Raw genomic sequence first — 72,089 nt, forward strand, 5'->3', positions numbered from 1 at the left:
GTGGCTTTAGTCTTGTTCTAGCCTCTAGAAGAAAATTCCAAGCATTTTCATGCATTGGGGGCGTTAAAGGTGCGAGTTTTCCTCTGTTCCGGATGCGTTCTGTCACCCAGATCATCCGAAGTGCATTTGTTTATCGAGTTGTTGTTAAATTCTATTTATCGAGTTATTATTTCGCTTATTGAGTTATTGTTTTGCTTATCGAGTTGTTTAGCTTACCAAGTTGTTAAGTTTTGTCGAGTTGACGAGTTTTGTGTATGGAGTTGTTACTCTTAGTTTAATCAACATTGTTGTGTTTTGCTTATCGAGTTGTAAGTTTAATCAACATTGTTGTGTCTTGCTTATCGAGTTGTAAGTTTAATCAACATTGTTGTGTCTTGCTTATAGAGTTGTAAACTTGGTAAGGTTCTGTCCTTTCTTAGTAAGTTAAGTTGCTTTGTTTGTTGCGTCGGTTCACTACCTGACTTGGCAATTTTCAATGCATGATTTCCGTTCAATCTCATTTTTGTGCAAAATAATGCGATGCGATGCAAGAACATAAAATACAACACTTTTTTGAACAAAAGCTGTTTTATTCCATCATGTTTCCTTTGTTACAACATTTTACAACAAGGGTACAAGTTTTACAGAAAATAAAAATTGCCTAATAATGTGCAATGTGCTACAACTATTAGTAAAAAAGGCAAATAAAGTAGAGAACAGCTGCATCAATGCTCTCAAGCGCGAGAAAAAGAGGCCCTCTTCGTCCTCTTCTGCGGAACAGCCTCAGCACCATCATCGCCATCTGAGTCAGAACTGTCATCCTCGAGATCCTCCTCGGCATCACCTCCGCCCTCAGAGCCAGACTTAGAGTCATCCTCTCTGCCAGCAGATGTCTCTGACTGACGATGCGCGGACTCCTCCTCTTTACTGGACTCCTCCTCAATGATATGTGCTCTGCGCCCGCCTCGTCTGCGAGACGACTCCCCTCTCCCGGCTCCCCGAGAAGGCCTAGATGGCCCAGCTCCTCCGGAAGGCCCAAATGGCCCGGCCTGTGGTCCGGTATATATCGGAGGCATCTGAAAAGAAAGAGTGCAATTTGAATACATCAGCCAAAATATGTATATCAGATGTACAGATAAAAGCTACATGGAGTGGATGTATGCAAATATAGTACATGGATGTGGTGTGTGTCAGATGTGCTCTCCGCATACAGTCGGTCAATCAATTCAGTGAAATGTTCAAATTCAGCATGTCATCAGAAATATGATAAATGCAAGAAAACTAAACAGTACCGAGATGCCCATGATGGACAGCTGCGCCTCTCTCCGCAAGACCATGCCTTCGGGCGAGGCCACTAACCCGAGTAACCCCTCAGCATACTCTGTGGTGGGCTGCAGATGCAAGTGTAAATCATCAGTGAATGAATGAATGTTCAAGTATCTGAGTGATAAAGCAAAGCTGTAAAACATACCGGTGGTGAGTCAGGGTCTCTGGTGTATGGATGATCTGGCATAGGAGGCTCTAGCGGAATTGGGTAGGAAGCCCCGTATCTCCATCCCGTCAACTCAGTCGGGATACCTGGCCATCCGGTATGATAATAAGTCGGGGGAATCGGAGGGACCAGTCCAGCCCCACCTCTGGATGTGCCAGCCCTACTGGCCGAAGGAATGTCTCTAGCTCGAGTGCGACTCGAAGACGGCATGCCGGTAGACCTCATCGAGGGAGTACGAACACCTGTCAATGGAGGCATCAAGTAGGTGTGACGGTACGTCACATACTCCCCGTCCTCCAAATACAGCAGTACATCAATGCCCAACCTGGCGTCAATGACACCCTGGGGAGTAAGCCTATCAGCGAGCCGCATATCGTCTGGGGGTGCTAAAGGGACACTCGGCTCAGGAAAGCCCATAGTCTGACGAAGAAAGCATTCCCCCAGGAACCAGGCCCTACCAACTGGCCCCTCGAACAAGATCCTATACCGGGAGGAGGCCCATCCTCCGGCAAACTGGAATCGGAGATCCTCACCCAAAGGCGCCCAGGGCTGCAATAATATCTGTGGATAGCCAATGCATAAGCCGATTAGAAATCACAAATGTCCAAGCATGAATCAAAGATGAACACGGGAAGAACTGAGAGTTCTGACATACCTCAGTCGCTCGCACAGTGTCAAAATACTGCTGTAGGTAAGGGAGAGTCTCCCGAGGCCGTGGCTGGTACTGGCCCTCGAAGATGAGCGAATAAGGGGTCATGAGAGGGGCCTCCACCTCAAGCTCTGGGGCTAGTGTCGGAAAGTACGCGAAGACCCATAACTGTGGAAAACAGGGCAAAAGCCATCAGAATACAGAATGCTGAGTGCAGAATCTGAATACAGAATGTAAGTACAGAATGTAAAGGGTGCCGTGTGTGCAATATACAGATAATGAAAGCAGAAATGTGAATAAAGAGGGCAGAAGGTACCTCCCAGGCTCTCCAGTAGCCGCCGACTATGTTCCCCCATCCGCGGGAGGTCGCACTCATATAGCAATAGAGGGTAGCCAAGCTAGCGCCACCCCAGTCATACTGACTAACCTGTGTGAGGTCTACTAAGGCACTCAGCAAATATAGCCCAACGGTGTTCCCCCTGTCGGCGAACAGAGTGGTCCCGAAGAGGAACATCAAAAACCCGCGGGCGTACTGTGCGATCTCCTCAGGAGTCTCGGGCTCAGTCACCCTGAACTGTGTAGAAAACCAGGTATATCGGACTCGGCCCGAAGATCGGTCTACCGGTGGACGGGCTCCCAACAGATGAATCCAGGCAGCCTCCCACTCGCCCATGTCCTCGTCATAAGGGATCGCCCAGCCTCCCACGTCAAGGCCCGTCAACACGGTGAAATCAAATGGGGTCATGGTCATGTCCCCAGCGGCTGAGAAATGAAAGGAGTTGGTGGTGTCCCACCATCTCTCCACCAAGGCGCCCATCAATGTCCGATTAGTTGGATAGCGAGATATCCCAGTACAAAAGGTCCCGAATCCTGCTAGATCAACCCAATCACGGACAGCCTCCGGAGATCCGCGTACCAATCTCTCGCAGCAATAGAACCGTATCCCCGTGTAATGCGGGTGGATGTCTGCATTCATAACAAACATATGTATTCAGTTTCAGAATGGAATGAATAAGTTGTGTGCAAATGAAAAGATATGAGTTGTGTACAAATCAAACAACTTTCAATTAAATGTGGGCTGCGTGTTCACAGTCAAATTTGGGCTGCGTGTTCAGATTTCAGAAATTTGAAGTTTGGGATGCGTGTTCAACTTTCATTCAATGTGGGCTGCGTGTTCACAATCAAATTTAGGCTGCGTGTTCAGATTTCAGAAATTTAAAGTTTGGGCTGCGTGTTCAACTTTCAATTAAATGTGGGCTGCGTGTTCACATTCAAATTTGGGCTGCGTGTTCAGATTTCAGAAATTTAAAGCTTGGGCTGTGTGTTCAACTTTCAATTAAATGTGGGCCGCGTGTTCACAATCAAATTTGGGCTGCGTGTTCAGATTTCAGAAATTCAAAGTTTGGGCTACGTGTTCAACTTTCATCAAATGTGGGCTGCGTGTTCACCATCAAATTTAGGCTGCGTGTTCATATTTCAGAAATTCAAAGTTTGGGCTGCGTGTTCAACTTTCAATTAAATGTGGGCTGCGTGTTCAGATTTCAGAAATTCAAAGTTTGGGCTGCGTGTTCAACTTTCAATTAAATGTGGGCTGTATGTTCATAATCAAATTTGGGCTGCGTGTTCAGATTTCAGAAATTTAAAGTTTGGGCTACGTGTTCAACTTTCAATTAAATGTGGGCCGCGTGTTCACCATCAAATTTGGGTTGCGTGTTCAGATTTTAGAAATTCAAAGTTTGGGCTGCGTGTTCAACTTTCATCAAATGTGGGCCGCGTGTTCACAGTCAAATTTGAGCTGCGTGTTCAGATTTCAGAAATTTAAAGTTTGGGCTGCGTGTTCAACTTTCAATTAAATGTGGGCTGCATGTTCACAGTCAAATTTGGGCTGCGTGTTCAGATTTCAGAAATTTAAAGTTTGGGCTGCATGTTCAACTTTCAATTAAATGTGGGCTGCGTGTTCGCAATCAAATTTGGGCTGCGTGTTCAGATTTCTGAAATTCAAAGTTTGGGCTGCGTGTTCAACTTTCATCAAATGTGGGCTGCGTGTTCACCATTAAATTTGGGCTGTGTATTCAGATTTCAGAAATTCAAAGTTTGGGCTGCATGTTCAACTTTCAACAAGTATGGGCTGCATGTTCACCATCAAATTTGGGCTGTGTGTTCAGATTTCAGAAATTTAAAGTTTGGGCTGCGTGTTCAACTTTCCATCAAATGTGGGCTGCGTGTTCACAATTAAATTTGGGCTGTGTGTTCAGATTTCAGAAATTTAAAGTTTGTGCTGCGTGTTCAACTTTCAACAAATGTGAGCCGCGTGTTCATAATTAAATTTGGGCTGTGTGTTCAAATTTCAGTGATTCAAGTGATTGAGCTGCGTGTTCAAGACAGAGTATTGTGTTATAGACTAAGCATGCAGAACAAGTTGTGTGCTAAAATGAGCAGAAGTATGACATGCGAGTGTGTTCAGAATGAGCAAATAAGCATACATAGCATGAAATGCAGGAAAAATGCAGAATTAAGGCAGGAAATGTAAAAAGGTGAAGTACGTACCTCTCGTGCCTGATGGGAGAGATGGGACTCCGGCTCCCGCAGTAGCAGGTCTACAGGAGCTCGAGGGTTGAAGTCGGTAAAATGATAAAAAATTGCCCGAGGGAGGACATGAGTCGAAGGATCGTACCTCTCAGGGATGAAGGGCCGAACCCTCAGATGCAAAGACATGATGTTAGGCTCACCTCCGGCACCTGGAGAACCTCCGCCGTGGGGAAATTGACCTGCCATTTCAAGAAATCTGCAAAAAGGAGCAAAAATGAGTGAAATGAGCTAAAATTAGAAAAAGTCAACAAAAGTCAACTCTCGGGAAATGAAAAAGTCAACTCCCGAGAAAATCTTCCAAACCTTGAGACAAACTTATCTCAAGTGGCGAAAATGAGAAAAGAAGCCCTGAAATCAAATTTTAATCGGTTCAAAGTGAAGAGAACTAAAAGTTTTCGCGAAACAACTTGGCGTGGGGCGTTGAAAAACGCGTATAAAGTGCAGATCTAAGAAAGAAACTGGTCTAGGAAGGAGGAGAAGGTAGTTTCGGAGATGAAATTATGTGCAAAAGGTGTTTGGCTTTGTATATTTAAAGAAATGAGAGAAAAAAACCAAACTGCCCCGAATTTGGGCTAGATGGTCGGCCGGTCACCTTTTTTGGTAGGCTGACCACCCCTTGCACTCCAACCTGGTCGGTGGTGTTCCCAAGGTGGTCTCCAAGGTCTCTGCAAATTTTGGTAGTCATCGGAGTCCTCAGCACCCGAGAAAGTACAAGAAAAGTGCACTTTTTGTCGCGAAATCCCTCCATGGGAACTCCAACTCCAACTTTCGATGCGTGTTTTATCGTCACTCGTCAAGAGCAAGATGTATCCTTTTTGAGCACGCTGTGACCCTTCCGGGAGGTAAACCGGAGGTCGCGATTGAGTCGCACTCGTCGAAATTTGCATTTCTTTGCTCGTTGTTTCGCGTCAAACACGCATTCGAATTTGCACTTATCCTGCATTGTTATGCACGTCACTTGCATTCTTATGCATACCACTTGCATTGTTGTGCATATTTCATTAGTATTATCATACCTCCATGCTTAACTTGCGTTGTCACGCGCGTGTCTCTCGCATTGCAATATGCTTTCCCATCGGCACCCCGTTTGTCTGCATTCGATGTAGCAGTGAACATGTGTTGCTAATGATATTGTACTTGTTAAGTTTCTCTCTTTTACAGGCATGATATTGTATGTACGGTTCATTTGAAGCTTGTACGACCAGACGAATCGCGCAGGTATTGTATCTTCTCCGTGTGAGACGTGGCGGGAATTGAACAATTCTCCGCATTCTTAAGCTGCATGAAATGTAGTTATTGCTTTGCATTCTTGCTTAAAATTATTGCATGTGCGCTTCATTATAGCTTGTTGCTTTGCATGATCATGAGTTATATCCGGCTTTGTGCATACCATTTTGCATTTTGTCCCTGCCTACGAGCATGCCTGCAGGCACGTCTTTGTTATCTTATATGTTTGTCTAAGTCTTCGGCCTGGTCAAAAACGGGTCGTCTCTGGGCTTTGACATTCACTCCCGTCACTTATGACTTCCGCGTTCTGTCAAAGAGGGGCAACTGTAGACACCCCATTTTTGACCGAACTTAAGACTCAGACGTCACCAGTTGAGCGCTCGGTGATGTTGCATTTTGTGCTCGTTCTAAGGTTTCAGAGTCTCGGCTGTGAGCCTTGCCTCCAGACTTCGGGGCTCTTTTGTGCTTTGCCTCGGTTTGCGAATCGGGTCCTATTTTCTCTGTTTTCTCTTCCCGAAGGGAGGGAGAGGTCTCGTAGACCATCTCTTAGTGGCCATGGGCTACGTTTCGTGGTCGTAGGCCATTTTTCCCGTTTAGAGCCCGGTTTTTGGTTTTCGGAGCCGTCGGCCGTGTGCCTCGGTTCGGGACCGCTTAACTACCTCCGTTTGCTCCGGTTTTTGGCACACACTTTATTTCCTCCCTTTAGAGGGACATTGTGGCCCGGGAGACCACCTTCGTGGTCATACGCCACTTCCGGTACCTAACAGCCTATTTTCGGGGCCCCGAACCGCGTGTTTTGGCCCCGAACTTTCGTTTTGCATCTGTTTTGGTCCATTTTTGGTAGGGACCCTATTTTCATTGTTAGGAAGGGAGTAGGATGGTGGCCGGCCACCTTTTCCCCTGAAAAGCCAGTTTTCTCTTTTTCTCTCTCCAAAAGTCGATTTTTCTGACAGAAATATGGTTTTTCTCACTTTTGAGCCATATTTTCTAGCTTTTCATACCACCATTGTGTTGTGCTCATCTGAGAGGCCACCAATATGGATAGGCCGGCCAGAAATTCATCTTGACCCTTTTGTACCTTGCTTAAAAGCTAGCTTTTCTCTCTCCTGGGTCCCTTTTTTTGGTTTTTCTATACAAAGCTGTATTCTACTCATCTGGGAGGCCACCTTTCTGGGTAGGCCGACCAGCAATTTTGCTTGAACCTTTTGACCCCTGGTCGGCTGACCAGGGGGAGTGGCTGGCCGGCCACTTGAACTGGCCGGCCTGCTTCTTGCTTTTGCTTTTTCTAAGTGTAATCCAGCTGTGCTAGCTGGAGGCCATTTGGTGCATCCTCCACGTGTATGGAGGATACTTGGGGTCTCTTGGAGATATTTTGAAGCTTCTCCTCTATAAAGGAGAGGCTTGGCTTCTTGTTGAGGGGTTAGACAAAATTGCTTAAGGCAAATTACCTCCCTCCTCCATTGTCACTACTCAAAGCTCCAAAACCCTCATTTTCTTGGTCCATTTGCACTACAACCCTTAGTACCACACCTCCATCATCTATTCCAGCACCTTGGAAGTCATTTGCAGAGGTTGAAAGCTTACCAACTTGGTCCAAAAGCTGCTGGAGGTCGGCTCTTCAAGGGTAAGTGCCTATTTCCCCTAAACTCCCATATTTTTACATGATTGGTTAGCCTTATTTGCAAGCATTTTTGGGATTTGACCCAAATTGTAAAGTGTCTTATTTTGATCCCCTCTTGAACTTTGTTTAAGGGCACTTTACTGTTTGAGGTCATTTACTTCCCCTTATCCTCTATCTCTCTTTTAGGGCTATTTTTGCATCCTATTTTAGCCTTACTTGTGAGCATTTTCGAGATTTTCTATAAACTGGAAAAAGTCTTTTTTTGACATCCTCTTCAAGTTTTGTTAAGGTCCCATTTCAGTTTGGGGTCATCTTCCCCCAATGCATGCTTCATCTCTTCATGATTAAGGCTATGCATTAGAGCACTTGCATTGGCCATGGTTTGGCCTATTAGCCACTGAAATCTAGTGGATTTTCAGTGGCTTTGATGCATTTTTAAGGGCCAAAATTAGAGGTGACCCCCTCTCTCCTTGTCTTGTTTGGGGGTCTTTTGGGCCTTCCAAAGGGACCCCATTTTTCATGCATCGAAGTCTAATTTCAGGCCTCATTCTGTGAGTTTTAGGGTCTGCCTTAGGTTTGTACAAGTCCCTTTTGATCATATTTTATACCTACAATGCATGTGTAGAAAAATTCCATTCGAGGCCTTTTGAGGGGGCCTTTTATCGTATGCTTCCTTGACTGATTTCAGGGACAATTTTGTGAGTTTTAGGGCTGTCATAACTCATTTCCAAAGTTGGTTTGGTCATGCTAAGTGTCTATCTTATACGTGCTTAACAACCCCTTGAATGGCCTTCCAAAGAAGCCCCTCATTTTTTCATGCATTGGCTGCATTTTAGTGATTATTTGGGCATATTTTGGCATATTTTATTCACTGTTTTTGGCTGGTTTGATGAGTTCTCATTTGATTCATATACGTGCCATGTAAACCATGCTTGCTAGCCAATGTTGCATGCTATTTTAATCCATCATGTTGGCATCATTTGGCCATGCTCTAAACTAGAAATGTGCATGTTTTGGGACTGCCTTGGCTCTGTCATTAGACTTCATGATCAAATAATGCTTCCTTTGTATACTTGTGGTTCAATGCGTTGGACTAGTTTTGGGTTTCGGGGCTTATTCTATGCATTGGGTGTCATATTTCCATGTTTTGGGACCATTTAGCATTATGTTTCAGTGCTAAAAATTACATACTTCAATGCCATGCTTCATCCTTGCCATGCTTTGGTAGAGTGGCATTCAATGCCTTAGGTTTCGTCCTCGGTATGCGTGCATGTGTGCACGCATTTCGGTCATCTCATTTTCATCTAATGGCCACTGATGTGAGTGTGGCTGAGGTCCACTCATGTTGGTGTAAGTCGATTATGCATTGTGTATGCCTTTTCAATTCATAGCATTGCGTATGCTAGGTCGCATGTTAGAGCATTGTGTATGCCATTTCATAGCATTGTGTATGCTAGGTTGTATGTTAGTCGCATTGTGTATGCCATCTCATTTGCATTGTGTTTGGGATAGGAGTTAGCCCGAGCACGAGAAACGAGGGACGTTTCGTACTTCGAGTGACGGAACGTGTCTCAATTCCCTGTCGCCGACACTCCGGATTACCCATGATGGAGTTTAGGTCTTGTTGTGTTTCCATGTGCATTCATTTCATATTAAGTCGTGCAATTCGACTCCTCGGCCATCATGCATCGATATGCGTGATTGGTGGCACGAGGATCGAGGACTACACTCCCCGAAGAGTAGTCATGCATACATATGTGAAATACTTTGCCATGCCTCTTTGTTGCTCTCTGTTGCAGTAAATCAGAAATCAACTGCCTTCTGGAGCGTTGCGCAATGTTCCGAAAACAATTGCAAACAGAGGCAAACCGGGGCATCGCAATGGATTTCTGCGCAAGGCAACTCGAGCATACATCATTCATCATTTGGAACGGAGCTGAGGCGGTCCATGGATTTGCGTGCTAATTTACCCGCTTTCCTAGATTAATTTGTTAATTAATTAGGGTTTTGTATTTATTCAGACTGTACTATTTATTCGGACTGTATTTATTCGGACAGTATTATTCTTTCGGACCCTCCGAGCGAAAGTAATATTGTAATAAGTGTGCGTGTGTGTGATGTATGTTTTCCAACCCCACGTCTTTCTCCCTTTTATTTACCAGCTTGTGATGGTTAGATTAGGGCATGTTTCAATTAACATACAGTATGATAGCATGTTTGCATCATTCATCTGTATTGCATGCACCGGGCTCGGCACATCATACTAACTGCATTTGTATTTCCAATTCCAAATTGAATATGTGCTAGCTGTAGCATCATCATATCCCATGTTTAGAATAGCCGAGCCTATCTTAGTTGTATTTTGCATGTGTTGCATTAGGCATTTCAGCATAGTTAGGATCATGCATTGATTTCTAACATAGTTTCTGTTTTGGCTTGGAGTAGTAGGTAAGCTTTTATGCTTTAGTAGCCTTGCATGCATGTGAGTGACTGCCATGATAGCATGCTTACCATGAGGCTATTTGCTTATATGATATAACTGCCTGAATGCCTGTGGGTGAAGGTTGAGTTATTTGAATTGGAACAATTCATCAATTGTGAGTTTTAAGCCCACTAGATAGTGGCAAATCATCTTATTTTCTAAGCCCACCTGAGGGTGGCAAATCCACATTTTAGCCTACTCGCGAGTAGCAAACCGTTTCCAAAACAAACATGAGATGTTTCGTTCCAATTCAGGCGATCCGGTCTATATTTGTATGCTGTGCACATCACATAGTAAATCTAGGCTAATAACCAGAATAAGAACGCATAGTGTTTTCAAAACCCGATATCATGGTTAGTAGAGGCCGATCTTTGATCGGGCGAGCGGGGGTGCTCACGAAGTGACCTTCCCCAATCGTACCCAAGTTCCCGAGCCGAGGCAACTTTGGTGATGACGGACATGTGGCCTTAGGCAACGAGTCAGGGTTTCCTAAATTTTCCAAAATAAAATATTTAGGTGGCGACTCTGTATCTGGCAAAGCAGTCCATGTTTAGCACTTCTTTCAAAAAATCTGTTTTCAAAAACGATTTGCCGGATTTGGACTCTTTGATGATTCATCGGTCTTGCATTGCACTTTGCGAGATTAGATACAGGACCGTGACTTTGAGTCCTGAACTGCAGTGAGCCCAATGAACAAAACGGGGGGGATTCCCTCCCAGGGCGTTTGGGGACGTCTACAGTTTCTGGTGACTTTGTAGCCCTCGGTTCTCGAGCCCTCCTCCCTGTCTTTGCACAAGCTCTAAGGAGTGTAGCCCTCAATTCTCGAGCCACCAATCACGCATCTCGATACATGATGGCCGAGAGACCAAATTGCTAATTTTAATATGACATGAATGCAGGTATGAACATATGAAGCCAACAATTCTATCATAGATAATCAAGAACGTCGGGGACCGGGAATCGAGGCACGTTTCGTCACTTGGAGTACGAAACGCCCCTCGTTTCCCGTGCTTGGACTAAACCCTATTCCAAGCACCATGCAAATGGAATGGCATGCACAATGCGACTAACATGCAACCTAGCATACGCAATACTCTGTACTAAAATGGCATACACAATACGCGTGATGTAACATGGTATACACAATGCTCTAAGATTCAACCTAGCATACGCAATGCTATGGATTGAAATGGTATACACAATGCACGATGGACTTACACCAATATGAGTGGACCTCAGCCACACTCACATCAGTGGCCATTAGATGAAAATGAGACAACCGAAATGCGTGCACACATGCAGGCAAATCGAGGACCGAACCTAAGGCATAAAATACCACTCTACCAAGGCATGACAAGGGATGCAAGATGGCATTCAAACATATAAATTTCAGCACTGAAACATGATGCTAAATGGTCCCGAAAAATAGAAATATGGCACCCGATGCATGGAATAAGCCCCGAAACTCAAAACTAGGCACATGCATTGAACCACAAGCGCACAAAGCAAGCATTATTTGATCATGAAGCATAAATACAGAGCCAAGGTAGTCCCAAAATATGCACGTTTCTGGTTTAAAGCATGGCCAAAAGATGCTAACATGATGGACTAACATAGCATGCAACATTGGCTAACAAGCATGGTTTACATGGCATGTATATGAAGCGTATGAGAACTCATCAAACCAGCCAAAAACAGTGAATAAAACATGCCAAAATATGCCCAAATAATCACTGAAATGCAGCCAATGCATGCAAAAATGATGAGTTCCTTTAGAGGGCCATACAAGGGGTTATTAAGCACATACAACAAGAACACTTAGCACGGCAAAACCAACTCTGAAAATGGATTATGAAAGCCCTAAAACCCACCAAATTGGCCCTGAAATCAGTCTCGGAAACATGCAATGAAAGGCCCCCTCAAAAGGCCTTGGATGGGATTGTTCTACACATGCATTGTAGATATAAAATATGGCAAAATGGGCTCTTGACAGAGCTTAGGTAGACCTTAAAACCCTCAGAATGAGGCCTAAAACAAGACTTCAATGCATGAAAAATAGGGTCCCTTTGGAAGGCCAACAATGCTAGTAAAGAGAATGAGGGGTGAGAGGGTCACCCCTTTATGATTTTGGAGCTCAAAGACACATCAACGCTACTGAAAATCTGCTAGATTTCAGTGGCTAAAAGGCTAAATCAAGGCCAATGCAAGTGCTCACATGCATAGCTCAAAACATGAGGAAATAAGACATGAAAGGGGGTAGATGACCCCAAATAGAGAAAGTGTCTTAAAAAAGCATATTTATAGGCTCAAAAGGAAACTTTTTCTAGTTTATGAAAAATCTCGAAAATGCTCACAAGTAAGGCCAAGATATGATGCAAGATAAGCCTACAAAGAGGGATAAAGCATGCAAGGGTGTAGGAGGCCTCAAACAGAGAAGTGTCCTAATCAATATTCAAGAGAAGCTCAAAATATGACACTTTCTAGTTTATGAGAAAGTCCAGAAATACTTGCAAGTAAGGCTAATCAATGGAGTAAAAAAATACAAGTTTAAGGGAAATAGGCACTTACCCTTGAAGAGCAGCAAAGATGGAGCTTTTGGACCAAGTTAGTGAACCTTCAACCCTTGAAAATCAGTCCCAAAGTGCTGGAATGGATGATGGAGGTGTGGTGCTAGGGGTTGTAGTGCAAAAAGGCCAAGAAAACTAGGGTTTTGGAGCTTGGAATAGTGACTATAGAGGATGGAGGATATATGCCTTCACCAAAATTGCTCAACCCTCAGATATGAAGCCAAGCCTCTCCTTTATAGAGGAGAGGCTTCAAAATATCCCAAAGGGACCCAAAGTATCCTCCATACACGTGTATGGAGGATGCACCAAATGGCCTCCAACTGGTATAGCTGGATTACACTCAGAGAGAGCAAAAGCAAAAAGCAGGCCAGCCAGTTCAAGTGGCCGGCCGGCCACTCCCCCTGGTTGGCCGACCGAGGGTCAAAAAGGTCAACAACAATTTCTGGCAGGCCACCCCAAAAAGGTGGCCTCCCAGATGAGTGCAACACAGCTGTGTAGTGAAAAACCAGAAAAAGTGACCCAAGAGAGAGAAAAGCTAGCTTTTAAGCAAGGTTGAAAAGGGTCAAGATGAATTTCTGGCCGGCCTACCCATATTGGTGGCCTCCCAGATGAGGACAACACAATGGTGGTATGAAAAGCCAGAAAATGTGGCTCAAAAGTGGGAAAAACCAACTTTCGGTCAGAAAAATCGGCTTTTGGAGAGAGAAAATGAGAAAACTAGTTTTTTGGGGGAAAAGGTGGCCTCCCACCATCCTACCACCTTCCTAACAACGAAAAAAGGGTCTCTACCAAAAATGGACCAAAACGGATGCAAAACGAAGGTTCAGGGGCCAAAATGCGCGGTTCGGGACCCCGAAAACAGGCTGTTAGGCACCGGAAGTGGCGTATGACCACGAAGGTGGTCTCCCGGGCCACAGTGTCCCTCTAAAGGGAGGAAATAAGGTGTGTGCCAAAAATTAGAGCAAACAGAAGTAATTAAGCGGTCCCGAACCGAGGCGCACGACCGACGGCTCCAAAAATCGAAAACTGGCCTCCAAACGGGAAAAATGGCCTACGACTTCGAAACGTAGCCTACGGCCACTGAGAGATGGTTTACGGGACCTCTCCCTCCCTTCGGAAAGAGAAAACAGAGAAAACAGGACCTGATTCGTAAACCGAGGCAAAGCATAAAAGAGCTCCGAAGTTCGGAGGCAAGGCTCGCTGCCGAGACTCTGAAACCTCAGAACGAGCACAATATGCAACATCACCGAGCGCTCAACTGGTGACGCCTGAGTCTTAAGGTCGGTCAAAAATGGGGTGTCTACAGTTGCCCCTCTTTGACAGAACTCGGAAGTCATACGTGACGGGAGTGAATGTCAAAGCCCAGAGACGACCCATTTTTGACAAGGCCGAAGACTTAGACAAACAGGCAAGATAACACAGATGTGCCCGCAGGCATGTCCGCAGCCAGGGGGCAAGATGCAAAATGATATGCACAAAGCCGGACGTAACTCATGATCATGCCAAGCAGCAAGCTGTAATGAAGCGCACACGCTACAGTTTTAAGCAAGAATGCAAAGTAACAACTACATTTCATGCAGTTTAAGAATGCGGAGAATTATTCAATTCTCGCCACGTCTCACACGGAGAAGATACAATACCTGCGCGATTCGTCTGGTTGCACCAGCTTCAAATGAACCGTACATACAATATCGTGCCTGCAAAAGAGAGAAACTTAACAAGCACAACATAGTTAGCAACACATGTTCAACGCTACATCGAATGCAGACAAACAGGATGCCGATGGGAAAGCGCATCTCAATGCGAGAGACACGCGCGTAACAACACAAGCTAAGTGTGAGGGTATAACAATACCAATGAAACGTGCACAACAATGCAAATGGTATGCATGAGAATGCAAGTGACGTGCATAACAATGCAGGATAAGTGCAAATTCGAATGCATGTTTGACACGAAACAACGAGCAAAGAAATGCAAGTTTTGACGCGTGCGACTCAATCGCGACCTCCGGTTTACCTCCCAGAAAGGTCACAGCATACTCAAAAAGGATAAATCTTGCTCTTGACGAGTGACGATGAGACACGCATCGAAAGTTAGAGTTGGAGTTCCCGCGGAGGGATTTCGCGACGAAAAGTGCACTTTCCTTGTACTTTCTCGGGTTTAGGGGACTCCGATCACTACCAAAATTTGCAGAGACCTTGGAGAGCACCTTGGGAACACCACCGACAAGGTTTGGAGTCTAGGGGAGGCCACCGACCAGGTTTCAGTGCAGGGGGTGGTCGGCCTACCAGAAAAGGTGGCCGACCGACCACCTAGCCCAAATCCGGGGCAATTTTGTCCTTTCACCTTCAGTTCTTTAAATGTACATGTCCAAAGCTCTTTTCCTCATAACTTCAGATCCAAAATTTCCTTCTCCTCCTTCCTAGACCATTTTCTCTCTCAGATCTGCGCTCTATACGCGTTTTCCAACACCCCACGCAAAGTTGTTTCGCGAAAACTTTCAGTTTTCTCCACTTTGAACCGATTAAAATTTGATTTCGGAGCTTTTTTTCTCATTTTCACCACTTGACGTAAGTTTGTCTCAATATTTGGAAGATTTTCTCGGGAGTTGACTTTTGTTGACTTTTTCATTTCTCGAGAGTTGACTTTGGTTGACTTTTTCCAATTTTGGCTTATTTCACTCATTTTTGCTCCTTTTTTGCAGATTCCCTGAGATGGCGGGTCAATTTCCCCATGGCGGAGGTTCTCCAGATGCCGGAGGTGATCCAGATATCATGTCTTTGCCGCCGAGGATTCGGCCCTTCATTCCCGAGAGGTATGACCCTCCGGCACACGTCCTTCCTCAGGCGGTTTTCTATCACTTTACCGACTTCGATCCTCGAACTCCTGCGGACCTACTACTGCGGGAGCCAGAGTCCCATCTCTCTCATCAGGCACGAGAGGTACGTACTTCACTTTTTTACATTTCCTACCTTAATTCTGCATTTTACCTGCATTTCATGCTATGTATGCTTATTGCTCGTTCTGAACACATTCGCATGCCATACTTCTACTCATTTTAGCACACAACTTGTTCTGCATACTTAGTCTATAACACAATACTCTATCTTGAACACACAGCTCAATCACTTGAATCTCTGAAATCTGAACACACAGCCCAAATTTAATTGTGAACACGCAGCCCACATTTGTTGAAAGTTGAACACGTAGCCCAAGCTTTAAATTTCTGAAATCTGAACACACAGCCCAAATTTGATTGTGAGCACGCAGCCCACATTTGTTGAAAGTTGAACATGCAGCCTAAACTTTAAATTTCTGAAATCTGAACACAGCCCAAATTTGATTGTGAATACGCAGCCCACACTTGACAAAAGTTGAACACGCAGCCCAAACTTTAAATTTCTGAAATTTGAACACACAGCCCAAATTTGATTGTGAACACGCAGCCCACACTTGATGCAAGTTGAACACGCAGCCCAAACTTTAAATTTCTGAAATCTGAACACACAGTCCAAATTTGATTGTGAACACGCAGCCCACACTTGATGAAAGTTGAACACACAGCCCAAACTTTAAATTTCTAAAATCTGAACGCACAGCCCAAATTTGATTATGAACACGCAGCCCACACTTGATGAAAGTTGAACACGCAGCCCAAACTTTAAATTTCTGAAATCTGAACACACAGCCAAATTTGATTGTGAACACGCAGCCCACACTTGATGAAAGTTGAACACGCAGCCCAAACTTTAAATTTCTGAAATCTGAACACACAGTCCAAATTTGATTGAATTTGATTTGATTTGCACACAGCTCATATCTTTCATTTGCACATAGCTTATTCATTCCATTCTGAAACTGAATACATGTGTTCATTATGAATGCAGATGTCCTCCCGCGTTACACGGGGATACAGTTCTATTGCTGCGAGAGATTGGTATGCGGAGCTCCCGGAGGCTGTCCGCGATTGGGTTGATCTAGCAGGGTTCGGGCCCTTTTGTACCGGGATATCTCGCTATCCAGCTAGCAGGACGTTGATGAATGCCCTGGTGAAGAGGTGGTGGGACACCACGAACTCTTTTCATTTCTCATCTACCGGGGATATGACTATGACGCCATTTGATTTCGCCGTGTTGACAGGCCTCAACGTGGAAGGCTGGGTGATCCCTTATGATAAGACATAGGTGAGTGGGAGGCTGCCTGGATTCATCTGTTGGGAGCTCGCCCACCGGTCGACCGATTTTTGGGCCAGGTCCGATACACCTGGTTTTCTACACAGTTCAGGCATACTGAGCCTGAGACTCCTGAGGAGATTGCACAGTACGCCCGCGGGTTTTTGATGTTCCTCTTCGGGACCACTCTGTTCGCCGACAGGGGGAACACCGTTGGGCTATTTCTGTTGAGTGCCCTGGTAGACCTCTCGTAGGTTAGTCAGTATGACTGGGGTGGCGCCAGCTTGGCTACCCTCTATTGCTACATGAGCGCGACCTCCCGTGGACAGGGGAACACAGTCGGCGGCTACTGGAGAGCCTGGGAGGTACCTTCTGCCCTCTTGATTTACATTTCTGCTTTTCATTATCTGTACATTGCACACACAGCACACTTTACATTCTATACTTACATTCTGCACTCAACATTCTGTATTCAGATTCTGCACTTAGCATTCTGTATTCAGATTCTGCACTCAACATTCTGTATTCTGATGGTTTTTGCCCTGTTTTCTACAGTTATGGGTTTTTGCGTACTTTCCGACGCTAGTCCCAGAGCTCGAGGTGGAGGCCCATCTCATGACCCCTTATTCGCTCGTTTTCGAGGGCCAGTACCAGCCGCGGCCCCGGGAGACTCTCCCCTACCTGCGGCAGTACTTCGACATGGTGCGACCGACAGAGGTAATTCAGAACTCTCAATCCTCCATGTTTTCATCCTTTATTTATTTTGCACATCTACGATTTCTGATCGGCTTATGCATTGGTTATCTGCAGATCACCTAGCAGTCATTTGTTTAACAGTTTAACACATTAGCAGATATTCAGTCATAACATAACCACACACTTTTCAAGTTCATGAGATGCCCTAATAACTTTTCTAGGACACCCTATAGCTCATTTGGACACGTGTGTGCGGTATAACTCGTGATAAGTATCGCTCTGATACCACTCTGTCACGACCCAAACCCGGCCCTATGGGTTTAGCACCGTAACCGGCCAGTAATCCGAGATTACCGAAGGCCTGCAGAACAGTAATACAGTAAAACAGAGTACAGGGCCTGGCGGAAGCCAATACAGTAAATAAATAGTGCCCATTGAGCTGTGACAGTCTGTATGCCAAAAAGATTTTTCATGTATTCACGTACAACAGTACAGTCTATACAAAGTTTACAGTCACACAGTACGGGGACCTAATCCCCTGATAACAGTACGGTAAGCAGTCAGTCTATACAATCCATTCAGTTATTACAGAACAGTAAGACAGTGCAGAAGGGGGAATTGTAAAACACCCCTAAGCCTTAACAGATAGGCTCGGAACCTCGCAGTGAGGCACAAAGGCTGGCTTGACAAAACTGGAGTCTAACCCACGCTCCTAGCTCCGATCTGGTGGCTGAGCACCTACATATATATATAAACAGTGAGCTAAAGCCCAGTGAATAACATAATGCGTAAAGGGGTTTAGAATGAATGTCCTTACAGTAATGAAAACAGTTCAATTCAATCAGTATTTCAGTTGTTCAGTACAGTAAACAGTCATATGTGGTACATCCATTAGCATAACAGTAACAGTAGGTCTTAAAAGACCGAACAGTAATGATGGCCATCAGTCAGTAAACAGTAGTGGTTCCACAAGGGAACCGACAGAGATCTCTGTAACAGTAACAGTAACAGTAACAGTAACAGTAAACCGTAGGTACTAAGGATGCCACAGTACAGTTCAGAAATAAAGGACATACATTCATTCAGTAAATAATACCAGTTCAGTAAACAGTTCAGTTCAGTATTCAAAAGATAATCAGTTGAACATATCTTTACACAATTGTTACTCACAGAGTTCTGGGCTACAGTATGCTAGAGCGTGTCTCTCCAGTCGCCAACCCTACACAGTTCACAGGTTGGACACACACTAAGCTACACAGTTGGGAAAACATCATAACTTAATCCCTAATTTGCCATGGTGTGTTCTACAACGATATCCTCATCAAGATGTCTTAAACTAGGCCTAAGAATGCCTAGGATGGGATGAGGATGCAAAAATGCACATTTAAAAGCGTTTTCAGAAAAACAGAGTCCCGCTCGAGCGCATGCTTCCCCGCTCGAGCGTACATGCAACAAAGGTACACGCTCGAGCGTAAACTTTACCGCTCGAGCGTACTGTAAAAGTACTGGATGGGTGAAATCTCCGCTCGACGCCCGCTCGAGCTTGAGACATGACTCCGCTCGAGCGCCCTATCCTCCGCTCGAGCGGTCTGTAAAACAGTGCAGAGAGATGCTGGTTGCTCGGATTCCACGCTCGAGCGTAACTTTCCCCGCTCGAGCGGAAGTGCGAAATCTGGAAAACCCAGATTGCACCTCCAATCTCAAACTCAAGTTTAAATGCATCAAGACCGATCCTCTTGGGCTCATTTTCTGGAAAACTCTTATAAACACATGGAATAACATGATTCAAAGCTCAATTTGAGAAATCAAAGCCCAAGGGTGTTTAATTCAAACCCAATTTCAAACCAATTTCAAATCATTTTCAAGAACAATCTTCAAACATGACATGCATGATCTTAAATCATTTTCAAAGCTCCAAAGCTTGATCAAATGAGCTCATTTCTTTTCAAACCAGTTGGAAACATGGTCTATAACAACAATATGAGCATGCATGCACTAATGTCCATGTAATCAACCTCAAAATGCAACAATACCAACATGCATGCAAGAAATGATCTTCAATCCATCATTAATGAACCACATCATGACTTAGCTCTTCAAATTAACATGAATCATGCAAGAACTAGCTCAAACACATCAATAAAGGTTGAGTTCTCTTACCTAGAGCCTCAATTACGAGTGTAGGACCACAAAGCAACAATCAACCTTCAATTCTCTAAGTTGCTTAAACCAAATCTCAAGAACTACACCAACTCTCACTCTAGTCGGCTAGAACAAGAAGAAATGGCTGAGCAAATGTGTTTTGATTCAAGTATAAGGCTCAAGTGTGTGTATTTGAGATAGTGGCCCACTCAAGGGCATAACGGTAAATAAGTCCAACTCTTTAATTAGCTTATTTAATCTAATTTAATCATACCTAATCAATTTTCAGATAATTGTACAATAAAATCACATAAATTACGAGGGTCACAGAACACTAATCGGTTTCAGATTCGGCCGCCGATAAGGCCTTCAATTAGCAGTTTAAACACTAAAATACGAACAGATCAAATAAACAATCAACAGATAGAATGCAGTTCAAACAGATGTATTCATTCAATTCAGTTTCAATTTTGGTCAGTCAGTTCAGTACTTTAGTCAGTTCAATTATCAGTCATTATCAGTTCCATTTCGCAGTAATCAATGATTAACGGTAATCATTCGGTCATTAATCAGTAAACAGTATGAGGGTTGTTACAGTCTCCCCTCCTTATAAAGAGTTTAGTCCTCTAAACTCGAGTTACCTTCATTCTGGAAGAAAACAGGATTCAGTGGAAACAGTTCAGGATATCGTTTGGCCATGTCCTCTTCCCTTTCCCAAGTGGCATACACGCCACCGTGGTTTTGCCAGTCAACTTTCACTAACGGGATCTCTTTGTTCCTCAGTTTCTTGATTCGTCTGTTTACAATCTGTATAGGCCGCTCCTCGTAAGTGTAGTCATCACTCAACACTATCCGAGCAGGCTCAATCACATGGAAGGGATCCCGGAGGTAGTCTCTCAACATGGAAATGTGGAAGACGTTATGCATATGCTCCATTTCAGGAGGAAGCGCAACTTGATACGCCACTGGATTGATTTTCTCAATGATCTCATATGGTCCGACGTATCTCGGTGCTAACTTGCCTTTGACTCCAAAACGAGTCTGGCCTTTCATTGGTGTCACTTTCACAAAAACGTGATCACCCACTTCATACTCTCTGTCCCGTCTTCTGACATCTGCATAACTTTTCTGTCTACTCTGTGCAGTTTTCAGTCTTTGCTGTATCAGTTTCACTTTTTCAGTTGTTTCATACACAATTTCGGGCCCAAGCAAAGACCCATCTCCGACTTCTGCCCAGCAAATTGGAGATCTACATTTTCTGCCATACAATGCCTCAAAAGGCGCCATACCAATACTCGAATGTTAGCTGTTGTTGTAGGCGAATTCAACTAATGGCAGATGACTTTCCCAGTCTCCCTGACAATCAAGGACACACATTCTCAGTAAATCCTCCAGAGTTTGGATGGTCCTTTCTGACTGGCCATCTGTCTGAGGATGATAGGCACTACTCAGCCTCAATTCAGTACCCAATGCAGTCTGTAGGCTTTGCCAAAACCTCGATGTAAACTTCGAATCCCTGTCAGAAATAATAGACACAGGCACTCCATGCAGTCTAACAATTTCATCAATATAGATAACAGCCAATTTGTCCGCATTATAGATTGTCTTGACAGGTAAGAAGTGAGCAGATTTGGTTAGTCTATCAACAATAACCCAAATTGAATCCATACCTTTTCTGGAGCGAGTCAATCCCACAATGAAATCCATCGTGATATGCTCCCATTTCCATTCCGGTATGGGTAAGGGTTGCAGTAATCCGGCAGGTCGTTGATGTTCAGCTTTGACCTGTTGGCAATGAAGACATTTGGATACAAAATCAGCAATTTCTTTCTTCATTCCCGGCCACCAGAAATTCTGTTTCAGATCTTGGTACATTTTCGTATTCCCCGGATGGATAGACAATTTCGAATTGTGGCCTTCTTGCAGAACTCTTCTTTTCAGTTCAGTATCATTTGGTACACACAGTCTTTCTTGAAATTTCAGTACATTATTCTCAAATTTGAATCCCGGTCTCGGTTTAGATTCTCTTTCTTCGATGATCTTCTTCAAGAAGTCATCCAGTTGCTGTTTCTCTTTAATCTCTTCAATCAGTGCCGGTTGAGCAGAAATAGCAGCTAAGGTTCCACATTGTTCTCTCAAAACAATTTCAATTTCAGATTTTTCAAGGTCACAAAGCAACTCTTTCTGTCCGGTAAGCAAACAGGCTAAGTTTCTAATCGATTTCCGGCTCAATGCATCGGCAACGGTATTGGCTTTTCCCGGATGGTACAATATCTGTAGGTCATAATCTTTAATCAGTTCTAGCCATCTCCGCTGTCTCATGTTCAGTTCTTTCTGTGTGAAGAAATATTTTAAACTCTTGTGGTCGGTGTATACTTCACATGTCACCCCGTACAGATAGTGACGCCAGATTTTCAGTGCAAATACTACTGCAGCAAGTTCCAGATCATGGGTCGGGTAGTTCTTTTCATGCGGTCTCAGTTGACGGGAAGCATAAGCAATAACTTTCCCATTCTGCATTAAAACACATCCCAAACCCTTATGAGAAGCATCACTATATACAGTATAACCATCCGTACCTGATGGTAAGGTCAAAACTGGTGCAGTCACAAGTCGAGTTTTCAACTCCTGGAAAGCAGATTCTCTTTGATCAGTCCAGTTAAATGATGTCCCCTTCTGAGTTAACTGAGTCAATGGTAGAGCAATTTTGGAGAAATCTTTGACAAATCTTCTGTAATATCCAGCCAATCCCAAAAAGCTTCGGACTTCAGTCACATTTGTTGGTCTAGGCCAGTTCACTACGGCTTCAATTTTCTGCGGATCAACAGAAATCCCATCTTTGCTAACAACATGCCCCAAAAACATAACATGGTCAAGCCAAAATTCACATTTAGACAGTTTAGCATACAGTTTCTGTTCTCTTAAGGTTTGCAGGGCAAGTCTCAGATGATGTTCATGTTGTTCTACACTTTCGGAGTAAATCAATATGTCATCGATAAATACAACAATAAAGTCATCAAGGTATGGTTTAAAAATTCTGTTCATGAGGTCCATAAAAGCAGCTGGTGCGTTCGTGACTCCAAAAGGCATAACTAGAAATTCATAATGGCCATACCTCGTTCTAAAAGCAGTTTTATCAATGTCTCCTGGTTTAACCTTCAGTTGATGATACCCCGATCTGAGATCGATTTTGGAAAACACTTGTGCACCCTGTAACTGGTCAAATAAATCATCAATACGTGGTAATGGGTATTTATTCTTTACAGTTACCTTGTTCAGCTCACGGTAGTCAATGCACAGTCTCAGTGAGCCATCTTTCTTCTTGACAAACAAAACAGGAGCACCCCATGGCGAAGTGCTAGGTCTGATAAACTTTTTGTCTAACAGTTCTTGCAGTTGCACTTTCAACTCCTTCAGTTCAGTTGGAGCCATTCGGTAAGGAGCTTTCGAAACTGGCTGTGTTCCGGGAATCACATCCACGGTGAATTCAATCTCCCTGTCAATCAAATCCCCTGGCAAATTTTCTGGAAAAACGTCTGGGAATTCTCTGACTATAGGAATACAGTCCACATTAGTATTATCATCAATAGGCACAGTCAATACAGAACACTGATACCCTTTACATCCCTTTCTAATCAGTTTACCAGCTTTCACAGATGAAATCAGATACGGGGGAGGTACTACTCCAACCCCATTAAACACGAATTCAGGTAAACCAGGTGGACGGAAAACTACTTGTTTCGTTACACAGTCAATAGTGACATGATATTTCTGTAACCAATCCATCCCCAGTATTACATCAAAATGATCAATGTTCAATGGCAGTAAATCAATAAACAGATGCATATCCCCAACAATGATTTCACATGCGGGGTACATATATGCACAGGTCATAGATCCTCCTACGGGTGATGATACAGCTAACAGATAGTTCATGGGTTCCAAGGGTCTATTCAATTTTCGTGAAAAGGCATGCGACACATATGAATGCGTAGACCCCGAATCAATCAGTACATATGCATTTTGAGTACAGATAGAGAGAATACCTGACACAACGGTCTCGGTATTCTGCACATCTCCCGGTACTAGTGCGAACACTCGGCCTTGCCTCACAGGCTCTTTCCCGGTAGCTTTAGGGTTCGGTTTTGGTGGAGCGTTTGATGCTGCGCCGCTGGCTGCAGCTTTGCTATTGCCCTGAGGAGCAGAAGGACAATCTTTAACCATGTGGCCCACCTTGCCACACCTGTAACAGGCTCCAGATAATTTGTGAAAAATCCCTTTATGCTTGTTACCACATACAGAGCAGGGTGGAATGAACCCACTCCCTTGGCTGGGGCTAGTCGTTGACCCCGTATTCTGTTTCTTGTTGGCTGGGTTGTGCTTGCCCTTCTTAAATTTGAAACCCTGCCTTTTACCATGCCATTCAGTTGTTGGTGTTTCAGATTGTTTCACTGCTGCAATGTTCGACTCGGCCATCAATGCTCGGTCGAGAACACCCACAAAAGTCGGTAATTTCAAAACATTTATCCGGTCAAGTATTGCCACATTAAGGCCACCTTCAAATTTTCTGGCCTTCTTATACTCAGTATCCACCATATGCGGTGCATATCGGGCAAGTTCAGTAAATTTGGTTTCATATTCTGCAACGGACATTGTGCCCTGCTTCAATTGTTCAAATTCAGTCACTTTCCTATCCCTAACACACTGAGGGAAATACTTTTCAAAGAAGGACTCCTTGAACTGAGCCCAAGTCATAACAGTATTTGTATCACGGATCAACATCCACCACCTTCTAGCCTCTTCTTGAAGAGTGAAGGTAGCTAACAATACCTTGTTCGCTTCCGAGCACGGAAACACTTCAAATAATTTCTCTGTTTCCAGAACCCAAGCTTCAGCTTTTAGCGGTTCAAGGCCTCCCTGAAAGGATGGCGGTTTCATTTTGCTGAACTTCTGGGTAAGAGCAATTATATCCCCATCATTCACATTCACATTAGGTTCCGGCTGAACCGGAGGAGGAGGAGGTGGGGGCGGTTGGTTCTGTTGTTGTTCAAGTCTAGCAGTTATCAGTTCGATCATTCTTTCCATTCTTTCCATTCTTGCCTCAGTAGATGAGGACTCAGGTTCATTTGCATTGTCCATTTTACTATAAGCAGTTATAACAGTTTTAAACATAAGCAGTCATTTGTTTAACAGTTTAACACATTAGCAGATATTCAGTCATAACATAACCACACACTTTTCAAGTTCATGAGATGCCCTAATAACTTTTCTAGGACACCCTATAGCTCATTTGGACACGTGTGTGCGGTATAACTCGTGATAAGTATCGCTCTGATACCACTCTGTCACGACCCAAACCCGGCCCTATGGGTTTAGCACCGTAACCGGCCAATAATCCGAGATTACCGAAGGCCTGCAGAACAGTAATACAGTAAAACAGAGTACAGGGCCTGGCGGAAGCCAATACAGTAAATAAATAGTGCCCATTGAGCTGTGACAGTCTGTATGCCAAAAAGATTTTTCATGCATTCACGTACAACAGTACAGTCTATACAAAGTTTACAGTCACACAGTACGGGGACCTAATCCCCTGATAACAGTACGGTAAGCAGTCAGTCTATACAATCCATTCAGTTATTACAGAACAGTAAGACAGTGCAGAAGGGGGAATTGTAAAACACCCCTAAGCCTTAACAGATAGGCTCGGAACCTCGCAGTGAGGCACAAAGGCTGGCTTGACAAAACTGGAGTCTAACCCACGCTCCTAGCTCCGATCTGGTGGCTGAGCACCTACATATATATATAAACAGTGAGCTAAAGCCCAGTGAATAACATAATGCGTAAAGGGGTTTAGAATGAATGTCCTTACAGTAATGAAAACAGTTCAATTCAATCAGTATTTCAGTTGTTCAGTACAGTAAACAGTCATATGTGGTACATCCATTAGCATAACAGTAACAGTAGGTCTTAAAAGACCGAACAGTAATGATGGCCATCAGTCAGTAAACAGTAGTGGTTCCACAAGGGAACCGACAGAGATCTCTGTAACAGTAACAGTAACAGTAACAGTAACAGTAAACCGTAGGTACTAAGGATGCCACAGTACAGTTCAGAAATAAAGGACATACATTCATTCAGTAAATAATACCAGTTCAGTAAACAGTTCAGTTCAGTATTCAAAAGATAATCAGTTGAACATATCTTTACACAATTGTTACTCACAGAGTTCTGGGCTACAGTATGCTAGAGCGTGTCTCTCCAGTCGCCAACCCTACACAGTTCACAGGTTGGACACACACTAAGCTACACAGTTGGGAAAACATCATAACTTAATCCCTAATTTGCCTTGGTGTGTTCTACAACGATATCCTCATCAAGATGTCTTAAACTAGGCCTAAGAATGCCTAGGATGGGATGAGGATGCAAAAATGCACATTTAAAAGCGTTTTCAGAAAAACAGAGTCCCGCTCGAGCGCATGCTTCCCCGCTCGAGCGTACATGCAACAAAGGTACACGCTCGAGCGTAAACTTTACCGCTCGAGCGTACTGTAAAAGTACTGGATGGGTGAAATCTCCGCTCGACGCCCGCTCGAGCTTGAGACATGACTCCGCTCGAGCGCCCTATCCTCCGCTCGAGCGGTCTGTAAAACAGTGCAGAGAGATGCTGGTTGCTCGGATTCCACGCTCGAGCGTAACTTTCCCCGCTCGAGCGGAAGTGCGAAATCTGGAAAACCCAGATTGCACCTCCAAGCTCAAACTCAAGTTTAAATGCATCAAGACCGATCCTCTTGGGCTCATTTTCTGGAAAACTCTTATAAACACATGGAATAACATGATTCAAAGCTCAATTTGAGAAATCAAAGCCCAAGGGTGTTTAATTCAAACCCAATTTCAAACCAATTTCAAATCATTTTCAAGAACAATCTTCAAACATGACATGCATGATCTTAAATCATTTTCAAAGCTCCAAAGCTTGATCAAATGAGCTCATTTCTTTTCAAACCAGTTGGAAACATGGTCTATAACAACAATATGAGCATGCATGCACTAATGTCCATGTAATCAACCTCAAAATGCAACAATACCAACATGCATGCAAGAAATGATCTTCAATCCATCATTAATGAACCACATCATGACTTAGCTCTTCAAATTAACATGAATCATGCAAGAACTAGCTCAAACACATCAACAAAGGTTGAGTTCTCTTATCTAGAGCCTCAATTACGAGTGTAGGACCACAAAGCAACAATCAACCTTCAATTCTCTAAGTTGCTTAAACCAAATCTCAAGAACTACACCAACTCTCACTCTAGTCGGCTAGAACAAGAAGAAATGGCTGAGCAAATGTGTTTTGATTCAAGTATAAGGCTCAAGTGTGTGTATTTGAGATAGTGGCCCACTCAAGGGCATAACGGTAAATAAGTCCAACTCTTTAATTAGCTTATTTAATCTAATTTAATCATACCTAATCAATTTTCAGATAATTGTACAATAAAATCACATAAATCACGAGGGTCACAGAACACTAATCGGTTTCAGATTCGGCCGCCGATAAGGCCTTCAATTAGCAGTTTAAACACTAAAATACGAACAGATCAAATAAACAATCAACAGATAGAATGCAGTTCAAACAGATGTATTCATTCAATTCAGTTTCAATTTCGGTCAGTCAGTTCAGTACTTTAGTCAGTTCAATTATCAGTCATTATCAGTTCCATTTCGCAGTAATCAATGATTAACGGTAATCATTCGGTCATTAATCAGTAAACAGTATGAGGGTTGTTACAGTCTCCCCTCCTTATAAAGAGTTTAGTCCTCTAAACTCGAGTTACCTTCATTCTGGAAGAAAACAGGATTCAGTGGAAACAGTTCAGGATATCGTTTGGCCATGTCCTCTTCCCTTTCCCAAGTGGCATACACGCCACCGTGGTTTTGCCAGTCAACTTTCACTAACGGGATCTCTTTGTTCCTCAGTTTCTTGATTCGTCTGTTTAAAATCTGTATAGGCCGCTCCTCGTAAGTGTAGTCATCACTCAACACTATCCGAGCAGGCTCAATCACATGGAAGGGATCTCGGAGGTAGTCTCTCAACATGGAAATGTGGAAGATGTTATGCATATGCTCCATTTCAGGAGGAAGCGCAACTTGATACGCCACTGTATTGATTTTCTCAATGATCTCATATGGTCCGACGTATCTCGGTGCTAACTTGCCTTTGACTCCAAAACGAGTCTGGCCTTTCATTGGTGTCACTTTCACAAAAACGTGATCACCCACTTCATACTCTCTGTCCCGTCTTCTGACATCTGCATAACTTTTCTGTCTACTCTGTGCAGTTTTCAGTCTTTGCTGTATCAGTTTCACTTTTTCAGTTGTTTCATACACAATTTCGGGCCCAAGCAAAGGCCCATCTCCGACTTCTGCCCAGCAAATTGGAGATCTACATTTTCTGCCATACAATGCCTCAAAAGGCGCCATACCAATACTCGAATGGTAGCTGTTGTTGTAGGCGAATTCAACTAATGGCAGATGACTTTCCCAGTCTCCCTGACAATCAAGGACACACATTCTCAGTAAATCCTCCAGAGTTTGGATGGTCCTTTCTGACTGGCCATCTGTCTGAGGATGATAGGCACTACTCAGCCTCAATTCAGTACCCAATGCAGTCTGTAGGCTTTGCCAAAACCTCGATGTAAACTTCGAATCCCTGTCAGAAATAATAGACACAGGCACTCCATGCAGTCTAACAATTTCATCAATATAGATAACAGCCAATTTGTCCGCATTATAGATTGTCTTGACAGGTAAGAAGTGAGCAGATTTGGTTAGTCTATCAACAATAACCCAAATTGAATCCATACCTTTTCTGGAGCGAGTCAATCCCACAATGAAATCCATCGTGATATGCTCCCATTTCCATTCCGGTATGGGTAAGGGTTGCAGTAATCCGGCAGGTCGTTGATGTTCAGCTTTGACCTGTTGGCAATGAAGACATTTGGATACAAAATCAGCAATTTCTTTCTTCATTCCCGGCCACCAGAAATTCTGTTTCAGATCTTGGTACATTTTCGTATTCCCCGGATGGATAGACAATTTCGAATTGTGGCCTTCTTGCAGAACTCTTCTTTTCAGTTCAGTATCATTTGGTACACACAGTCTTTCTTGAAATTTCAGTACATTATTCTCAAATTTGAATCCCGATCTCGGTTTAGATTCTCTTTCTTCGATGATCTTCTTCAAGAAGTCATCCAGTTGCTGTTTCTCTTTAATCTCTTCAATCAGTGCCGGTTGAGCAGAAATAGCAGCTAAGGTTCCACATTGTTCTCTCAAAACAATTTCAATTTCAGATTTTTCAAGGTCACAAAGCAACTCTTTCTGTCCGGTAAGCAAACAGGCTAAGTTTCTAATCGATTTCCGGCTCAATGCATCGGCAACGGTATTGGCTTTTCCCGGATGGTACAATATCTGTAGGTCATAATCTTTAATCAGTTCTAGCCATCTCCGCTGTCTCATGTTCAGTTCTTTCTGTGTGAAGAAATATTTTAAACTCTTGTGGTCGGTGTATACTTCACATGTCACCCCGTACAGATAGTGACGCCAGATTTTCAGTGCAAATACTACTGCAGCAAGTTCCAGATCATGGGTCGGGTAGTTCTTTTCATGCGGTCTCAGTTGACGGGAAGCATAAGCAATAACTTTCCCATTCTGCATTAAAACACATCCCAAACCCTTATGAGAAGCATCACTATATACAGTATAACCATCCGTACCTGATGGTAAGGTCAAAACTGGTGCAGTCACAAGTCGAGTTTTCAACTCCTGGAAAGCAGATTCTCTTTGATCAGTCCAGTTAAATGATGTCCCCTTCTGAGTTAACTGAGTCAATGGTAGAGCAATTTTGGAGAAATCTTTGACAAATCTTCTGTAATATCCAGCCAATCCCAAAAAGCTTCGGACTTCAGTCACATTTGTTGGTCTAGGCCAGTTCACTACGGCTTCAATTTTCTGCGGATCAACAGAAATCCCATCTTTGCTAACAACATGCCCCAAAAACATAACATGGTCAAGCCAAAATTCACATTTAGACAGTTTAGCATACAGTTTCTGTTCTCTTAAGGTTTGCAGGGCAAGTCTCAGATGATGTTCATGTTGTTCTACACTTTCGGAGTAAATCAATATGTCATCGATAAATACAACAATAAAGTCATCAAGGTATGGTTTAAAAATTCTGTTCATGAGGTCCATAAAAGCAGCTGGTGCGTTCGTGACTCCAAAAGGCATAACTAGAAATTCATAATGGCCATACCTCGTTCTAAAAGCAGTTTTATCAATGTCTCCTGGTTTAACCTTCAGTTGATGATACCCCGATCTGAGATCGATTTTGGAAAACACTTGTGCACCCTGTAACTGGTCAAATAAATCATCAATACGTGGTAATGGGTATTTATTCTTTACAGTTACCTTGTTCAGCTCACGGTAGTCAATGCACAGTCTCAGTGAGCCATCTTTCTTCTTGACAAACAAAACAGGAGCACCCCATGGCGAAGTGCTAGGTCTGATAAACTTTTTGTCTAACAGTTCTTGCAGTTGCACTTTCAACTCCTTCAGTTCAGTTGGAGCCATTCGGTAAGGAGCTTTCGAAACTGGCTGTGTTCCGGGAATCACATCCACGGTGAATTCAATCTCCCTGTCAATCAAATCCCCTGGCAAATTTTCTGGAAAAACGTCTGGGAATTCTCTGACTATAGGAATACAGTCCACATTAGTATTATCATCAATAGGCACAGTCAATACAGAACACTGATACCCTTTACATCCCTTTCTAATCAGTTTACCAGCTTTCACAGATGAAATCAGATACGGGGGAGGTACTACTCCAACCCCATTAAACACGAATTCAGGTAAACCAGGTGGACGGAAAACTACTTGTTTCGTTACACAGTCAATAGTGACATGATATTTCTGTAACCAATCCATCCCCAGTATTACATCAAAATGATCAATGTTCAATGGCAGTAAATCAATAAACAGATGCATATCCCCAACAATGATTTCACATGCGGGGTACATATATGCACAGGTCATAGATCCTCCTACGGGTGATGATACAGCTAACAGATAGTTCATGGGTTCCAAGGGTCTATTCAATTTTCGTGAAAAGGCATGCGACACATATGAATGCGTAGACCCCGAATCAATCAGTACATATGCATTTTGAGTACAGATAGAGAGAATACCTGACACAACGGTCTCGGTATTCTGCACATCTCCCGGTACTAGTGCGAACACTCGGCCTTGCCTCACAGGCTCTTTCCCGGTAGCTTTAGGGTTCGGTTTTGGTGGAGCGTTTGATGCTGCGCCGCTGGCTGCAGCTTTGCTATTGCCCTGAGGAGCAGAAGGACAATCTTTAACCATGTGGCCCACCTTGCCACACCTGTAACAGGCTCCAGATAATTTGTGACAAATCCCTTTATGCTTGTTACCATATACAGAGCAGGGTGGAATGAACCCACTCCCTTGGCTGGGGCTAGTCGTTGACCCCGTATTCTGTTTCTTGTTGGCTGGGTTGTGCTTGCCCTTCTTAAATTTGAAACCCTGCCTTTTACCATGCCATTCAGTTCTTGGTGTTTCAGATTGTTTCACTGCTGCAATGTTCGACTCGGCCATCAATGCTCGGTCGAGAACACCCACAAAAGTCGGTAATTTCAAAACATTTATCCGGTCAAGTATTGCCACATTAAGGCCACCTTCAAATTTTCTGGCCTTCTTATACTCAGTATCCACCATATGCGGTGCATATCGGGCAAGTTCAGTAAATTTGGTTTCATATTCTGCAACGGACATTGTGCCCTGCTTCAATTGTTCAAATTCAGTCACTTTCCTATCCCTAACACACTGAGGGAAATACTTTTCAAAGAAGGACTCCTTGAACTGAGCCCAAGTCATAACAGTATTTGTATCACGGATCAACATCCACCACCTTCTAGCCTCTTCTTGAAGAGTGAAGGTAGCTAACAATACCTTGTTCGCTTCCGAGCACGGAAACACTTCAAATAATTTCTCTGTTTCCAGAACCCAAGCTTCAGCTTTTAGCGGTTCAAGGCCTCCCTGAAAGGATGGCGGTTTCATTTTGCTGAACTTCTGGGTAAGAGCAATTATATCCCCATCATTCACATTCACATTAGGTTCCGGCTGAACCGGAGGAGGAGGAGGTGGGGGCGGTTGGTTCTGTTGTTGTTCAAGTCTAGCAGTTATCAGTTCGATCATTCTTTCCATTCTTTCCATTCTTGCCTCAGTAGATGAGGACTCAGGTTCATTTGCATTGTCCATTTTACTATAAGCAGTTATAACAGTTTTAAACATAAGCAGTCATTTGTTTAACAGTTTAACACATTAGCAGATATTCAGTCATAACATAACCACACACTTTTCAAGTTCATGAGATGCCCTAATAACTTTTCTAGGACACCCTATAGCTCATTTGGACACGTGTGTGCGGTATAACTCGTGATAAGTATCGCTCTGATACCACTCTGTCACGACCCAAACCCGGCCCTATGGGTTTAGCACCGTAACCGGCCAATAATCCGAGATTACCGAAGGCCTGCAGAACAGTAATACAGTAAAACAGAGTACAGGGCCTGGCGGAAGCCAATACAGTAAATAAATAGTGCCCATTGAGCTGTGACAGTCTGTATGCCAAAAAGATTTTTCATGCATTCACGTACAACAGTACAGTCTATACAAAGTTTACAGTCACACAGTACGGGGACCTAATCCCCTGATAACAGTACGGTAAGCAGTCAGTCTATACAATCCATTCAGTTATTACAGAACAGTAAGACAGTGCAGAAGGGGGAATTGTAAAACACCCCTAAGCCTTAACAGATAGGCTCGGAACCTCGCAGTGAGGCACAAAGGCTGGCTTGACAAAACTGGAGTCTAACCCACGCTCCTAGCTCCGATCTGGTGGCTGAGCACCTACATATATATATAAACAGTGAGCTAAAGCCCAGTGAATAACATAATGCGTAAAGGGGTTTAGAATGAATGTCCTTACAGTAATGAAAACAGTTCAATTCAATCAGTATTTCAGTTGTTCAGTACAGTAAACAGTCATATGTGGTACATCCATTAGCATAACAGTAACAGTAGGTCTTAAAAGACCGAACAGTAATGATGGCCATCAGTCAGTAAACAGTAGTGGTTCCACAAGGGAACCGACAGAGATCTCTGTAACAGTAACAGTAACAGTAACAGTAACAGTAAACCGTAGGTACTAAGGATGCCACAGTACAGTTCAGAAATAAAGGACATACATTCATTCAGTAAATAATACCAGTTCAGTAAACAGTTCAGTTCAGTATTCAAAAGATAATCAGTTGAACATATCTTTACACAATTGTTACTCACAGAGTTCTGGGCTACAGTATGCTAGAGCGTGTCTCTCCAGTCGCCAACCCTACACAGTTCACAGGTTGGACACACACTAAGCTACACAGTTGGGAAAACATCATAACTTAATCCCTAATTTGCCTTGGTGTGTTCTACAACGATATCCTCATCAAGATGTCTTAAACTAGGCCTAAGAATGCCTAGGATGGGATGAGGATGCAAAAATGCACATTTAAAAGCGTTTTCAGAAAAACAGAGTCCCGCTCGAGCGCATGCTTCCCCGCTCGAGCGTACATGCAACAAAGGTACACGCTCGAGCGTAAACTTTACCGCTCGAGCGTACTGTAAAAGTACTGGATGGGTGAAATCTCCGCTCGACGCCCGCTCGAGCTTGAGACATGACTCCGCTCGAGCGCCCTATCCTCCGCTCGAGCGGTCTGTAAAACAGTGCAGAGAGATGCTGGTTGCTCGGATTCCACGCTCGAGCGTAACTTTCCCCGCTCGAGCGGAAGTGCGAAATCTGGAAAACCCAGATTGCACCTCCAAGCTCAAACTCAAGTTTAAATGCATCAAGACCGATCCTCTTGGGCTCATTTTCTGGAAAACTCTTATAAACACATGGAATAACATGATTCAAAGCTCAATTTGAGAAATCAAAGCCCAAGGGTGTTTAATTCAAACCCAATTTCAAACCAATTTCAAATCATTTTCAAGAACAATCTTCAAACATGACATGCATGATCTTAAATCATTTTCAAAGCTCCAAAGCTTGATCAAATGAGCTCATTTCTTTTCAAACCAGTTGGAAACATGGTCTATAACAACAATATGAGCATGCATGCACTAATGTCCATGTAATCAACCTCAAAATGCAACAATACCAACATACATGCAAGAAATGATCTTCAATCCATCATTAATGAACCACATCATGACTTAGCTCTTCAAATTAACATGAATCATGCAAGAACTAGCTCAAACACATCAATAAAGGTTGAGTTCTCTTACCTAGAGCCTCAATTACGAGTGTAGGACCACAAAGCAACAATCAACCTTCAATTCTCTAAGTTGCTTAAACCAAATCTCAAGAACTACACCAACTCTCACTCTAGTCGGCTAGAACAAGAAGAAATGGCTGAGCAAATGTGTTTTGATTCAAGTATAAGGCTCAAGTGTGTGTATTTGAGATAGTGGCCCACTCAAGGGCATAACGGTAAATAAGTCCAACTCTTTAATTAGCTTATTTAATCTAATTTAATCATACCTAATCAATTTTCAGATAATTGTACAATAAAATCACATAAATCACGAGGGTCACAGAACACTAATCGGTTTCAGATTCGGCCGCCGATAAGGCCTTCAATTAGCAGTTTAAACACTAAAATACGAACAGATCAAATAAACAATCAACAGATAGAATGCAGTTCAAACAGATGTATTCATTCAATTCAGTTTCAATTTCGGTCAGTCAGTTCAGTACTTTAGTCAGTTCAATTATCAGTCATTATCAGTTCCATTTCGCAGTAATCAATGATTAACGGTAATCATTCGGTCATTAATCAGTAAACAGTATGAGGGTTGTTACAGCACCCCCAGACGATATGCAGCTCGCTGATAGGCTTACTCCCCAGGGTGTCATTGGCGCCAGGCTGGGCACTAATGCACTGCTGTATTTGGAGGACGGGGAGTACGCGACCTACCGTCACACCTACTTGATGCCTCCATTGGCAGGTGTCTGTACTCCTACGAGGAGGTCTACTGGCATGCCATCCTCAAGTCGCACCCGAGCTAGAGACATTCCTTCGTCCAGTAGGGCTGGTACATCTAGGGGTGGGGCTGGACTGGTCCCTCCAATTTCCCTGACTTATCATCATGCAGGATGGCCAGACATTCTGACCGAATTGACGGGTTGGCGATACGGGAGCTTCTACCCGATTCCGATAGAGCCTCCTATGCCTGATCATTGATATGTGAGTGATCCTGACTTACCACCGGTATGTCCCACTGCTTTTCATTTATCACTCAGATACTTAGACACTCATTTATTCATTGACGATTTGAGCTTGTATCTGCAGCTACCCACGGAGTACATGGAGGGGATGCTCAGATTGGTGGCCTCACTCGAGGGTATGGTCTTGCGGAGAGAGGCGCAACTGTCCATCATGGGTGTCTCGGTACTCTTTTAGTTTTCTTGTATTTTATCATACTTCTGATGACACGCTAATCTTGAACATTTCACTACATTGAATAACTGTATATGTAGAGCATATCTGACACACACCACATTCATGTACTATATCTGCATACATCCACTCCATGTAGCTTTCTTATATCTGTATCTGATATACATACTTTGGCTGATGTATTGCATTCTTTCTTTTCAGATGCCTCCGGTATATGCTGAGCCACAGACCGGGCCATCTGGGCCTTCTCGAGGAGCTGGGCCATCTAGGCCTTCTCGAGGAACTGGGAGAGGGGAGTCATCTCGCAGACGAGGTGGGCGCAGAGCACATATCATTGAGGAGGAGTCCAGTGAGGAGGAGGAGTCCACGCATCGTCAGTTAGAGACATCTGCTGGCAGAGAGGATGACTCTGAGTCTGGCTCTGAGGGCGGAGGTGATGCCAAGGAGGATTCCGAGGACAGTGGCTCCGATTCAGATAGTGGTGCTGATGGAGATGGCATAGAGGTTGTTCCACAGAAGAGGACGAAGAGGGTCTCTTTTTCTTACGTTTGAGAGCACAGATGCAGCTGTTCCCTGCTTTATTTACCTTTGTTACTAGTAGTTGTAGCACATTGCACATTATTAGGTAGTTTTATTTTCTGTAAAACTTGTACCCTTGTTATAAAATGTTATAACAAAGGAAGCATGTTGGAATTAGGGCTGTGCAGCGGATCCATCGACCCGCCACACCCGACCGACCCGACCGACCCGACCCCCAATGGATGGATGCGTGCCACGTGGCGGGTGGATGCAAGCCTGGTTTATGGCAAATTTCGGGTTCGGGTCGGGTGGCAGGTAATCCGCCATTTTAGTCACCAGACCCGACCCAACCACCTTGGCTATTTTTTTATTTATTTTTGGCTGATATCCTCATTTTCCCCCATTTTCCTTTCTGCCATCTATTCGCCTCTTGTCATTTTGCCCTAATTTTCGATAGAGACAGACAGACATTCTCACTCTCTCTCTCTCTCTCTCTCTCTACCCTACCCATCGTCGGACAATCTACATGGCATCGCCGATCAAGCTACACGGCATCGTCGATCGATACACTACTGACTGTATCTCTCTCTCTCTCTCTGCTTTCCTCTTCTTCTCTTCTTCTGATCTGAGTCTAATCTGTTTTTTTTTTTTTTTTTCTAAAACGAAATAGATGGTTAGATTGATTGATATACAGTCTACTACACTGTCATTGACTGTAACTGAGGTACCTCTCTCTCTCTCTCCTTCTTCTTCTTCTTCTTCTTCTTCTTCTTCTTCTTCTTCTTCTTCTTCTCTTCTTCTGAATCTTAACTGGTTTTATTTTTATTTTTATTTTTTGGTTCTAGTTCTAAACTTCTAATCGTTTAGATTCTAATCTATTATTATTATTTTGTTTTGTTCCAGATCTAAAACTAGAGGCATGGTTAGATTGATTGATACAGAGAGAACCACAGAGAGGTTTGGTTTATTTTTTTGAATAATCTGTTTTGTTAATCAGCTTTTATTTTATTCTTACTTCTAATTTGAACTTTTATTCAGCTTTTATTCTTACTTATTATTTTATTTTTTTGAATAATCTGTTTTGTCTACTACACTGTCATTGACTGTAATTTCCTTTTTTAATTTTGTGCAACATTTTCCTTTTCAAAATTAGTGTAGCAAGTTGTTCTGTAAATAAGAGATTGTGGGTAGAGAATCCTAATAAGGAAGAAGCATGATGAACCCAGTGACTTTTCAAAATTAGTGTAGCAAGTTGTTCTCAATGACTTTTTATTGTTGGCACATCTGGTGTCACATTATTCTGATTGATCAACTACAACACATATTCACACATTATTTTGTGTAATGCTCTTTTTTTTTATCATTTAACTACACATATTCCATCAATCAGAATGATGTGTAATGTGTAATGTGATCAAAATTATTTTAACAGTTAACTTATCATCAGAATATTGAATTTTTTTTTTGTAGTTGGATTTTATTTCTCTTTCTATTGAATGATTTGTTTCTCATTTACAATGTTTTGATTTGGTTAACTGTTAAAAAATTATTTTGGTTAACTGTTTGAATAACTTATCATCAGAATTGGTTAAATTATTTGGTTAACTGTTTGAATAACTTATCATCAGAATAATGATTTGTTTCTCATTTACAAAATTATTTTGGATTTTATTTCTCTTTCTATTTGAATAATGTTTCTCATTTCTCTTTATATTTTGTGTGAATAACAGAATATGTACTCACTTGTGTTAACTGTTATATGTTACACTGGCAAGATGACATATAAAATAAAATAAATGTGAAGTTCAATAATATTACCCTCTGCTTATTATTTAGTGAATGGTATTGGATATCTTCTTCTTTTTCAAGATTCAATTGACAGTTTTAGACCTATCAAATTTATGTATGTTTGTGCAATGTTTTCTGGTCTCACATCACATGTGAAGAAGATGAATGGCAGATTTGATGCATATTGTTTTGGCTCAAAGAAAGCAGTCCTTTGGAAATTGATTTGTGTGTGGATTGCTAAAAGGTTTTGAGGTTATTTGTTTTAAGGAAAATGATGTTCAAATTTAAACCAAATCAATTTGAATAGTGAAAAAGATAACGTGTCACTTTAACATTACAGAGTGTTATAGGCCCACACAATTCACTTTTTTTTTATGAGAGTTTTAGTAATAGTCTATAAATAATTAATTAAAGCCCATAGAAATTTTGTCAAAAAATAAAATTTTGTTAAAGCAGTCTGCCCATTCATTTTAAAATTTTGTTAAAAGAACACTGCCACTCAAACTCAAAGCACAGCGTATCTATCTAATATATCTACCACTGAATATGATATTGAATATTCAATATACACACAAAAAGTGGGGTATATCAGTGATGTTTGTTAATTGAATTTTTTCCTTTGTTTTTTTTTTATTTCAGTGATATTAATTGAATTTTTTCTTGGGTTTTTTTTTTTTTTTTGTATGTTGAAAATTTGTAAAATTTCAAACCGCCAAACCGATTCGCATCCATCCACCAATCCGCCAATCCACCAAATCCGCATCTGCCGGATTGGCGGACGAATGCAGATTGATTTTCACCAATCTGCCAATTTGGCGGACGGATGGCGGATTGGAGGTTTCGTGGCCGCAACCAATCCACGCCCACCCCTAGTTGGAATGAAACAGCTTTTGTTCAAAAAAGTGTTGTATTTTATGTCCTTGCATCGCATCGCATTATTTTGCACAAAAATGAGATTGATTGGAAATTGTGCATTGAAAATTGCCAAGTCAAGTAGTAAACTGACGCAACAAACAAAGCAACTTAACTTACTAAGAAAGAACAGAACCTTAGCAAGTTTACAACTCGATAAACAAAACACAACAACGTTGATTAAACAGAGAGTAACAACTCAATATACAAAACTCGACAGCTAGACAAAACTTAACAACTCGATAAACTAAACAACTTGATAAGCAAAACAACAACTCAATAAGCAAAACAATAACTCGATAAGCAGGATTTAACAACAACTCGATAAACAACTGCATTTCGGATGATCTGGGTGAAGGAACGCATCCGAAACAAAGGAAAACTCGCATCTTCAACACCCCCAATGCAAGGAAATGCTAGGAACTTTCTTCTAGAAGCTAGAACAAGACCAAATGGGTGTTTTCCTCCATGGCCGACCACCTTTGGGAGCTGGCCGACCAGCTTTTTGTATTGGAGGGGAGAGGGGTGGTCGGCCTATCAGAAAAGGTGGCCGGCCGACCACCTAGCTTGGCAGCCACCAATTTTTCGACACGTGTCCCCCGAACAGTGCCTTATCCTCTTTAAAAGCTCTAGCCTCGTGGGTCTCTCATTTTATCTTAGTTTTGCATCAAAATGGAGGCGTTCTTCACCCAAAATCTCACAGTTTGGATTGCTTCTCTAGACGGCTCGAAAAAGTTGAACTTCCGCGGCTTCGGCTTGAACGCACTATTCACGCTGGGCCGTACTCTGCTGCATCTTCCTTTCCTCTATGCCGCGGCGAGGTTTTGGAATCCGGTAACACACGTCTTTAGCTTTAGCGGGCAAGAGATGTGTCCTACTTTCGAGGATTTCCAAGTTTTGATGGAGTCCAAGCGCAACGAGGAAATCTTGCCTCAATTCCGATTCGGCCACATCTAAGCCTTAGGACAAATGTGCGGCCTCACTTTGCATGATGCTCGCTCATTGATTCATGATGGGGAGCTGGACATCCCAAGCTTGGTTTGCCGATTTTCTGATTCTGGTGACCGCGGTGACCATCATTGGCAGGGCTATCGGCAACATGTGCTTTGCCTATGCTTGCTATCTCATTTCTTACTTGTCTCAGGTTCAGGATGATCTAGTGTCCAGTTGATTGAGGTTGCCCAAGGTTTGAAGGAGGGTAAGAGCTGCGTTGCTATGACATTGGCTGAGACATTGATGGGCTTCGACGCTTTTCACCGCCTGGAGACGGCTAGGCTTGCGGGGAGCCCATTACTATTGCAGGTAATGTTTCTCACCCAATCTCACACATGTATTGCTCACGTCACTCGGGTCTCAGACTCAGTTTTTCTCATAAAGCCCTTTTCTTTCTTTTCTCTCATCGTATATCTCTCTATTCTTTATTCTCTCATTTTTCAATCCCTCCCCAGGTGTGGTTGATGGACAAATTACAGATTGTGGAGTCTTGCCCTGCATACTCAGCTCACGGCTATTTTTTCCGACAACGCCTGGTCAATGCCCTTGATGAAGGGTGGTGGTACAACTGGATGTGCAATTTTTCTGTGAACCGCATCGCTTGGCGCTGCCCTTGGCTCAATCTGTCAGCAATGAGCTATAGCATGTCCCGGTAGACCGGGATCCAGTTGATTGGTCTGACTTACTGTGTGTTCTACTTTCCGTTCCGGTTCCAGCGCCAGTTCGGTCATGATTAGACTTGCCCGCCAGAGAGGATGGACTATCCTGCTGCATTCCCGGTTCGAGGCGCACAGCTTGCCTGGTATGCCACAGCATGGAGGACTAGAGAGCTCTTGGCCCCTGCTCCCACTTTCAGTTGCACCTTGTCTGATGAGTGCTTGGATTGGCTCAATGAAGAGGCGCAGGAAGGGCCTACTTTGGCATCAGAGGCTTCGACCAGCTCTGGGAGGGGGCGCAGGAACACCTGACTTAGCTATGCCCCGGATTTATTGCTTTATTAGTACTTTCATGTTTTCCTTATGATTGTAATAAAAAGCAACTTCAATTTGTATGCAAGAGCAGGAGAACTCTGTATTGAAATCAATGAAATTGAAAGTTGTGGGTACTGAAAATTTTTCACTTTGGTCCAAATATGGTCTAAGTTGTAAAAAGATTAATTTTGAACAAAGTCAACTTTTATTAAAACTTTTCAAAACCATTTTCGATATGGATCAGAACTGGACACGCCTGAAATCTGTCACTGAGATGCACAACCCTGGATCCCGACAACTGGAAAGTTGCCCCTAGTCTGAATAGTACCGCAGCATTGCGCAGCAACAGAAAGTTGCCCCTAGTCTGAAGAGCACTGCACCGGAGATCATAACCGAACTCTTGAATGCTGAATAGACAAAGATGGTCGAGATGATCAAATGGACAAAGTTGATCGGGGAAAAGTTTATGGCTGAACTTCAGGATGAAGTTGCCTACGTATCCCAAAGGTGGGAATCAAGCCTTACGTAGTTCAGGCTTAGGTTCACTCGAGTATTTTTACTCTCCTTTTACGCTCTAACTTTTGCCAAGGCCGCCCTTTCAGGTTTTCGGCCTAGCGAGCTCAGTTTTTATATTTTCTAATTTTTCAATGCTCTAACTTTTGCCTAGGTCGCCCTTTCGGGTTTTCGGCCTAGCGAGCCTCTCAGGGGTAATATTTCTTCAACTTGTCCATGTTGATCGGTTGCGAGAACTCTAACTCATCTAGGTCCATTAGAACCACAGCTCCACCTGACCAGATAGCTTTGATGACGTAGGGACCAGTCCAATTGGGTCTGAACTTGCCCCTTGGGTCGTAGATGGGAGCTCGGTTGTCTTTGAGCACCAAATCTCCTTCTTTTAGATTCCTGGACTTAACTTTCTTGTTAAAAGCCCTGGCAATTCTGCGCTAATAGCCTTGAACATGGTACAGTGCTTTCAGTCTGCGCTCGTCAAAAAGCATGAGTTCCTCAAATCTGCTCTGTTGCCAATCTGCTTTGGCTATCTGACACTCAGCCAGCACTCGCAAAGACGGAACCTCAATTTCAATAGGTAGAATGGCCTCCATCCCGTAAACTAATGAATACGGAGTCGCCCCAGTAGAAGCACTAATTGAAGTCCGGTACCCCCACAAAGCAAACGGCAGCTTGTCTGGCCAATCCCAGTAGGTTCCACCATCTTCTGCAATATGTGTTTGACATTCTTGTTGGCGGCCTCGACCGCTCCATTGTTTTGCGGCTGATATGTAGACGACTTATGAAAAGCCACGTTGTATTTCTCCAACAAGTCAATCACTTCTTGAAGTGGGAACCATTATCTGAAATGACCTCGTTTGGGACCCCATAACGACAGATGATGTTGTTTCTGATGAATTTTGCAACATGTGATGCCTTCAACACCGCATAGGATTGGGCCTCAACCCACTTCGTGAAATAATCTATTGCGACCAGGATGAACTCATGCCCGTTAGACCCCTTTGGAGTGACAGCCCCGATCATATCGATTCCCCAAACTAAAAATGGCCATGGCGAAGTCATATTGTACAACTTCGACGGCGAGATGTTCATGCGGTTTGCATGGATCTGACATTTGTGGCATCGCCAAACAAAGCCGATACAATCCTTCTCCATGGTGGACCAGTAATAACCCTGTCTGAGGATCTTCCGTGCCAGCATTACCCCGTTCATATGCGCACCGCATTCCCTTTCATAGATGGCCTCCATCAAGCGTTTCGATTCTTCGGCTCCAACGCATAGCTTGTGCATTCCCAAATGTCCTCTCTTATATAATTTACCTCCGCAGATGATGAACTGAACAGCCAATTTTCTGATTGCCCTTTTATCCTTGGCATTTGCCCTTGGTGGATACGTCTCTTTCTCCAAGAAGTTCCATATGTCGTAATACCAGGGGTTCTCATCTTAAACCTCATCTAGAGTAGCAATTGACTCGTAAGCTGGCGCAAACTTCTGGTCAATAATGACTGGACGCATCTGGACTCCAAACAGGATGTCTATCATGGAAGATAGAGTTGCTAGTGAATCTGCGAACCTGTTGTTCTCTCTTAACAGATGAGCGAAGTTTAACTTCTCAAACCGAGGAATTAACAAATCCAAGGTCTGGTGATACATCATCATTTTTTCTTCTTTGACTTTCCAATCTCCTTTCGCTTGAGATACAACAAGGTTCGAGTCCCCGATGACGTCCAACCGTTTTGCCCCTAGTTCCAGGGCTACTTCTAAACCGGCAATGCATGCCTCATATTCTGTTTCGTTGTTCGAGACTTTGAACCGGAGCTTTAATGCTAAAGGAATACGGGAATTGTCGGGTGCTATCAGCAACACTCCTATCCCATACCCATATTGGTTTGACGCTCCGTCAAAGTACATTGTCCAAAACTCATCGTCGATATGCAAAATGGCCTCATCTGGGAATAAGTACTCAACTGCTTCACTTCCTTCCACTGGATGATCGGCTAAGAACTCTGCTACCGTTCTTCCCTTGACTGACTTGCGCGTCACATATTTCAGATTGAATTCGGAAAGCAACAATAACCAACGAGCCAGCCTACCCGCAAGCGTCGGTTTCTCGAAAAGATATTTGATGGGATCTAACCGCGAAACCAACATTACGGAGTGAGCTAACAGGTAGTGCCGCAGCTTCCTAGTAGCCCATACCAAGGCTAAGCAAGCCTTCTCCAATGGTGTGTAGCGAGTCTCATACTCTAGCATCTTCTTGCTCAGATAGTAGATGGCCCTTTCCACTTTATCCTCTGATTCCTGCGCGAGCATGCAGCCCATTGTGGTCTCAGTTACTGAAAGGTACAATATCAACGGTCTTCCCGGTTCTGGTGGTGATAACACGGGTGGGTTCTATAAATATTCCTTGATTTTTTCAAAAGCAGCTTGGCATTGGCCGTCCCACTAGAATTTCTTTCCTTTCTTCAGGAGACCAAAAAGTGGTTCACAAGTCAAGATTAATTTTGAGATGAACCGTCTTATGAATTGCACTTTACTCAGAAAGCCCCGCACCTCTTTTTCAATCCTTGGTGGTGGCATTTCTAGGATGGCCTTGATTTTGGAAGGGTCGACTTCGATACCTCTCTGTGTAATAAGGAACCCCAGCATTTTCCCTGCTATGACACCGAACGTACACTTTTGAGGATTCAACCGCAACTGGAATTCTCTGATCCTTCGACAGAAATTTTTCAAGGCGGTGTAGTGGCCCTCTCTTTCCTTGGACTTGACAATCATGTCGTCCACATACACCTCAACCTCTTTGTGGATCATGTCGTGCAATATTGTGGTCGCGACCCGTTAATATGTAGCTCCAGCGTTTTTTAGCCCAAAATGGCATTACCCTGTAGCAGTAGGTCCCCCATGAGGTGGTGAATGCAGTCTTTTCCCGGTCTTCAAGTGCCATCACTATCTGGTTGTAGCCCGAAAAGCCATCCATAAACGAAAGCAAAGCATGCCCCGCCGTAAAGTCCACTAACTCATCGATATGCGGTAAGGGGAAGTCGTCCTTCGGACTAGCTTTATTCAAGTCCCTGAAATCCACGCATACCCGGATCCAACCATCCTTCTTCGACACTGGAACAATGTTGGCCAACCAAGTCAGGTATTCGGATACCAGCAGGAAACCTGCGTCAATCTGCTTGGTGACCTCTTCCTTAATCTTGAGAGCCCAGTCCGGGCGGATCCTTCTGAGTTTTTGTTTAACTGCTCGAGCCTCGGGGTCAAGAGGGATCCGGTGCTGTACGATCTTAGGATCGATTCCAGGCATGTCTTCGTAGAACCATGAGAAAACATCTTTGAAATCTTTTAATAAAGCGACTAGGCGCTCGCGTTCCTCCGAAGACAACATGGACCCGATCTGGACCAGTCGCGGGTCCTCCTCTGTACCGACATTCACAGTAGTGATTTCATCCATTAAGGGTTTAACAAATCTTTCCTGCTCTTGTTCAATTAAGCGTTGCAAAATCGGAGGAATTTCTTCCTCGTCGTTTTTATCAAAATTTTGAGAGTCTGAATTAATGCAATAAATCAAAGGCACAGAAAAATACTCAGAAACCACAGCCAAATCATTCTCATTAAGCACATCCAAATCGTCTGATTTTTACAACAGACTCAAAAGAGAAAGAAAAAGACGACCTGGATAAGACTGTGGCATCCGGGTTATCATCCTCAGGAATACCAGACTCAGACTCAGTCGAGCTGGAACCTGATTCCGACTCAATAGACTCGGTGGAATCAACTCCGGCTCACTACCTGACCCGGTGCTGCTTGACAAAAATCCCTCTTCATACTGCCAGATGAGAGAGGGTGCAATGGATGCATCCAAAATAGTTGCTGGTGGGCCCATAACCGTTCCATTCCCGATCATGCATACCGAGAAGTTATCCCCCAAGCACTTCTGTTTGATCGGAGGATCTGAAAGTAGACACGCCAGCGCTACCCCCATCTCACTTTCGGCGTCCTCAGACTCCATTTTCTTGCTCTGCTCAGCTTCAGTTAATGGGTCTGTCTACTCTTCGGCAACGTCATCCCCAGGTAACTGCAGGTCAAAGAAAATCTCAAACCCCGGCACGCACTTCCTCTCCGCATTCAGCCACAGCTCTAGGAAGCCACAAAATGGAAAGTCCTCCCCCTCTCGGACGAAGCGTCCGTTTAGGGTACCCTGAATGGGCCGGTGCATTAAGTCAAAAGGCTTCCCTGCCTTCTTCGCTCTGGCTCTCCCAGCCATCGCCTTACCCTTCCTTATCCAATCCTCTTTGCTGGGCAGATAACCCAAACCAAAGGTATGTGGGTTATGTGGCACCTCGGCCGATGCTGCGATGCCCTTCCGGCCGCTCTTTCCCAATCCCATCCCGGGGATATGTTGAAGCTTGTTCATGAGGTATACCGATTGAGCACTGACATACACCCCCTCATTAACAGCTAAGATGTTCTGCACGACACGGGCCTCAGCTTGGGTAAAACCGGATAAGAACACATCCTCCATACCGTGTTCAATTTCCAAAACTGGCGTAGATACTTTCGGCGGTGGATGGATCGATGAATTCCCAAAAACAATGGCTACTCTCTTTCCATGGGGGTATTTCACCATTTGATGCAAGGTAGAAGAAACTGCCTTCACTTGATGCAACCACGGCCGCCCTAAGAGTAGATTGAAAGTGGCGGGAACCTCTAGGATGTGAAAGTCAATTTCATGCTGCCCCGGCCCAACCTTGGTCTGAATTTTCGCTGTCCCCATGACTTCTCTGCTTGTGTTGTCGTATGCCCGAATCACCTAGGCTGTTGGCACAAAGTCCGCGGTCTTCAAGCCGATTGCATAGGCAGTCCTTGCTGGACATACATTGATGGCAGACCCTGTGTCGACAAGCACCACGGGTATCCATTTATTTCTGCACTCCACGGAGATTTAGAGTGGCTTGTTATGGTTCGCATCCTCAGGTGGCAGTTCTTTGTCAGAAAAGGTCAACAACGGGGTAGCTCCTCCCGAAAAAACTAAGCCCACCAGCTGTTCGGGCGTGGTGTCTATAGAGAGCTTGGCCTTGTCCATGGCCGATAAGACAGCTTGTCGATGCACTCGCGATGCCATAAGCAGTCCCCAGATAGAGATGTCTGCTTGTATCTTCTTTAACTGCTTCAGTACAACCTCTTCTTCGACTTGCTTCTCTTTCTACCTCTCAACTTCCTTATTCTTCCCAGATGCCTCCGGCTGGTCTAGGTGTGGGGGCTTGAAATACCGCCCGCTTCTCGTCATATGACCGACCTCACCGATATACCAGGTATCATCTGGCTGATTATTCCCCCAATCCTCATTCGTGTGGGCAAGACATAAATCATCATCCTCCCACCACATTCTGTAGGCAGCCAACAGACACCTGTCTGGCTCCGGTTCAATTGCACCCACAGTACTCTCCGTCCACATGCTCGTAGCATTCTCTATCTTCGTGCACACAGCACTCTCAGTCCCCTCAGGGCCCTTAGCTTTCCTAATTCTCTCGGCATCCTGAAACCTTTCTTGTTCCAACTGCGTCAGTACAACTGGCTGTTCAACAATTCCCGCATTCATAATGCCCAAGTCTCGAGCGGAATTCTTAGCACTGGCGCTCTCCGGCGATTTATTCTGATTTCAGGCCCTTCCGGCCACCACTGATATGCTTGCCTCTGCCGGGCCCTGTTCCAATTGAGCTTCATCAACAACGTTTGGCAGGTCATCAAGCCACCCAGTAGCCTTTGCCGATTCCTCATAATCAAACTAGTTGACTGCCGCGTCTCCTGGATCTTGGTCGTTGAAAAACTGGAGGTTGGCCAAGTCCTCTTCCACAGCCGTCAAACCATCTGTCCCCTGCTCAAATCCATCCCCTCGGATCACACACAGCTCTGCCCTCTTTGGCAATTCAATATTGGGCTCAAACTGGCCTGCTGGCAGAATGTAATCACTTGGATCATAGGCTTCCCCAGCGACACTCCCAGACTGCTCAAACCCTGATTGAACAATTCCATCCTCCTCTGAAATCTCCTCTATTCTATCTTTTCCAGTCACCACCATTGGCTCGGGTTGGGTTCTAGAGATGTCCAACATGCACAAAGAGTCAGTGCAGTCAGGAAGGAGCACCTCCGGCTTAGGTAGGTGGAAAGGAGTGATATATATGCTGGGATCGTAAGACACGACCCCAGTCTGGATGAAGTTGATTCTTTTGGGAGGTGGAGCTTGGTTGTGCGGTGGGAGAGGGTTTGTTGTGACATTGGATTTTTCTGGAGGTACAATCACCTGCTTGTTAATGAGGTCTTAAATCTCATGACGCAATCTGAAACCTTGGTCAGTGTCGTGACCATGTTGTTGGTGATATGCGTAGTATTTTGCTGGGTTATGAGAAGGAGGGAGTGGATTTGGCAATGGCCTCGGCTCTAGGGGCTTTAAGTGCCCTTTCTTGATTAATACCCCTAGAGCCTTGGACAGGGGTATATACAGTGGGGTGAAGGTTCTTTGGCCTCTGGGTTGGAATCGAGTGGTTTGTGTGTTGCTTCCGGACGCGTCGGAGAAAGGTGTAGCTGCCATGGGTCTTGGAAGGGGAGGGGGAATGGTGGTGACCATGCTCACCTCCGAAGCTCTTGCAATTGCAGCGCCACTTGGGCCTGTATTGTTGTTGTGGTTAAAGGTTCTTCTGGGTTGCTCTCTATCTTGGTCAATCAGACCTTGTTTCATTGCATCTTCGATTTGTACCCCTATTTCGTGTAGATCTGAAAAAGTGGGGAAGGGGAGCACTATCATTTTTTGCATCAGTTTTGGCTGGAGATTGCACACAATCATCCTGATTTGGTCTTTGTTGGTAGGCCTCAGGGTCATCATCGAAGCCTTCGCCCTCCACCGAGTTACGAAATCCGAGAAGCTCTCCTTAGGCTCTTGTTTTGTTGTTTCGAGATCTCGGGTCGTAATGTCGATTTGGGTATTGTAAGAGTATTGCGCGATAAAGGCCTCGGCCATTTTATCCCAACTCCGCTTGACATCATCCTCTAACTTCGCATACCAGATAGCGGCTACACCCAACAGGGTTTGGCCGAATAGTAAAAGCTTTTGTGCTCTGGTGAGGCCCATTGGCCGTAGTATATCTGAGAATAGCCAGAGATGCACCATGGGGTCCCCAAATCTGTCGAAGCGATCAATATGCGGCATTTTAAACCTATCCGGCAGCATCACAGCCACGTCGGTATATCTGTCCTCGATATCCAGGATAGCCTTTACCCCTTAGGATTTCTTGAACAACTTCTCAAGCTTGCTCAATTTCAGTGCTGTATGGTCTACCTCGAACTCGAAGGGAGAGTCCGGTTGATTGACAGGCATGGGTACCTTAGATAGTTGGGGCAGAATTGGGGGCAGAGCTGGCCCCGTTGGTATGTCCGTAACTGCCTGGACATTTGGTGCCTCCCCGGGTGCCGGGATTCCTGGTGGGGGAGGAGCTGGGTGTGAAGCAGATGCTCCGGTTTGTTGTTGCAATCTGGTAATTAATTCTGCCTGTTGGGCCATGATCTCGACCTGTTGTTTAGCAAATTCATCTCGACGAACAGCATCCTGCTGCATGGCTCTCATGGTGTCCTGCATCTGACGCATCATTTCCTAAACTCCTGTCAGTCCCGCCATACTGCCCTGATCTGTCTGAACTATTGACAGGTCTATCTCTATAGTAACAATTGGGATCTCAATCCGACTGTCTATTGATAGGGTAATCCGCTGCTCTAGCAACCTCCTCTCAGATACACTGCGCCTTTTCGACCTCCGTTTGATAACCGGGGGTAGAGAGTGGGACACTGGTTGTCCGTCGACCAGATTCTCAGATCGATTGAGTCGGCGACCTCTTGTCCAGAGGGCTTGGGGAATATCTGCTTGGTCTGAAGCAATTGTGCTAAACTACCTAGCAAAAAGATAAATAAAGCAATAATAAGGAAATAAATGAGCAGACGAACAGACAGCATAACGGCGTAAATAAACACAACACACAGTTGGGTATAATTAACACGCAATTGATACACTGTTCTCAAAGACCGATCATTATTCCCAAATCACTATTCCCAAATCACTGTCCCTGAAGCTGAATCTGATACCCGCAGATAACTGATTTCGAAAATACTGAATTGGTGCCCGCAGGCCTGATGCCCAAACTTGTAAACTGATACATGCATTCGTATAGAGACGCACTCTAAAAGCACATAACAAACAAGTGAGAGCCAAAACACTCCTATGTTGGGGTAAGGTTTCCCTGTCCTATTTTGTCAGGAACTAGGGTTTCACTACGCACGCAGCGGTTTCAAACAACCTATAAACGGGTAAGCAACCTGTCCTAGTTTGGAATGGTCACTATGGATTCCGAATATGCACTAGGTCGAATGATCAAAAAGGGTGCCCCGGTAAAATCGGGATTTGTGTTCCCGTCAGGGCAGAGCCCGCAACCGGTCAGCCTTATGGCACGCTTCTCGAAGCGAGCCTCCGGCAAACCGTTCAGGAATAGCATACGGTAAACACGGTGTCCAAGGCACACCAATGCAAAGAAACACATAAGTGTAATCAAAACAAGATATTATGAGTTCGAGTCAAGTTCTCTAAATCCCCAACAGAGTCGCCAGAAACTGTGGACGTCCCCGTACATCCCAGGGGGAAATCCCCCAGTTTTGTTCATTGGGCTCACTACAGTTCAGGACTCAAAGTCACGGTCCTGTATCTAATCTCGCAGAGTGCAATGCAAGACCGATGAATCATCAAAGAGTCCAAATTCGGCAAATCGTTTTTGAAAACAGATTTTTTGAAAGAAGTGCCAAACATGGACTGCTTTGCCAGATACAGAGTCGCCACCTAAATATTTTATTTTGGGAAATTTAGGAAACCCTGACTCGTTGCCTAAGGCCACGTGTCCGTCATCACCAAAGTTGCCTCGGCTCGGGAACTTGGGTACGATTGGAGAAGGTCACTTCGTGAGCACCCCCACTCGCCCGATCAAAGATCGGCCTCTACTAACTATGATATCTAGTTTTGAAAACATTATGCGTTCTTATTCCGGTTATTAGCCTAGATTTACTATGTGATGCGCACAGCATACAAGTATAGTCTGGATCGCCTGAATTGGAACGAAACATCCCATGTCTGTTTTGAAAATGGTTTGATGGTGCTACCCGCAAGTAGGCTAAGACGTGGATTTGCCACCCTTGGATGGGCTTAGAAAACATGATTTTGCCACTATCTAGTGGGCTTAAAACTCACAATTAATGAATTGTTCCAATTCAAATAGCCCAACCTTCACCCACAGGCATTCAGGCAGTTATATCATATAAGCACATAGCCTCATGGTAAGCATGCTATCATGGCAGTCACTCACACACATGCAAAGATGCTAAAGCATAAACGCTTACCGAGTACTCCAAGCTAAAACGAAAGCTCTGTTAGAAATCCATGCATGATCCTAACTATACAGAAATGCCTAATGCAACACATGCAAAAATGCAACTACAATAGGCTCGGCTATTCTAAGGATGACATGTGAAATGCTACAAGTAACAAGTATTCAACTCGGAATTGAAATACAAATGCAGTTAGTATGATGCACCGAGCCCGGTGCATGCAAGACAGAAGAATGATGCAAACATGCAAGCATAAGTATGCTAATTGAAACATGCCCTAATTTAACCATCATAAGCTGGTAAATAAAATGGAGAAAGACGTGGGGTTGGAAGACATACATCATACGCACGCACACTTATTACAATTGTGTCCTCGCTCGGAGAGTCCGAATAAATAATATACAGTTCGAATAATAATACAGCTAATTATTACACATCCACTAACTAACTAACAAATTAGCTAAGTAAGCTATAAACTGGCATGCAAATGGACTGCCTCGGCTCTGTTTTGGATGATAATGGATGCATGCATGCTCGATGCGCTTTGTCGGTAAATTCCATCGCGATGTCTTGTCTCGCCATTGTTTGCAGCTGATTTCAGAAACTTACACAAAGCTCCAGGAGGCTGAAACTCCACCTGGGGAAGACTGCCGACCAGCTCTTGGCTTGGGAAACACCTGCCGACCACCCCTCATGGTGAAAACCAAAAAAGGTGGTCGGCTTACCAGAACACCTGGTCGGCCGACCACTTCCTCCCCTTGGACTCTGGTTTTTCTGCAACAAAGGCAAGAAAGAGAGAAAGCAATGTATTTTCAACATATGTGTGCGCGACCACTCCTCCCCGTCCTTGCACAAGCTCTAGGGTGTGTAGCCCTCGGTTCTCGAGCCACCAATCACGCATCTCGATACATGATGGCCGAGAGACCGAATTGCACGATTTAATAAGACATGAATGCAGGTATGAACATATGAAGCCAACAATTCTATCATAGATAATCAAGAACGTCGGGGACCGGGAATCGAGGCACGTTTCGTCACTTGGAGTACGAAACGCCCCTCGTTACCCGTGCTTGGACTAAACCCTATTCCAAGCACCATGCAAATAGAATGGCATGCACAATGCGCGTGATGTAACATGGTATACACAATGCTCTAAGATGCAACCTAGCATACGCAATGCTATGGATTGAAATGGCATACACAATGCATGATGGACTTACACCAATATGAGTGGACCTCAGCCACACTCACATCAGTGGCCATTAGATGAAAATGAGACAATCGAAATGCGTGCACACATGCACGCAAACCGAGGACCGAACCTAAAGCATAAAATACCACTCTACCAAGGCATGACAAGGGATGCAAGATGGCATTCAAACATGTAAATTTCAGCACTGAAACATGATGCTAAATGGTCCCGAAACATGGAAATATGGCACCCGATGCATGGAATAAGCCCCGAAACTCAAAACTAGGCACATGCATTGAACCACAAGCGTACAAAGCAAGCATTATTTGATCATGAAGCATAAAGATAGAGCCAAGGCAGTCCCAAAATATGCACGTTTCTGGTTTAAAGCATGGCCAAAAGATGCTGACATGATGGACTAACATAGCATGCAACATTGGCTAACAAGCATGGTTTACATGGCATGTATATGAAGCGTATGAGAACTCATCAAACCAACCAAAAACAGTGAATAAAACATGCCAAAATATGCCCAAATAATCACTGAAATGCAGCCAATGCATGCAAAAATGATGAGTTCCTTTAGAGGGCCATACAAGGGGTTATTAAGCACATACAACAAGAACACTTAGCATGGAAAAACCAACTCTGGAAATGAATTATGACAGCCCTAAATCTCACCAAATAGGCCCTGAAATTAGTCTCGGAAACATGCAATGAAAGGCCCCCTCAAAAGGCCTTGGATGGGATTGTTCTACACATGCATTGTAGACATAAAATATGGAAAAATGGACTCTTGAAAGAGCTTAGGAAGACCTTAAAACCCACAGAATGAGGCCTGAAACATAACTTCAATGCATGAAAAATAGGGTCCCTTTGGAAGGCCAACAATGCTAGTAAAGAGAATGAGGGGTGAGAGGGTCACCCCTCTATGATTTTGGAGCTCAAAGACACATCAAGGCCACTAAAAATCCGCTGGATTTCAGTGGCTAAAAGGCCAAATCAAGGCCAATGCAAGTGCTCACATGCATAGCTCAAAACATGAGGAAATAAGACATGAAAGGAGGTAGATGACCCCAAACAGAGAAAGTGTCTTAAAAAAATATATTTATAGGCTCAAAAGGAAACTTTTTCTAGTTTATGAAAAATCTTGAAAATGCTCACAAGTAAGGCCAAGATATGATGCAAGATAAGCCTACAAAGAGGGATAAAGCATGCAAGGGTGTAGGAGGCCTCAAATAGAGAAGTGTCCTCAATCAATATTCAAGAGAAGCTCAAAATATGACACTTTCTAGTTTATGAGAAAGTCCAGAAATACTTTCAAGTAAGGCTAATCAATGGAGCAAAAAAATACAAGTTTAAGGGAAATAGGCACTTACCCTTGAAGAGCAGCAAAGCTGGAGCTTTTGGACCAAGTTGGTGAACCTTCAACCCTTGCAAATCAGTCCCAAAGTGCTGGAATGGATGATGGAGGTGTGGTGCTAGGGGTTGTAGTGCAAAAAGGCCAAGAAAACTAGGGTTTTGGAGCTTGGAATAGTGACTATGGAGGATGGAGGATATATGCCTTCACCAAAATTGCTCAACCCTCAAATATGAAGCCAAGCCTCTCCTTTATAGAGGAGAGGCTTCAAAATATCCCAAAGGGACCCCAAGTATCCTCCATACACGTGTATGGAGGATGCACCAAGTGGCCTCCAGCTGGCACAGTTGGATTACACTCAGAGAGAGCAAAAGCAAGAAGCAGGCCAGCCAGTTCAAGTGGCCGGCCGGCCACTCCCCCTGGTTGGCCGACTAGAGGTCAAAAAGGTCAACAACAATTTCTGGCCGGCCACCCCAAAAAGGTGGCCTCCTAGATGAGTGCAACGTAGCTGTGTAGTGAAAAACGGGAAAAAGTGACCCAGGAAAGAGAAAAACTAGCTTTTAAGCAAGGTTCAAAAGGGTCAAGATAAATTTCTGGCCGGCCTACCCATATTGGTGGCCTCCCAGATGAGCACAACACAATGGTGGTATGAAAAGTCAGAAAATGTGGCTCAAAAGTGGGAAAAACCAGCTTTCGGTCAGAAAAATCGGCTTTTGGAGAGAGAAAATGAGGAAACTGGTTTTTCAGGGGAAAAGGTGGCCTCCCACCATCCTACCACCTTCCTAACAATGAAAAAAGGGTCTCTACCAAAAATGGACCAAAACAGATGCAAAACGAAGGTTTGGGGGCCAAAACGCGCGGTTCGGGGCCCCAAAAACAGGCTGTTAGGCACCAGAAGTGGCGTATGACCACGAAGGTGGTCTCCCGGGCCACAGTGTCCCTCTAAAGGGAGGAAAATAAGGTGTGTGCCAAAAATCGGAGCAAACGGAAGTAATTAAGCGGTCCCGAACTGAGGCGCACGGTCGACGGCTCCAAAAATCGGAAACTGGCCTTCAAACGGGAAAAATGGCCTACGACCGCGAAACGTAGCCTATGGCCAGTGAGAGATGGTCTACGGGACCTCTCCCTCCCTTCGAAAAGAGAAAACAGAGAAAACAGGACCTGATTCGCAAACCGAGACAAAGCACAAAAGAGCCCCGAAGTCCGGAGGCAAGGCTCGTAGTCGAGACTCTGAAACCTCAGAACGAGCACAATATGCAACATCACCGAACGCTCAACTGGTGACGTCTGAGTCTTAAGGTCGGCCAAAAATGGAGTGTCTACACTATTAGACTTACACGATGACAGAAAGTAACATATTCCCAACTTATTTTAACTTACACGATGACCGATTATAATTTTAATTTTTGTAACGTCCTCGTGCATTCACAAAAATATATCAGGTCCTTGTGCAGTCGCAAAAATATATGTTTGAAGTCAGTTTAGCAACATTTATGTTTACAATTTATTGTTTATGTTCACAAAAATTTAAAAATTATTAACAAAAACTCGTTAAACATCTATTTTATTTTCGAAAAACTTATAAACAATTTTTTAAATTCATAAAAAATTGATTTTCACTTGTTTAGAAAAAAAGTTCCTATATGTCCATTATTCTCCTATCAGTAATGATTCATCCCCCTTTTCCCCCCACCCCCTTTGACCCCCTCTCTCTCTCATTGGTTACCTTTTCTTTTTCTTTTTCTTTTTTTTCCTGCTCCCCCAATCACCACCCGCCACGTGGCAAAGGGGGGTGAGGGGGTGACCCCCAAAAGGGGGTCCCAAGCATTATTCATTCTCCTATTCCCTTTGACAAATACACACCACTGACCACCGTCAGCTACAACATCTAACCACTCCTACCTTTGACTACCTTATCCACCCACCTTCACTTCTGATCATCATCGCCATTGACCATCTCCGATAATCACCTCTAGGTACTACCTTCCACCGGTGGCAACAATCTTCAATTATTATCTATTATTGAAAATCAATATTAGCCACCCACCTTTGGTAGTCAACTGTCATCTCTGATCATTAATAATCACCTTATGTCACCACTTTTTGCAGCCATCAATCACTTACAGCAACCACAAATCCCCTTTGATCACCATCTTTAGTCAAAAAAATTCTTGCTGGTCCTCCTATCCACTTATTTTCAAAACATGTTTTTAAAATACATATCACCTTTTTTGGTTTCATTTTTATGAAAATTGAGTTCTTTTGTTTTTCGTATTTTTTTATTTTTAGGGATTTTTTTTAATATTTTAAGTATTTTTTTTTAAAATAAAAACTTTTTAGATGCACCTAATCTATATATATAAGGAAAATGGTGTTTTTAATAGCAATGATTGTGGAAGCTCCAATCTCCCAATCTAATTTTGTTAATTTGTTAATTTTTTAAAGAAATTAAAAAAAAAAGATCTATTGGTTAGTTCCTTAAATCAAAAATCGAAAAACAAATGAAATTCTAATTATCTACAATTTTGAATTTTAAAATTTAAAACAATATGATAAGTCACCCCCACTCTTTCCAAAAATAATGTTCATTAAAACAATTCAAATAAAAAAAAATAAAGACACACTAATTAGCTATGATTTTAAATTTCAAAATTCAAAATAATATGGTAAACCACTTTCATCCCATTCTCACCTTTTTCGAAAATAATATAAATCTAAAATTTTAAAAACTCAATCAAATTAAAAATTCAATACAATTCTCGCTTTAAAATATTCAATATTTGATCTTTTTTCTAATCCGGCCAACTCCTCCCTAAATGTAATGATGCAATGATTATTCTCTCTCTTTGCCAATAGTCCAAACTTATTTCAAGTTTGTTTGTTTGTGATTTTTTTTTTTGTAAATTTATATTTTCGTGTGAATATTTTTTTTTTCTCTATATGACTTTTTTTTTTCTAATGTATTATTTTTTTCTAACTATATTGATAATAAATATTTATCTATTAATTATCTTTGTTTTGGGAGTTAATTTGAAGTTTTTTTTTTTTTTTTGGATGGATGTTTGTGTATTTTTTATATTGTTCTTATTATTTCTTTTGATATATGTGAGTTGATATATTGTTGTGTATTTTTTTGATGTGTGATCTGTATGCTGTGCGCTTTGTAGTTGAGCTTGGTTTAGTGGTTGAGCTCTTTATGCTGTTTTGTTTGTTAGTATTGCTTGGGCCTGTGCTTCTTGTGAGCTTTTCCTCCTGCGGGGCTTGGTCTCTCACCAACCTTTTGTGATTGAGTTTGCAGATGATTGTGCTCTCTTTTCGGTACTAACTTAGTTGGGATTGAGCTAGTTAATTATGATGTATTTCTGCTCTCCCACTCCTTTATTTGAAGTAATATCATTTTTATGATTTTATTATCCATAATGGTTTCTTTTTGCTTATCAAAATTACAAATATATGTGAATTGATAATATAGTTTTGAGTTTTTATTTTATTTATTTATTTTATTATAGAATAAGGCGTCTTATATTGTTCTTTACAGGGGTGGGCGCGGGTCAGTTGCAGCCATGGAATCTCCATTCCGCCATCTGTTTGCTAGATTGGTGGATTGGAGAAAATCAATCCGCATCTGTCCACCAATCTGACGGATGTGGATTGAGTGGATTGGCGGATGAATGCGAATCGTTTTGCCGATTTAAAATTTTATAATTTTCAACATAATCCAATTTGTGTACTTCCTCAAAAAAAAAATAATAATATTACAGTCAATGACTTAAAAAAGTATTACAATCACTGCATGTCTCATCCAAAAAAAGAAAGTTTGAAACTTTAAAATATTATAATTACTGCATGCCTCATCTACATATTACAATTTGTGGTTCTTAAAATATAAAAACAATTCAAACCATCAAAATCGTGAATAGAGCAGTAGTAGATATTTTTATGCCTCTACATTATTATATCTATATCTGTTTTTGAAAATAAAAATCAACTAGCATATATCATCTTTTATTTATTATTTTTAGAGTTTCAATTCAAAAAATATATTCAAGTCGAAAACTCTTTTTCAACAGAATATTTAATTTTTTTTTCAATTGAAAACACAAACAGAATAGCTAAACAAATTGAAAACACAAAGTCTTACAAATTACTAGAGGTGGCTGCGGTTTGACGGCTCGGTTGCGACCAAAGGAACCTCAAATCTGCCATATGTCCAAAACTAAGCAAATTGAAAGAAATCAATCCACAAACGTTCGCTTGTCATCACGCATCCGTCCAAAATGCGGTGGATTGGTTCGGTTTGGTTGATTTGGACTGATCGGAATATTCACTGCTCACTCCTAGTTCTTTACGATTTGGCCATTTTTTAAATTTCTTAAACAAAATTTTCAAATTTTTTATTTGTAAAAAATTAAAAACATTTAATTGACTTGCCCATCAATAAATAAAATTTTAAATAATGAACACTATTTCATAATTTATGGATTTAAAAAAAAAAATTCAACACCCATATACGGAATAAAAAAAACCTAAAATCACGCATTTTTTTATTTTTCATTTTTAACTCTTTAAAACCCTAATGGTACCTTTTTATTTCCACAACATTGTTTTTTTTATATTTACAAAGATTAAAAAAAAAAAAAAAAACTAGATCGGAGTTGCATAATGGTTAATAGAGGTGGTGAGCATTGTTTGGGTGGATTTTGAAAAGGTGAATATTAAAAGGATAGTAGATAGTTTGGATGATGAATTGATTTAGAAAACTAATGTGTAGTTGGGATGAAGTGTGAATTTTACCATATAAAAATTGAATATGGATCATATATTATTTTTTATATATAATTTTGGATACTTTTGTATAACTATCAAAAATTATTATGATCACATGTTACTTATCATTAGATATATTATTATTGTATTATCGTAATGAATTTTATTATTAATATTTATTATCAATGCAGTGGTGAGATGTCACATGATAAATAAAAATATATTTTTTTATGATTATTATTTATAATATATTTCTTTATTTATCTTTTTACAATGTTGAAAAAAATTATGTTTATGGTTAGTTTTTGTAGATTATAAGTCAAAATTAAATTTTAACCAAATTCAAGTTATAACTAATTTGAGATTAAAACGGAAATTTCAAAAGAAATTATAATTACATATAATTTAAAATATGTTTAAAAAAATACAAGGAAAAATTGGAACTATAAATTAAAATTATCAAACAACCTAATTTTATGAACAAATTTAAATGAAAAATAGATCAAATTTGAATTTATAATTATTAAATATTTTTAATAAGCCGTTAATTTTTTATTCAAGTTCTAGCTTGATCTGGTCTTAAATAATTTTTCAGATATAAATATATCTTAATATTGATACAATCAATATTAGACATATTTTAAGAAGGGTAAATTATATCGATAAGTTGTCTCTTTTGTCAATTTGATCTCTATAATTTCAATTAGTTTGATTTTTACCCCTAATTTTAGATTTTGTATTAATTTGGTCAAATTGATAATGCCAGTTAAGATTTATGAAAGAAAATAGTTATTGAGTTGGTTGAGATTAACTTATTGAGTTGAACAAGTTTATAATTTTGTCTATAAAAGTATAACAAATGTTACTCATGTGTGTATTTTCAATAAAAAAAACACTATTAATTATAATAATTAGACCAAATTAAGACAAAATTATAAATTTAGGATCAAAATTGAGCAAATTAAAATTGCAAGGACAAAAATAACACAAGAGTTAAAATATAGGGATTATCAATGTAATTTATCCTTTTAAGAATAAATACATAATTTATTAATTAATTTTGAAATTGTTAATAAACATATCAAACAAATATGTAAATATTTCCTATTTTTGTTATAATTTTTTTTAAAAAAAATATATATTTACTAATTAAAAATGAAATAAATACACAGGTCTACTAATTCATGGATTGGACATGAACTATATGATTATCTAAGAACTAGGCTTAAATTGAGAATTATTATAAAAAAAAAAATATCGACTTGAACTAAATTTTCTTAGCTACTTTTTAGTGTTTAATCCAATATTAGAATTCCAAATTAGCTCATATCAATCACAAACTGATAAACTATGATATAATTTAAATAAAAAATTTAAATTTATTAAGACTACAATATGACTAACAATTTAGGGTGACTTTATCTTAAATAATTTTTTTATACATAAATTTATATAACTATTCATTTAATTGTTTTAAACATAAATATATAGTTTTTTTTAAAAAAAAAAAAAAAAAAAACTATAGTTCAAACTTTTTAATAAGTATGCATAAAATATGTTCATATTTCTTATTTTTATTATAAAAAAGTATTTACAAATATTTATTTACTAATTTAATAAATAAATACGTCAAATGATTCATAAAAGTTGGGAATAGAATAAGATAATTTTTAATGATTAGGTGAAAGAGAAGTTGGCGTAAATCTATTAATGTTAAGCCCAAATTTAATATCACAAATGAATTCTAATTCATTTTTACATAAATCTTATAACATAAGGCGAATTATAATTTTTAGACTTCACAAAACATGAAAAAATTACTATATTGACAAACGTAATTTACCACTATCATATGATAAATTAAATTTACGAAACTCACAAGACGAAATGTATTAATATTTTATCATAAATATAATTTTTGTAATTTATTTTTTAATTTTTACCACTTAAATTATGACATATGTTTGTTCTTAAGAATTTAGAGCACATAATTAATGACATAAGAATAAAAAAAAAACAAAATTCTCTTATATGTAACTGTGATAAAAATAAATGAAATTTAATTAATTCTAAATCATTTTTGCTAAATACTGTAGATAAATTTTTTAGATTATTATTTAATTTTAAAAATTAATTTTTGATTATTTATTTATACCTATGTATAGCATGGGTAATTATGCTAGTCTAGATGCACCTAAAAAGTAAAATATTTGTAAAAAAATATTTTCAAATATCAATAAATACATAAGAATACAAAAATATACTATTATATATATATATAGTATTTAATGAAAATTTTAAAGATTAATTTCACAAATATTATACTTTTTAATTGTATTTATATTAAGTGTATCTAAAAAATAAAAAATTTTCTTAAAATATTAAAAAAAATCACAAAAAAGGTACTAAAAAAAAAACTTAATTTTGAGAATATTAGAACCAAACAAGATGTTTATTGTTAGAAATTGGGTTGAGTTTAGAACTTGTACACAACTAGGTCACCCATGGTGGCAAATCCAAACAATAACAAATTTTATATGTTATTCAAAATAAGGGATAAGTATCGATATAAGATAAATGAAAGTGTTTGGGATCCCTTTTGGGATGATCCCGACAGTCTCAAAATGATCTTGACCCTCTATGTATGTATGGGGCTCATTCATGTATGTGTGTAGTTCATATCATGAGTAGTTCAGATTTGTGGGGTTCTTATAGGGGTAGGGTTTTCAATCATTGCTTATAAGATAAATATCAATATATATATGATAAATATTATTTTGGATAATATAACTGTCTTATCTATGGTATAGCGATCCCAGTTTTGACCCGACTCTTGTGGTATCGCGGACTCGGGTTTAATGCTTTCATTTTGTTGTTTGCTTCTTTCTTCTCTTGTATCTCTTTGAATTTGAGTTTTGGAATGTCTTGGGCGCGTTTAGAGTAGGTTGGTTGCTAGTTGGTCTTGAATGTTGTTGCTCAGGATTTTGGCCTTCCGCTCGAATGAGCCTTCTTGCATTCAAGCGGGGTTCGCAAACACTCAGTGCTTTGCACGTCTGCAAAATACTGGAGGGTATTTTCCACGCTCAAGCAGCGTTTTCTATGCTCGAGCGGCCTTACTTGCGCTCGAGCGGGTTGTCTACATAATTCCTGAATGTGTGTATTTTATACTTGAGCGGGACACTTTTGCGCTCGAGCGGAACAAAACTTTGTGTATGACGCTCGAACGTTAACTCCTCCGCTCGAGCGGACTGCGCATATATCAGATCGTGAAAAGCACTTTTTACATCACTTTTTCATATCTTTTCATCCTAAACCCTAAAGTAGAGAGTTTCTCTCTCTAAAACTTGTCTTCTCTCTAGATTTCAACCTAGATCTAGTGATCTATCCACCCTTCTTCCTTTGATAAATAGATTGAGCTTCTCAAGACCTTCAATTTCATCCGATTGGAAGTTGGCTTCGCATTGTTGGAGTTTCACCTTTGCTTGCTTTGAGCTTCTACACTTAAGGTAGGGATATTCTACACTTTGTTCTTATATTTGACCTAGTTATTTGTTATTATGTATAAATGGTGAGATTTGGGGTGTTTGGAGAAAACCTAGGGTTTTGGGTTCAAGTCTAGAAAGAGGGATTTCTATGTGGAGTTATATAATTGACCATGGAGTTTGGTTATGAGCCTTTCTTATGTTAAAATTGTTGATTTTAATTTTTGGGTCGATATTTGGAAGGTGGGAATTTTGCCCTAATATGTTTAGAGTAATTATTTTGTATAAATAATGGAATTGATATGAAAATGTGAAATTTGGAAGATGTATGAATGAATGATGTAGTTGGATTTGTTTAAATCACCCACCTATGGGAATTTGATGAATTATCTATTATAAAGATTGTATATTTGTTTAGAAATATCTGTATTGGGCTATCGGTGGAGGGTAACTATGATTGTTGTAGAAATTGCATGAGGATTGGATGAATTGAAACAAATCACTTAAATTGTGTCATTGAATATGACGATGCTTTAAAATACATTATATATGTATAATATTTTGGGAGGAGAAATTGGATGCACTCCATTGTTTTGGAGGAGATAGGGAATGGACTCCATTGAGAGCTAAGTTGGCCGGAGTGTCTAGGGTGAAAGTCTCGAAATCTTATGTATAAATGGGTTCCGATCCTGCGGACAAAATTTTCGTAAAATGACAAGGTTGAAGTGTTTGTATGGTAGTTATGTTGATTGAGAACCCCTAAGTTGTAGTCTCGTTTGGGTTACTTGTCAAATGACTTGAAATGAAATAAAATAACTTGAAATGAATTGATGGAAATTGATGGAGATGTGAGTATCAGCATTGAATGGTCATGGAAAAATTGTAAGTTGGTTAGAAATATTGAACGTTTATCTGACACTTATATCTTAGTTAAACCTCATATATTGTGATAGACTGTCTCTACTGGGTTTTGGCTCACCCTACTTGGAGAACCATTTTCAAGTACCTGTGACATGTATCCTCCAAGGACGTAGCTTGGGAGGGCATAGGAGCTGAAGGCTCTATTTGGTGTTTTGTGTTTTAAATGTTTATTCAAGCCAAAGGCTTATTATATGTATAGAGCTGTTGACTCCTTTTTTCTTGTAACCAATAAGTACCTTAAAAAGATGTAAGTCGTAGGACATTTATTTTGTTGTTATTAAGTAGTATTACGTGCTATAGATGCAGAATGAACATTTATGAATGTATGATGTGTATAATATCTTTTGTAATATGAACTTTGATGAATGAAATGATATCAATTCTATTATGTTCCATTCTCTTATGTATTGGATTATTTGTATTATTTTGAGGGCGGTACATATGGTCTCCTAATTTTTTTTATATAAATAGAATTTGGGTTTTGTATTATATACACAAAAAATTTACAGAGATGAAAAATAATATAGAGTAAGTAAAATTTAGATCAAATCATAAAGTTATTTTACGAAAGTTCAACAGTACATGTAACTTAACACCAACTTACATTAGTATAAGAAAGACCACATAATGGGAAAAAAAAGAAAAGAAAAATAGAAACCAATTGATATGATGGTGGAATTGTTGAACTTTATACCTTACTGCTAAAAAGAGATTTTGTGGAATTTTGCTTAGTCGCGGTTTTGGGGTGATAATTTTGATTTGGGATCCAGTTAAAGAAGTTATATATGTATATATATATATATTTCAATTTAGTAGTTTTTATAAAAGTTTGTTACAAATTTTATTTTTTAATTTTCTGTTCAGTCTAGTGTAAAAAGATTTAAAAAGTAAGAAAATTTGGAAAAAAAAAAAGAAAAAGAAAAAGAAAGTAAAAGTAAAAGCGAAAGAAAGCAGTAAAATTGCATTTTTTTTAGTGATTTTTTTTTTTTAAACTTTTCTAATCCGTCGTCCAGAAAAACTTAGAAAGTGCAAATTTTTTTAAATTCCTTCCTTTTAAAGAAAATTCACTAAAAAGAATTAAAAACAAAAATCACTAAAAAATCAATATCAAACAACTTTATCTCATGCTATTCATATTGTTTGCCGTTTTTTATTTTTTTTATTTAAAGGACGGTGCGGACTGCAAGTAGTATCAAATGTAGAGTCCTCAATTAATTTATGTTTTATTGGTTTTGTTTAGGGGGTGTAAATTTAGTCTGATCCAACTCGACCCATGTCGGGTCTTGTGGGCTCTCGTCAAAATTCAGGCCGGTCCGGTCAATGTGTTAGAAAATTAGGCCCAGGCTCAGGCCCAATCCTAGGGGATAATTGGGCCTCGGGTGAGGCCAATGGGCCTGGGCTCGGGCTTGAAAATTTGTTTGAAAAAAATTTCACCAAGATTTTATTTTTTTCACGAAAAATGACACTAGGTCTTGGGCGAGCCGGGTCTTGAGCCGGCTGATGGGCCTAGCTCATTGGCAGGGCCGGACTTCAAAATGATGGCCCAGGCCCAGGCCCAAGATCCTAAACTGGACTCGAGCTCGGGCCGCGAGTGGGTTTTGGGCCGCCCATGGGCCGTGGGCCATTTTTACACTCGTAGTCTTGTTTTATTTTTAGGTTAATTATATTTTTCACCTTATAATTTAATGTAGGTGCTCAGTCTAAAAATTCAGTTTTGAATTTTGTTTGGTGAGGTCCAGGCGCTGAATTAGTTTGTCTATAAGGATAAGTTCAACTTAAATGACAAAAATACCCTCTCTCTCTCTGTATATATATATATATCGTATATTGCCAAACAATCAAAATCGGTCTCCTCTCTCTCTCTCTCGCCTTTATCCTTTCATTAAATTTGTAGGTAACCATTGAGCCAGACGTCCTACCGAACAACTGGGTTTGAGATGAATATGATGAAAATTTATTCTTACCGGACGACCAGCCAAATTAATGAAACTCGTTAGAATGCATCATATCAAATCAAATTTTTACTCAAATTTAATGAAAATTTTGATGAAGCATTGGAAATGCTTTTATATGATTAACTCTTTGCAAGCTGTCATGCATGGAAAGATAATCTGCATAGGAATATGGACAAAAAAAAAAATGTGAGTAAAATTAAGGGTGGACATTTGTTGGGTTGGATTAAGTTGACATTATATGATAAGGGATTTTGTATCTATGTAAGCCTAGCTCGGCTCAAATATTGGACCTCTACATTTTCTCAAGCCCAATTCAAAAAATAATTATAAATTCAAAATCCACCCATTGAGCTATATGTTTAAAAAAAAACTTAAATTCAATCATACATTATATTTTTTAAATAAATATATTAACATCATTATAACTTGAAGGATTTTGTGTATAAATTGAAAGATTTCTTAAATAAATTCAATCACACATTAACACAAATGTGAGTTTCAATAAAATCAACAAAGATAAAGGAAAATTACTAATAGGTCGTAATAGTTGGATTTAATTCCTATAAAGCCCTATTAAGTCCTAGTAAAATTGTCGTTAAAAATAATTTTTGTGACGATTTTTTGCATGTCGTTAAAAATTGACAATTACTGAGCTTTTTTGTCATGATTTTTATAAATTATTGCTAAAGTTTACAATCAGTGATGTTTTTCTATGATGAATTTTTCAAATTGTCGCCGAAAGTTAAAAATTAGTGACTTTTTTGGTAATGATTTTTTTAAATTGTCGCTAAAACTTATAATCAGTGACATTTTTTCGTGATAAAATTTTCAACTTGTCACTGAAAATTAACAATTGGTGACTTTTTTTTAAAAGTGTTGGATGAAAAACGTCATTAATTATCATAGGACCTATTGGACAATAAGTCTACTTATTAGGACGTACATGTAAGTCCCCCTCCCAAAAAAAATGAAGTATAGATCCCAACAAAAAATATATATTTTAATACATTATCATTAATTAATTAATTTAATAGTAGGACGGGTCGGGCCGGGCCGGGCCGGGTTGGAAGTATAAATTCCAAGCCCAGTCCATTAATAGATCGGGCTAAAAATGTTAGCCCAACCCGGTCCTATAGTCTAGAACAAAAATTCCAAATTCTAAAAAAATAGGACTGAGTCGGGTAGACCAACGGACCGATACATAAGTAAAATATTATTTAAATACTTAAATTTTTTTTGGCTAGTACCTACACATAATATACTTGCATATACAATTATGTGTTAAAATTACTTACACAGCTTAAGACATGAAGAAAAATCATTGCAAAACTGTAAAAGATAAGAATCTGGTCTTGTTGCATTATAATTTAGCAAAATTTAATTTATAATAAGAAAAAAAAAATGCCCAATCTGTATTAAAAGAAGAAGAAGAAGAAGTAGCGAAAGAAAAAAAAAAAATTCAAACATAATCTAAAATTATAATGCCAAATTAAAATTACACAAATTATAGTAAAATATCAATTAAATATTATTCTTCGAGAATTTTTTAGTATAAAATTACTAATTAAGTTTACATAAATTTTTAAAAGATAATTAATTTAAATTATGAAGTTATAATCGGATTTAATTTCTATTTTTGGGCCTATTAACACTATAAAATTTTTTTTGATGAGCGAAAAAAAAGAACTTTATTGATGAGAAATCATACATTACATATGGGAAAACATCAATAAAGCAAGACAACCATCATTTAGATTCTACAATTCCCATACTAGAAGCAGAATACCAGCAGCAGAGAAAAACGCAACAACAACCAACAGCTGCAGAGTCAAGCTAGAAGCATCAGAAGCAGAAAACCAGCAGAAGCAGAAGCAGAATACCAGCAGAAGTAGAATCATGCTAGAAGCAGAATCAGCAGAACTAAACCAGCAGCTGCAGAATCATGCTAGAAGCATCAGAAGCAGAACTAAACCAGCAGCTGCAGAAACCATACCAGAAGCAGAACTCCAATTGCCATACCAGCAGCTGCAGAAACCAACTCAAGACCCTCTCCTAAGGCAGATTCTAACTTGCTGAAGGTGGTGTACTAAGTCAATAACAGAGTAATTTATGGAAGGGCAAGAAGATTTAACCCACAAGGCAATCCTAACCTTAATGGATTCACATAGTTCATCAATATCCACCTGAGCATTACCGAAGATACACTCATTTCTACGATTCCAAACTGACCATAGCACTGCTAGAGGGATTGCTCTCCAGATCATCTGCTCCTGCTTTTGAAGCTTAATACCGATGCACCAGTTAAACAGACAACTGATAGACCCAGGCAAAACCCACTGAATACCCCACCATTGTAAGATTCTAGACCAAATCCTCCAAGTGAAGGGACAAAATAATAACACATGATTAATATTCTCCACCTCACCTTTACAGAAAATACAACGAGGATCAAACCCATCACTGAGAACTCCAATTCTTTGGAGAAAGTAAGAAGTCTTAATCCTACCTTTCCAAGCTAACCAACCAAAAAATTGAACTCTAGGTGGAGAGACATTCTTCCAGATGAGATCTGCTATTTTACTATTGGTAACAAGACTCAACTCACACCCTTTGTATGCAGAGGCAACAGAGAAGAGCCCTGATGAATCAGCAGCTCATGATAAGCTGTCAGGAGTCCCTTCTACAAGAGCAGGTGCATTGGAGAGCATCTCATATAACCTCCTCAAGTCCTCAACCTCCCACTGGTACAGAGCTCGTCTGAAGCACATATTATCCTCCACCGAACCAACCCACCTACTGAGCACCAAATGCACAGATTCAGCTTTGTCCACTGATAAGCAGACATTGCCGATCCAGATATCCTCCCAAAATTGTGCTCTTCTCCCATCCCCAATAACTAAGCTTAACTTACTCTTGAAGAAGCCAACCAGGTCAGGATTATGCCAAGCAACACCCATAATACCCTTCCATATCTGGGAAGACTTGGAATTTACCACAGGTAATGGCCACCAGCCCCTACCAGCCTCGCTGTATTTGCTACAGATCACCTGTTTCCATAAGGCATCATTTTCAGAACCAAACCTCCACCACCACTTCAAAAGAAGACAATCATTCATAAGTGTAAGTCTCTTGATTCCAAGGCCTCCTTGGCTTTTCCTCTGTGAAATCACCTTCCAACTGATCAAATGAACTTTCCTTCTAAGCTCATCACCACCCCATAAAAATCTGGATTGAATTTTGACAATTTCCTTTGCAACACCCGCTGGCATCTTAAACAAAGATAAGAAAAAGATTGGTAAACTAGACAGCACAGATTTTATAAGTGTCAATCTACCGGCAAAGGATAGGAACCTTCTCTTCCAAGTAGCCAATTTCTGCTTGCATTTATCAATCACTGGTTGCCATGTCCTTCTTTTTCTTGGACTAGCTCCTAATGGCAAACCCAAGTATTTAAGAGGCAGATTTTGTTGAAGGCAATTCAATTTGGAAGCAAACTCCTTTATAAGTTCATCATCTAGCCCAACCCTACATACCACACTCTTATGATAGTTAATCTTCAACCCGGATAGTACTTCAAAACACCTCAAAATCCTTTTGATTGCAACTATCTCGCCCCAATCAGCCTCGCAAAATAGGATTGTATCGTCTGCAAACTGAAGATGGGTGATCTTAACGTCATTTGCTCCTACCACTGCCCCTTTAATCAAGCCCCTCTGCAGAGCTCTCAGTAACAGAATATTCAGAACCTCAGCCACAATATTAAACAGAAGTGGTGATAATGGGTCCCCTTGATGCAGTCCCCTCTCCGGAGTAAACTCAGATGTGGGAGATCCATTTACCAAGATAGAAATTTTTGCTGATGTTAAGCATTCTTGAATCCAACCAATCCATTTATTACCAAACCCAAAGTTAGATAGCATAGAGAAGAGGAAAGGCCAGTTAATGGAGTCAAAGGCTTTCTGAAAATCAAGTTTTAGAACTGCCCTTCTTCTGATTCTTCTTCCATCCATCCACTATTTCATTCGCAATCAAGATACCATCCAAAATATTCCTACCTCCAATGAATGCTGATTGGGTTTCACTAATAATGCATGGCATTACCTTCTTCATCCTGTTTGACAGAATTTTGGCAAGAATTTTATACAAAGAACCTATTAGACTAATAGGCCTGAAGTCATTAAGGCAAGAAGGATTGTCAGCTTTTGGAATTAAAGTCACAAAGGAACTGTTAAGGCCTTGAACCAATTTAGAGTTCTTATGGAATTCCTTAACAAACTTTATCACATCGCCTTTAATTGTCGACCAACATTTTTGAAACAACATCATATTGAATCCATCAGGCCCAGGAGCCTTGTTCCCTGCACAACCCTTTACAGCTGCTACTATTTCTGCTTCAGAAAATTCAGCTTCTAATGTAGCTCTAACATCAGCTCCCCCAATGGACTTAAAAGGGCCAGACAAGTTTGGTCTGCTTGGCCAAAATTCTGCAAATTGATTTTTAAAGTGCTGCAAAACTTCAGCCCTAACATCTCCAGGATCTTCCTTAATAGCCCCATCCACAGTTATTGAACTTAATGCATTTTTGTTGCTCCTGGAAGATGCCAGAATGTGGAAAAATTTAGTATTTTTATCCCCTTTTAGTGCCCAATTAGTCCTGGATTTTTGCATCCAAATCCAATCAACCATTCTACTCAATTTCCAGGCTTCCTCTTTAGCCAACCTTCTTCTAGATAGCTCAGAATCAGTCAAGGGTCTAACCTCAGCTGCTAGATCAAGACTATGAAGTTCCTCCTCTAAAAGCTTAAGATTGTATTCCACATTGCCAAAGACATCATTATTCCACTTTTTTAAGGCTAGTTTGAGTGATTGGAATTTCTTTAGACATTGGAAACCAGCCCAGCCGACCACAGTGGATTCAGCCCAGGTTTTTTCCACAAAAGCTGAGAAAGTTGGGTGTAAGAGCCAGGCATTAAGAAATCTAAAAGGCTTTGGACCCCAATCTCGCTCATCTTCCATAAGCAAGATAGGGCAGTGGTCTGAGATTCTTCTTGGTAACCCCCAAAGTTTAAAATTAAACTTATGTATCCATTCCGGACTGAGCAAGAACCTGTCAATCCTACTCCACTTCTCTCCTTCCTGCGAATTACACCAGGTGAATTTCCTTCCCATCATTGGCAGATCACACACTTCCAGGCTGTCAATTAGATCATTAAACTCCCTGATACCCCGGTCTCTCCTAGAACAACCTTTCCTTTTGGATATACATCTGATTTCGTTAAAATCGCCCCCCAGACACCAAGGTTTGTCATAAATTTGATTTAGTCTAATTAGGCTATCCCACACCTTTTTCCTTTTAGCACAATCATTAGGGCCATAAATGTTAAGGAAAACACATTCAAAGCTAAAAAAGAGAGTACCTGCCAAAATAATGAAATTTTTGTTTGAACAGCAATCTAGCATCTGAAAGACATCTGGATTCCAGATGCAAAGTAACCCGCCAGCTGCTCCATCCGAATCCACTGCCATGAACTCCAGCTTATCTACAGGCCAGATTTGACGCACAAACGCCTCATCAATGGAAGACTTCTTTGTTTCCTGTAGCAAAACCATATCAACCTTTCTATCCAAGAATATCTTTCTGATTTTATTCCTTTTAGTAGGCTTACCAAGCCCCCTTACATTCCAAGATAAGATCTTTATAGTAACTAAATCAAAACACCAACCACCTGGGATTGCAGATCAAACGGCACCTTCACCTCTCCTCCTCATCATTGCTTTATCTTGCGCTTCCATCTCCATTAGTTTACTCATAACTTCGTCCTCATTTCCTTCGCAATTCAGCCCCAAAACATTGCCAATTTGGAGCGTTGCTTCTGCTTCGTTCAACAACCGCTGACCACTACCCGACTTACTTGCCATGGACAAAGAGATTGCTGCAACAGCAGACCTAAAAATGGCTCCCTTTCTTAGATTCGGAGAGGGTTTACCACCAATTTGAAGAGGACATTTTTTACTTCCAAAAGATCTTGCAATACCTTTACCTTTCACCTTCTTAGGCATTTTCCTAGTTGGGGCAGTTGTAGCAGATATACCCACAGCCAAGTCTTGGTTCCTTCCAACTAGACTGATCTGAACACCGTCACCCCTCTTTGATTGTTCTAATTGCTCATTGCTGGGTTGGGCCTCCAACTCACTTAATTCAGAAAATCTTTGGCCCGTCACAGTGCCACCCTGCATAGTATGGGCCTTATTTAAGACTACTTCAATATTTAGCCCAGGTCTGTTAATCTCAGAGCCACTAATACTCCTCATGAAGCCTGGGGTGATAATTTGGTCCCCATCGTTTCTGGTGCCTTTATTTTGAAAATGCATAGGACTCAACACTCCTGCTGCAGCTGTTCTTTTCATCCATGCGCCCCCAGATTTTGTCATTCCCAAATTCATGTCAGATTCTTGAACCACAGACGTGCACAGCCACCTATCATGCACTGCCATGCCTTTGTGCTCATCATGACTTGCCGCAGAATCAGTAGCCTCCATGTCAACATCTTTGTCCACCTCACCTCCAGCCTGTCCCACCACGTCAGACCCACCCTCTTCCTGCTTGCTCTCCACTTCCGATGCCTGGTTATCACCATTGCTACGCAGAATGCAGCACTGGCATTGTTGATAGGCCACCTTCGAGATAACCACCTGCTCTTCACAAACCTTAACTGGGTAGCTCACACCTTTACAGTTCAGGTTAATAGTCGTATTAATGGATTCCATACACTTCGTAGCGATCCTCACCTTCCCACAATGCAAGGATTGCATGCTAATTGTATCATCATCTATACCCACAATGACCCCCCACAGTTCACCTATCCTTTTAAATGTTATGCTATTCCAAAGGTTCATTGGCACTCCTTAACAAGCAAGCCAAGTGACCCTTTCTTGTTCAATGACCATACCTTTTTCCCATTCTTTTATCGACTCACACCATTCATGAATCCAATCCTTCATCGACTTCAATTTCTCTTTCATGATTTCCACTGATGCAAAAGAGATAACTATGTCCCTACCTCCTCCATCTCTCACCTGAATGTCTCCCAGTCCTCTGTTGTGCAGTTCCTGTTTGAACTACCACATTACGTAATGGTTTAAGTCTAACAATCACACTGGTATATAACCAGCCATTACCAGCCTCAGCAACATTTATTGTTAGACTAGTGTTGGATAGCATTCTTTTCCCACTGACCGCCTGCGCATAGGATTTGTCCCCTTGAGCCACAGCAGGTGCTACACTTCTACTGGCCTCTGTTCTTTTTTCATTCCATGCCACTCTAGGCCTCTGGTTTGTGAGTTGCTCTTTGCCAAAGTCTGCAACTTTCACTTTCAATGCTCTGTTATCACACCAGAGACCATGTGCTTTCTGGACGGCCATTTGAACTGCCACCGGGCAATCATATCGGACGAAGCCAAACCTTGATCGCGTCATTTGTCGCCTTTTGTTGGGGATGAACAGATCCCTTACAACACCAAAGTTGGAGAATAGCCCATATAGCCCTTTTGGATCCATAGATTCAAGAATCTCATCCACGAAAATCGTATGAATACCCTGTTCTACACCTTTATACCATTGGCTTGAGCCCCCATGTTTGCGTAACACTGGCCTCCAACCTCCTCCATCACCTCTTCCTCCATTTGTATCGCGTCCTCCATCCCTAGCTCTCATAACGAAGATCCTGTCTAAATCATTACACTATAAAATTTATAATTATTTAAGCTCCCAAATGTGATAAAATTTTGAGACCCAAAGGCTATAGGTATGAACTAGTAAGTGCATATTTTTCTAAATTAAAATCCTATATATAGTGCCGACATATATTCCAATGATTCCCAAAGAAGAGACTTTTAAGCATTATTCTCTGTACTATATCTAACTTTCTGAGAAATATTGGGTATGTGCTATATGTAAGTTATGTCATTTGTGAATTTGATAATTACAAATGATATTAGAGCACCTCTAACTTACTAGGCATATAATGCTTGTTAGGTAAAATGCCTAATATGACTCACTTTTTTTAACTCTAATGCACTAGGCATATGATTAGACATTTTAT

Source organism: Camellia sinensis, chromosome 4 (assembly GCF_055761805.1).
Source record: "Camellia sinensis isolate YWXY chromosome 4, ASM5576180v1, whole genome shotgun sequence".
In the NCBI taxonomy this organism is placed as follows: Eukaryota; Viridiplantae; Streptophyta; class Magnoliopsida; order Ericales; family Theaceae; genus Camellia; species Camellia sinensis.